The sequence below is a fragment of the Lytechinus variegatus genome, chromosome 9, assembly GCF_018143015.1.
Source record: "Lytechinus variegatus isolate NC3 chromosome 9, Lvar_3.0, whole genome shotgun sequence".
NCBI lineage: Eukaryota > Metazoa > Echinodermata > Echinoidea > Temnopleuroida > Toxopneustidae > Lytechinus > Lytechinus variegatus.
In genome coordinates, this window is record NC_054748.1 from 15,703,252 (window position 1) to 15,775,340 (window position 72,089).

Sequence of the window (72,089 nt, forward strand, 5' to 3'; positions counted from 1 at the left end):
GTGCTTCAAAAAGTGAAAAATTAAGTGAACGAAGGCATCATCCAGAATTTAATCCAAAACCAAGTAAACTCCCATGCATAAAAAAAAAACTTTTCAGTCACAAATGTCCCAAGTGTCTTTTTTTGTTCTTTCTTTGTGTTTTGTTTTCATAAATCTATATGAACAATGTTAAATACTACACACATCAAACTTCCTGATTTTTTTTTTAATAAGACCTTTCTAACATCGACCAATATCTTTGATGTGAAGCTTTCTCTATAATTAATCAAACAAGAAAGCAAGGCAATAAAACAAAATGACAAAAATTCTATTTCATGATTCCATTTATTTTGCACAAAAGGCCAAATACATTATTTACTATTTTTGTACAATATTTACAGCTGTACAATAGAATGGTAGAAAAAATAAATTTACATTATCATATAAATTAATAAATTAATGTACATCATATCAATCGGCTCTCTTTTTATATGTACTTGTTAAAGGATGGTGTGCTTAAACTGAAATTATATCAAAGTTTTTTGGAAGCACATATGATTGTTTTCTGATGTGATGAGCACTTTATAAAAACTGTTTAGTATTGGTATCATCAATACTGCATATAACAAGCAAAATGGGTTTTTTGTTTTTTCATATAAAGTAAATAAATCAGAAAAATATATTAGATATGAAAGACTTGAATGAATATTACCTTTTAAATAGCAAATATTTTTATTACAAAGTATATTTGAGCAAATGAATATAAGAACTTAGTCATTTCTCAGTCATTCTATAGGAATTAAAATGACCGAGAAGAATGACTTGCCACTCAATAAGTGGCATGAACCATGTTCCAGTTGAGCATCAAGTTGTGAAAAATTCATGAAAACTCCAAAGAATCCAAGAACATGCCAAAGAAAGGTTAAACGAGGTCAATAGACTTTTTTTTAAAGTGATAAACCAGGTACTTGCCATTTTTTCAATAGAAAATGATCTCCATTAGTATTTACTTTCTTTGGATGTAACTTTCCCTACGATATCATCCAAGTCAGGGAAATGCTTGACTTTACAACAATGGCTGAAATAAATAAGGTTTGAGGATGACACAATGATACAGATCACTTGGTAAAGCCATGGTGTACTTTCCTTCTGCAAGAAATTGATCCACACTGTCCTGCACCCAACCCAGGTGAGGTACATGGGTACCTGGCAGGAATTCATTCCTTGAAATGCTTGTGCGCTGTAAAAGGCTTGCCCGGCTAAAGCCAGGGTAATTCTCTCCTAGTCCCATTGGAAGGGCCTGGAGATTTTACATGTAGTGTGCTACATGTATGACCCTGGAAAGCGGGGTGCTGGGGTATTCTGGGGTGGAATTTTGGTTTGTATGCTCATTAGGCTTCGTTTACAAAATTATCTCAAAAATGAGATTCACATAATCGTTTTATTTAAGAGACGACGTTTGGAAAGAATCACCCCTATTTTCTACAAACCAGCACCCCCGAAATCGTTCCCACGCCCCTCGTTACATGAATGCGAGAACTGAAAACAAATATTATTATCATAACTTATTATTAGTTCTTCATGAAAGTCCTTGGTTTGAGAGGGGGCAGTATGGTACCCTGTCCGAGCTTCATATTGCTATTATTGAGATTCCCCTTCAACGCCCCCCTAATTGGTAACGAGGCAGAGAGGGGGTGCTGACGATCGACCCCGTGGTTCTGAGCGTTCGAGCGGAGGGCTGCCTGGGCAAAAAGCCCCTTGCGGTGGGAGCCTCTGACCTTCTGGGTGATAGCTCGGACCAGATCCCTGGCGTGCTTCAGGCTGTGAGCTGTAGGTGGAAGGGGGAGGTGGATAGAATTTGATATATAATGCCATTCGGGGGAAAGAATTCATGAAGCGGATCTCGGCAATTTCACCCTCAAAATGCTCAAGAGGCTTGGAAAAAATAAAAACAAGCCCCCATTCACTGCAATGTTAAAGCTTATCCAATGATTAATGGTACGTTCGTTTGCTTCATTACAAATTTTAAAGCAAAAAGTGCTATGATATACACATGTAAATACCTAATCCATTTTTTCTGTGAAATTGACAACAATGAACTCTTCAAATCGTCTCTCAAAACTCACATATTTCACCAGATCTATAGAGCCTGCGCCTATGGATGTTTTTAACAGAAATAGGGCACAATACAAACACGGTGGATCATCCTCATCATAAATACATGTATACTAAAACAGTTCATCTACACCACATTACATCTTGTGCATTACAATGTAGTTTGGATATATGTATATACCCACAAATAGAAATAAAGTCTCTGAAAACATGAAGAAAATTCTTACCTTTCAGCCGAGCCTTGACCTCGTCAGTAAAGAATCCACATTCTAACCACTCATCAAAGTCAATGATGCAGTCAAATGCTGTCAAACCTTGGATATTCTTATGCCTCACGTTGGCCCCTGTATATATGTAATGAAAAAATAAAATCAAACATCTTAGTCTCACATATAGTAACAAATTGTAAATGTAGAAGTAGATGTACAGTCACATAAAGAATGGGTAAATGATACTCTTTTTATCAATACTAATGTATTTCATTGTTCCTGTAATTATTCACTCCCTACATGAATATAAAGTGATAGTACTTTTCATTGAAAGTTGGACTGCAAACCAATTTGGACACTTAAAAGGAAACCAAAACCTAAGAAAAGTAGCAATCTTATTGGAAAGAGTAAAATAAGAGGAAGAATTCAAAACAAGTTTCATCAAAATCGGATATGAAATAAGCAAGTTATGGATGTTTACAAAGTCTCGTTTCACTTTCTATGGGGATCCTCAAATTGGCAAACGTACTTCAAAATAGCTGATTTTGTGGACAACTCTCAATTTGATTGGTACTCAAATTTTCAAATTGTCAAATTGTCTCCCTCTTTTTGAGATATTTCACATGATCTCATTCTGACATTGACATATGTGGTGTGAATTATATTTCCCATGACATATGTTGTATTCAGAAGGAGGCAAGATAATGCAATTTAAAAGATAATAACTTCCACAACTCGCTTATTCTATAACCGATTTTGATAAAAACAAGTTTTAGATTGCTCCTCTAATTTTTTTCTTTCCGATACTATAGATTCTCTCCTTGTATTTTGGTTTCCTTAAAAAACACGAAAATACATTACAGGAATCTTGCAATCAATGGCAAATTAAAGAGAAATTCCAGTAGTTGCAGTAAACACAGATTTCATGAGAAAGTCTGTAAAACAAGGCTTAATTGTCGGTATATCATCGAGGATCTAGATCTGGTACAGTTACATTAACTGAACTTTGTGAATCTTGAAATCTACGCTGAAAAATGTTCACACCGAAGATCCCCAACACAGATAAGCGCACGTGGGACAATGTATAATTATTGCTTAGAGCGTCGGGCCCGACGCTCTACCCGAATCCTGTGCTTATTTGCTGATTTCTCAGCAATTACACAATTTCTATCAGAACCCTTTGGCACATGCGTTTTATTTATAATACAAACAGACACTTTGGTGGTCATTTCATTGGATTCTATACGAACTCATTTTAATATCATTACCAAAACTGGCATTTACCATTAATTGCTTAATAGATTCTTTGTATTGTTATTTCTATGCATTGGTATTGATATCGTTACCAAAACTAGCAATTTACCTTTAACCTTATGGCTCCAAATCAGTCATAAGACTTTAAAATAATTGCAAATCATTCATTCTCTAATTCTTGCTTGCATTTGCTTTAAGATGTTGATATTATTTTACCTCCGTTCAATAAGACACTGGCAGCGAAGTAATTGTTGGACTGGGTAGCGAAAAAGAGAGGGGTGCAATTATCATCATTGACCGAGTCTAAGTCTGCACCGTACTCGATGAGAAGCTCCAATATATCAGTTGGTCCTGTCATCCCCGCAGCATAATGGACTGGTCTGATGGAGCAATGCACAAATGTAGAAAGGAGATGGACAGGAATGTTCCACTCTATGGTAGGGGGGTGTTTGTGAACAACTTGAAAGACTCAAGAAATATCTTGTAAATAATTGCTTACAATAATGTACATGAAAAGGCATTTATGCAAATCACACTGTAAAGCATTATCATGAATGAGAAAAAGATAAACACTGAATTAATTTAAATTATTTTCAATGAATATTTAGAAATTATATTTTAGATGGCACATTCAATTGTTTAATAACAAGCCTTCTGTGATATGACTTCTTGTCCTGGTCAGTATACATGTACTTAACTTTCATTGGCAACATATATGTATACAAGTATATATATATATATCTTCAAGTTTATATACACATAACATGATATGCATACATGTATTTCCCCAAGCATATATTATTGGGAAAGATAACTGCAATTTATCATGCATTTTACAACTAAAATTGTTATAAAAAAAGCAAACAGATTTGGTTGTTTTGCTATTCAATAAAGGTGGAGATTGGTGGCAACAGAGAAATGAAAGGAGCAGTCTTCATAAATTCATTCACACTTGGAAGTGGAACTACATGCAACGAATATTAACCAGTATTGTGATAGAATAGAGGGAAAAATATTGATGTTAACGGTGAAAAAAGAAAGACATTGTCATGCAATCTAGATAAGAAAATGAAAAGCACAGGATAGTGGGCATCCATGCAGAATTCTGTAGAAAAGAAAATATAAAGGTTAGCACAAAGTCAAGAGAGTAGCAAATTAACATGCATTGATATGTGCAGAGATGGTTCTATGTCATTTGCTCCTACTGAACATGCACTTAGAGGGTTCTACCTAACTTTTTAGAAGCACTTGCCTGGTCGGCAAGTGAATTTTTAAGTACTTGGGATATACTTGCCCAAAAATCTATTCCACTTGCCCGAAAAAAAATCCTTGAAAAAAGTTTTACCTCTTCAGAAGAAAGTTTGCGGTTTTATCAAAGCCATTGATCTTTTTCTCTCTTTTGACATGAACTAATCTACCATGTTATTGCATTTCTTTTTTCCAAAGTGATTTTATCTTGCCTGCCATGACCAAAATTAGGGTCAATATCATATCATTTCAACCCTAATTTTGGTCATTCTGTGAGAATTTTGCTTGCACAATTCGGGCAAGTAGTTTTGATCTTTACTTCAAAACACTTGCCCGACTCTACCTATTACTTGCCCCGGGCAATTGGGCAAGTGCTTATGTAGCACCCTGACTTATTAAGCCAAACATAAACGTGAGCTTTGAAACATGACCTTAAACTTATTCCTCCTCATATGATTCTGAACTATAAACACTAGATCACAAATCTAACCCTCACTTCATAATCTTCAGAAAAATAAGAGATTTTATTGAAAGAGAAAATATATTTTATACAGAGAGGGCTATGTTTAACAAAGAGGCGCAATTCATTTTTAAACTACAGAAACAAGATGAACATAAGTAAACAAAATGAGGTATAAGACTGAATTGTAATGCAAAAGATTGATTTATCAAGGTTCACAGGCCTAATTCATTCCCCATAGACTCATGTGTTAAATTGGCACTTTAAAAAATTCATAAAAAATAAGGATGAAATTTGGGGGTCGAATGTTTACTACCAGTGGATAGGATATATATCTGGCAATCCATATCTGACCAGAAAAGGGTCCCTCGACCGGCTCATTTTAAAAATAAATTGGCGTGTTTGAAGACACCTTCGGGAGGAGCAGATTCATCACCTCAAATAGCAAAATAGCCCTAATCCTTCCGCCAGTCAAAATATAGTCCAAAATTGGTGATATTTCTTCCCAATTTGGGAAAAGGAAGTTCAGTAATTACCAAAAATAGAATCAGTGTTAGATGGGCAATCATATGCATACACTTTGTCAATCAGCCACATCAAAATAAAAAAAATAGCAATGGGTTGGCTCGAATGAATATCTATGGCCTGCCACTAGTGATTAGGCCCGTGTAACCTCAAGAGCCTAAACATGCTTCCTCTGTCATACTGCACACTAGTGATGCGCACTGGATTGGCCCGAATCTGAGGAGAAACAGCAATGGAATGAAGGTCGTCTAAACGCTGATTCTGTGATATTGTGATTCATGTTTGCGATTTGAATCACGATTCAAATCATGATTCTCGCGTGAGGTCACATAAACACAGCCTATAATGGTTAAACAAGTATGTCATAATGAGCAAATCCCCCCCCCTCCAAACACATACATGGTCTAAATATACAGTAGTATTATCTTATTAGTCATTCATAAATCTTTAAAATAGGCCAAAATCATGCAAATAAAATATAGGAAGGAAAATATCAAACAAGGTGAAAAAAGAGTGAAAATTGTTCATGCACGTGCCTCAAAAACCTCTGATTCAGGAAACAAAGATGTAGGGTGAATGGAGGCACAGAGATACTAGATGATGAATTATCTTGAAATTTGGACTAACAGAAGATTAATATATTGATATGTGTTTCTTTTCATTTAACCATTTATATTTTTGTATCAAAAGATCTATAAAAATACTTCGTTCTTCTTCTTCTTCTGAATTTCAAGTAACTTCTTCTTTTAAATTTCTAGAACAAAAAGTGGATTGAACTTTAATTTGCAACTAAATGACAAAAATTCATGCATAAATCTTCAATATTGAATTTGGTTTTTTGTGTAGAACAACAAATAACCTCCGAATATGTTTTTAATGCAATACTTCTTTCATCTTTCTTCTTTACGTCTATGTCTCATATCCTTCTTCTTTTCTTGATTTCAATTGCTATCATTTCAAACAAAAACGCCATAGACTTTGAAAGAGTTTAATAGGGTATTAGTGATAATGTTCACAAAATGAATTCTTGATAATCATCATCTAGTATATTTTGATAAAAATATAGATAAAGAAAGGATAAGTGTGGCAGACCATCCTTACTCTTTACGCTTTGTGTGAAGCATCATTCCTGCTGCATAATGCAAAGGGCTACACAAAACACCAGAACAAATTTTAAAGAAAACAACCAAAAACAAAAACAAGCATTGCATAACGAAACAAAGTATAGAAATCATCAGAACAATTTAAACAATACAAAAATCACATTGAATATTCTTTTAGAAAAATGTAGTATAAAAGAGCCTGGCCCAATTACCAAACAAATAATTTGTTCACATAAAATAATAATAATAAAAATAATGATAGTAATAATAATGATAATAATAATAATAATCATCATCTTCATAATAAAAATTATACTAATAATCATAACAATAATAATAATATAAAAAAAAAAACGAGTGTGAAAGTCACATATTTGCTGATGTATAACAATCATGATTTGAATGCTGCACACACAATGATACATGTAGTTTACAAAAGCATAACCGAGAATTTAGACAAACCACATGACCTGAATTTTTTCAACAAAACATATCTCAACAACAAACTACAAGAAACTGATGTAAACTTGCTGAAATGATGGCAAAAGCTGCAATGTGCATACACCATGATATACTGTATAAATAATGCATTATTTAAAGACCATATAAAATACATGTATCAAAGCTAGGAATTAAGCTTCTACTACAATGTACATGGTGTACTTGCATATATACATGTAGTTTGCAACGCTAATATGACTTTCTTTGTCTTACTGATTTCTTTTCTTGACATGAAGGCCAACTTGGGAGTTGAAAAAGTTTGACAGAAAATTGGAACAATGGAACAATGGATGGAATTGATTTAAATCAAAGAAAAGAGCAACATGTATGCAAGTGATATTATTTAAGGGAAAGTTCACTTTAGCGATATGTTGGTTTTACTAAAAACAGACAAAAATATTTCACAAATTAATTACTTATTAATTATAATCCTATTCATCAACAGATTTTTTTTTATCAAGCTTTCGTAAATATATTTCTCTAATTTTTCTGCTTTTATTAAAACCAACTTACTGCCAGGGAGAACTTCCCCATTAAGATTGTTGCCTGATGAGGAATGGATAATAAAGCAATTTCATAAACCAAACTTGCCCAAACACACTCACATACCAACACCTACCACCGTAATACCGAGCAAAAATATGAAAATCTAATTTGTGGTCAAGTCTACCCCAGAAAAATGTTGATTTAAACAAATAGAGAAAAATCAAACTAGCAGAACGCTGAAAATTTAATCCACATCGGATAAAGAATAAGAAAATCATGGCGTTTTGAAGTTTACCATATTTTTCACAGAAAAGTAATATGCACACCTCAGTGACATGCAGACGAGTCAGTCGATGATGTCCATCACTCACTATTTCGTTTTTTATTGATTGAATTTTACAATATTTCGTTTCTACAGATTTGAAAATAAGGAACAACTTGACTGAATCATATAGTATTAATCCATGCTTATTCCACATGTTCAGGGAGGAATTAATCATTGTTTCACTTGGCAATGAGGGGAAAATCAGAATATTTCATATAATAAAATACAAAAGAAATAGTGAGTGGATGACACCATCAGTCTCCTCGTGTGCATACCAACCAGGATGTGCATATAACTGTTTTGTGAAATTAAGCGAAACTATAAACTGTCATAACATTCCTATTTTACATCCGGTTTTGATGAAATTTTCAGTGTTATGCATGTTGGATTTTTCTCTTTTCATTCAAATCAACTTTTTGTTGGGGTGGACTTGTCCTTTAGCCAAAATATATCATACTGTACATAAAAATAGGGCAATTGACCAATGTAAAAGGAAGTGCTGATTCATCCCAAACAAAGCCTGCAAATTTTTTACCAAATTCTTCCCCCGAGAGGCATTCATAACATCCTCAAACCTATATACACACAGTATAACAGAAATATCAGTCATTCTGATTCTATTACAATTCATGATCATTATCTAAAGTGATGGGTAATAAATGAGACTTACGTGTTGCCTCCGGCGTATCTTTGGTCTAGATCCGCTCCATGCTTGAAGAGAAACCGCATGATGTCCAGACGCTGCTTACTACATCAAACAAACAAAAACATCACATATTAGTGAAGAAAATAAGATTTATCTTTGTGCACACTGTCAAGTAATATATTTCAAAGCAGATCAAAAATACATGTACAGTACCTACACAAAGAAACAAGCAAATAGAACACATCAAGATGGTGAAGAAACGATAAGGTTTTCTTTTTGGAAATTGTCAAATGCCATATTCAAAGGAGATGAACGAATACATACAAATGATAAAGAAGAATTGAGCATTGAAAACTATCTCCTTTTAGAATTAGAATTGAAGGATTTTAAGGGAAATTCAGCTTGACAATAAATTTGTCATAATACAAGCAGAAGTTAGATTGGTGAAGGTTTGATGAAAATTCATCCAGAAATAAGAGATTAATGACATTTTTCACTTTTAATCTGTGATGTCATATGCAAACGGCTACCCAATCGTGTAAAAAAAAATTCCTTGCATTCCTTTCTTTCTTAACCCTTCGCATGCTGATGTTGCAATTTTGCAAATTCTTACAATCGAATTAAACAATCGTAATAATCATTTTTCTCCCCTACATTCAAATTAGATAATCAAATAAAAGGCACTAATTTTTGTATCAATGATGCAATACGGAAATCTTGAATAAAATAAAATCAACATGGAAACAATTGTCATCATTATCCCCCCAAAAAATTAATTCAGTGTGCAAAGAGTTAATGGAATAGAAGGAATACAAATATTTTGCACAGAGAATGGGATACGAGATGACATATCTGATGATCAACTCACTGGAAAAGTAAAATCACATTATTAATTGCATGAGAAAATAGCAGCCAGTATGGAGGAGCTGCTTAAAATTAAAAAATCACAACTTTGTTAATTTTTTTAAATTGATTTTCATCAAATGTTCACCAATTTTTAAAAAGTTTTTTATCAGGGTGTAACCTCACTCTTTTACGAATCAAGCGTGCTGGCAGGAGAATCCCTTTAATCAATCAAAGGGCACTAGCGCACTAAGCACCTGGTGCAAAATTGACTTTTGGTAAGGCATCAATCCTCATTATCAGGTCCATCGGAGAGGACCTTAAACCGTCAGTCCTCTGGTTGCTTGCTTACAAGCATTCACGCTTTTTTAGCAATCAGGCAAAAAATAACCACCATTTTCTGATTTTTTCCAATCCATTCAGTAATATCTCAGTCACCTTTCCCACACGGCGGCTGTACGGCAAGTCCCAAACAGCCGTTTTCATTTTTTTTTTATACCAGCTACTGTATTTACATACAGGTGATTGAATAATAACGAATAAAACAGAGGTTTTTGACTAGCCGTACAGCATTGGGGAACTGTGACTGAGGTATAGGCAACCAGTAAAGTAGTATGTCATACCTTTTAATCTGCTCTGTCAGTAACCTGTGGACAAGTATATCCTGCTCATGTTCTTTGAAGGTGAAACCTTGATCGATCAGCCACTCCCCGCACTCCAGGAAATCATTGGCCAGGGAGAGGTGAGGCAGAGACGGAGGCGACTTGGGGTCTTCCTTCTCCAGGCTCGCTCGTATGGCGCCCTCTTTGGTAGCGTCTAGGTCAAGGAGTACCTGTATGGCGTCCTTCCTCCCCTGCATGGCGCAGCAGTGGATGGCCATCAATTCCTTGTGATTGCGATGGACCAAGTTGATGTTCTCTGATAACTAAACACAAAGAATAAGAAATAAAATATAAATAACAATTATATATTGAATGGCCTCAAGGGGAACATGAAATATATTGCCCGCAACAGAATCATATTGGCCCGAGTCTTTAGGAGAGGGCAATATAATTCTTCTAAGGCCAGACTATATTTGATACACTATGACCACTATGAAGCATATCTCTGTCTACGCATCCTCAAATGCCTGAATATGAGACCAGGGAATATATTTTGTGTGGTCTTTCCATGCAAAGTCAATACGCACATAGAGCACAAGTAAAATACAAATAATATACCTATTTCTTCCCAATATTTAGAAAATGTAGGGCAATACAGTTTTGTAAATGACCAGCTCAGATGTCTGATACGGGTAATTATCAAAAATTACATTTAATAATCAATAGTTACGTTTCTTTACATTGTTATCATGACCCCGTTCATCGGATTCTGGCATGTCAGTATACACTGTAAGCACTTTCTCCACTCCCTGGGGAGCATTCCAACAAGAGTTCTAAGACTTGATTGCTAGGCACATTCCATAGGCTTTCGCATCCTACCGGATACACATTTAACACCTGGGTGATGAGTGGCTAATTGTGGATTGACGCTTTGCACAAGGCCTTGGAAGGATTTGAACACATTACCTTGTGATTGCAAGGCGAGAGTCAGAACCACTACACCACAATGCTTCCACATTATACACTGGACTTTTTTTATAGAATACACAAAGAAAAGTATACAATGATGCATGCAAATAAGTTCATTATACAATCTATCCTCACTGATAAAATATCCATGCAGCATAAAATGTATCAAATATTGAAGACCTTTCAACCAAACAAATTGCAAGAATCTTGAGTTATACCACATACGTTTATGCATGGGTTAAATTAAAAAGATTTAGATAAGGAAACCGTAGTACATGTAAAAGTGATTGTTAATCTTGTATCTAGATGAAGTATTTAGAGAGAAGGTGAGTTTCCACTGACCAGTTGTTGTATACAGTCCATCTGTGTTGGTTGTCCTCCTTCCCCATAGCACTTCACATGGAGGGGCGTGTTCCCTTCACCATCAATGGCGTTAAGCTTAGCACCATTTTCAAGCAGCAGCTTAAACAAGACAGAAATTGATATATATTCAGCATCATCAGCACAAAAAATAGGGAGGTATCAAGAGATAGATGGAGAAAAAAAGATGCCGATAAGGAGAAGGAAAGAGAATGAAGGGAAAAATAAGGAAAACAAGAGGAGGAGAAGAAAATGGAAAAGGAGGTGGATGAGGAGGATGAGGAGGAGTAGTAGGAGTAAGAGAAGGGGAGAAGAATCAAAATAATAAGAAGACGCAGAATAAGAAGAAGTAGAAGAAGACGGCGCACAAGACGACGAAGAAGAAAACGAAGAAGGAGGAGGTGGAGGAAGAAGAGGAGGAGGAGAAGCAGGAGAACGAGGAGAAGTAGTAGGAGAACTAGAAGTAGAAGGAGTAGGAGAAGGTGGAGGAGAAGAAGAAGAATCAAAATTATGATAAGAAGACAAAGAAGAAGAAAGATGAGAACGAGAAGGAGAAAAAGGAGAAGAAAAAGTATAAGAACAACAACAAGGAGAAAAAGAAAGAGAAGAGGAGCAAAAAAGAAGAGGAAGAAAAAAAAATCAGAAGAATCTGACGAAGATGGAGGACAGATGGAGGACATATTTTTTATATGCTTAACAACTGCAAGAATATTTATTAGGAGGCTGCACTCTACAAGCTCCGCTTTTTAGCAGCCTCCTCCATTTCCAACCTGATTTGTAATAATCTTGAATATAATTTTCTGTACAGGAATATTTGAAATATGTTTTGTTATTTATATATGTCAACATGTACAGAAGAAACTGTAATTGTTGAAAATGGAAATAAACAAATGAAATGAAATGAAAAAAGAAGGATAAAGAGTACCAGGAGAAGAAGAGAAAAGAAGAGATTAAAATGAAGAATAATCTCACCCTAATAGTTGGTTTATCCTTAGCTCTGTGTAGTGGTGTAGCACCTTTATAATCCCTTAGATTCACATCAACACGTTCTTTCAAGAGAACCTTGAGAACTGGAACGACACCAAAGTAGGCAGCTGTGTGGATTAGTGTGCTACCATTGATGCATCTACAAAAATAAATAAATAAAATTACAACAGCAATTATAATAAAGTATGATAATAGTAACAATAATAATGATAACAATAATATTAATGATATTAATATCAATAATAATAATAATGATAAAATCAATATTAACAATTACTTCTACTACTACTACTACTACTACTACTACTACCACTACTACTAAAACTACTACCACGGTTCGTGGTGAAATCGCAAGGTGCGATAGCGCACTGTATCTATTCCACGAACCATTCTCTCTGTCACGATGCCCACTGTAGCGTAAATAATTCACTTCAAGAAAATATAAAGATACGGGATGAAACCTGAACTTTTGAATGAAGACACCGGAAAAAGAATTTGCTTTCCTTGTAGTTGCACTTATTTCTGGTTAAAAAAAAAATTTCTTTAAATGTGTTTTCTGCCAAACTTACTTTCGCATTGAAGTGCGCAGAGAGGACGATTTGTGGTGTGTGCGACGATATTATACTTGCTCAATTTTTCGAAATATTTTGATTGAACTAAAATTTTGTTGGAGTGAATTTGACAATAGTTTTATAACACCTTAATAGCGTTATACCTGCTTCGTAGACTAGCAAACTTGCGTACTCCTGCGAAATGGTCCTCTACAAGTCGTCTCAAGAGGGCGATATCACCTCTCATCAATCGGGGAATACAGTTCTGAAGATGATCGTAATAACCTGAAATCACATCAGCAAAAATCAATAACTTGAGATGAAAACTCTAAAACCACAACAAAGATCAGGGGTCGTGTGTTTGAATCCTATCACAGCCAGGCAACGTTAGGCAAGGCATTAATCCACACTTTGCCACTCTCCACCCAGGTTTTGAATGGGTACGCACTCCCAGTAGGATGAAAAAAAAACTATTGTATTGCTTAGCAATTGATTTGGAAACTCTTCCTGCTTCCTTGGGATTGGAAGACATGCAAACATTGTGTAAGCAACCATTTAATGATTGGGGTAATGATACAATCATGTATATCTGTTCATAAGGTATACACAGGTGCCCATTCACCTTAACCCTAAAAAGATGGGGGGGCTGATTCAGCCCCCTCTCAACATTTTTCGCGATAAATCTGCCGCGCAAAATTTTTTGACCGCGTCGCTCGCTGAATTTTTACTTTCAAGTCTAGCGCAAACTTTTGAGACCAAAATTGTGAAATTACGCAACATTTCGTAAGTGCCTGTAGACCAAAAATCACTCAAAAACGTGAATTTGTGTACAAATCCAATGCAAATAGTGTTTTTAGCCAAAATTCATAAATGTATCATTATTTTTCCTTTTACAGCTTAAAATAAATTAATTTTATCTTTTTGATGGTCAAAATAAAGTCCCCAACAATTTCCATTGAAAAAACAATAAAAAACAAAAAGTTGAAATACAAAGAAATACATAAGAAATTTAGAAAACAATAGAATACATAAGAAAATAAATGTGATGTTGAAATTCTTTTATAATAAATTTAATCAGATGCCTATCTAGAGTGTGTGAAACAAAAATTAGCATTTCAAGGGCATTATTTTATTAATTAGAGCAAACTTATGATTTTACGCATAAATTAGCATAATTAATGAGACATGAGATTTTCTGCAGAATTTGATGTTATAGTTTTGTAGATAATGCCATGGGTAATGCGTGTGCCAATTTTCGTCGCGATCACACCATCGACGGCTGAGATCATAAGGGGGGGCTGAATCAGCCCCTCCCCAGTCTTCTTAGGCATCGAAATAGCCCAGTCTATTTACGGTTAAACATTGGTTGAGTGCGGCACAGTGTGGACAAATTTCTTGCTGAAGGAAATGAACAACACTCCACTTGTAAGGTGGCACGACATATGCTCCAGCGACATTTCCTCTGGTCTTGACATCTCTCAAGGCATAGGGTTAGAGTTAGGATTCAGAATAATGTAAAGATAAGGCTTAAAGGAGAATGAAACCATTGGAACAAGATAACTTGTGTGAAAACAGAAAAATCAAAGAAACAGATCGACAAAAGTCTGAGAAAAATCGGACAAATAATGAGAAAGTTGTGAGCATTTGAATATTGCGATCACTATTGCTATAGAGATAGCAAATTGGTAATGCGACAAAGATGTGTGATGTCACTTGTGAACAACTCTCCCCATTACTTTAGTATATATTTCACTTGAATTGCCTCTTTTATCATATCTATCCATAGATCATGTGTTCATTCTACATGAGGGCATGTAATACATAAATTTTAAGAATACATCATGGATAAAGAGTTTGTATCATCATAAGAAAAAGCAAAAAGAAACATTTTGAGGGTATTTTATAGTCCACCAAAGGGAAAGTTGTTCATCAGTGACATCACACATCCTTGTCGCATTGCCAATGGGAGGATATTCATAGCATTAGTGATTGCAATATTCAAATGCTCATAACTTTCTCATTATCTGTCCGATTTTTCTCAAACTTTCTTTATTCTTATTCTTTGATTTTTCTGTTTCTACACAAGCCTATTTGTTCCAAAGGTTTCATTCCTCTTTAAGGTTTATGTAGTTTTGGAGGTTAAGTTTTACATTATTCTTCAGGGCAGATTTTCTATCAGAGCAATTGTCGCCAGAGAAAATGTCATGGAAAAGTTTGAAAGGCACCAGCAAATTGTGACACTTCCACTTGATTCCAAAACTTATTTGCAAATCAGATTTATTTTATTGATAGAGGGCATGGTTTGAAATGATTTTTTTTTAAGGTATCTATCTCTCTTATGATCGAAAAAGGAAAGATCCTAAAAGAGTGAATATATCATCGGCATCTTACCTACTAACTCTGTTCTTTGTTCATCATTCTTAGAGATATCAAATGCTGTCTTTCCCAATTTGTTCTTCATCCATATATTAGCTCCCCACTCTAGCAAAAGCTGAAAGAAACAGGTGGAAAAACATGTCATGAGCAGAACTATAGAGGGCGTAAGAATGGAAAATTATTTCATATTCTATAATGAATTTTATTAAAGGCCCAATCGATTAAGTAAAAAAATAAAATAAAAAGGCGGTATGAAAATTATTTCATATTCTAAAGTCTTCTTTTATAAAAAGCACATTGGTAAAAAAAATAGTAAAAAGGAGGTATTTACTGAAAAATGGCATCTAGCAGTGCCCCCCCCCCAAAAAAAAAAAATTGTTTCCATGACCAAGAAAATAAAATAGAAAAGGAAAGAGAGAAGGGTGAAATATGATATCGTTTTCTAAATATGAAGTAAAAATCTACTACAAAATAAGAATTCTGTGTAAAAAAAGCCAAAATTTTGCTTGGTCGCTTTTCTCGCTCACAACTCACATCAATTTTACGCAATACGCCATTTGTAGCCCCTACAAAATTTTGGGCTCATCACGACACTGGGGGTGATGAACTGAAAATAACCATACCAGATGAATTAGGCAGACTTTCCACATTTGTATGGAAATACAGTCTTGAGAAAACAAACATACAATCCAATTCCAACACCTTGTCATGCTGCACTTGTAGCCTTTTTGCAAGTGAAATTTTACCCAAAATAGGAAAAATTTTATGTCGAAGAAAATATATTTTTTTTGCAAGAAGTTCAAATAATCATTAATTTGGGCTAAATCTTATTTTATATGCAAAATTTTCACTCACCTGAGCAGTATTACCATGGGCTCCCTAAAGTAAAAAGACAAAAAGAAAAAAAAAATATTATTGAAATATCAATTGGGTAACCAAGTGGACAATTGGTATGATACTATTGGCTTCAAACCCTGTAACAGTTGGATGCCCTTATCAAATAGGTAAATGTCCATGTGTATACATGTACTATACTTTCAAGCTGCAATTTTGTTGAAAATGACAATAAAATATCAACCTTTATGTGGGTTAGGATTTTCAAGTAGTTAGCATCGCACTAAATATCAAAGAAGCTGCATCTACATGTATTTCTGGAATCTGCTTTACTGGTGAAATAAAAAAGCTTGAATCAAAAAAGAAAATTCAAATGTCTTTCTAAGAAAACTGCCCAGAGTAATAGCACCCCTTATAGTGCATATAGTATCATGATACACCTAGTCAAAAAGTTTTTGATAAGCAGGCATTCATAGTGCCTGTTTAAAATTACAATAAAACAAATTTTGCAAAAATACTATAAATCATACATACACTAAAGTATTTATTAGCCTTTAAAAGACCATCACCTTTTTATGAAAGCCAGCCAACAAGATCCCCAAGCCCAATGACACTAAATATTTTCAAGGGCAGTTCCAGTTAGGCAACAACTTTTTTTCTGAATAAACGTGAGTAGAACTTACATATGAAGTCAACTGAGCCAACGAAATACCCCAGAAAATGCTTCTTTGCACCAACTTATACTTATTCACAAAAAAGAATGTTTTTAGTAACCTTGGTTTACAATTAGAAGCAAAAAATTTGAACAACAAAGCTCTTACAGGAAGACAATCAGAATTATTAACTTGCCGATTAAACACTTCTGCTGTTCTAATGCATATATTCACTTGAAAAGTTCGAACCTACAATGCTTCCTTTTCCCCTGTAATTTGCTCTGAAATGCCTTCAGCATCTCATAAAGATGGCAAGTGCAATATACAAATTCTATGTATAATCATCATAATTGTTACATAATTCAAATAAGAAATTTCTGTAATCTGTCAAAAAAGGAGAATTGTTTCTCTCCATTTTAACTAATGCAAAACCACCTAGGCTGACACTCCTATACGATTCAAGCTCTTATTATGTAAAGTAATGTTAGTAATCCCAAACAATGCTTGCAACCACCTAGAATTGAACAAAGAATTAAAAAAAAACATGTTTGAACACATACATGTAATGAAAGTTCCCGGAAAGTTCATTTTCCCCAAAGTAGAAAGACGTCCTACATATAATAATAATAATATAGGATATTTCTATTGCGCACATATCAACCTTGTTAGGTGCTCAAGGTGCTCCTATATTACCCGGCTAAGCTAGGCGTTCATAGCGCACACAGCTTCTTAAGCAATTGCTTCCTACCGGTACCCATTTACCTCACCTGGGTTGAGTGCAGCACATTTTGGATCAGTTTCTTGCTGAACGAAATTACGCCATGGCTGGGAATCGAACCCACGACCCTCTGTTTCAAAGTCCGAAGACTAATCCACTGGGCCACAACGCTCCACAGATCTTACATGTAAATGTATGACAATCCATGTTTCTTGAAACACACAAATCGGATAAGGGTGGTGTTTCAAATATATTTAAGTGTGACTTAGAATCACACTTAAATTCCCAGTTGTGTGTGGTATAGTACGCACGACCGCATTGATCAAAATCATGCTATTAGAGGATGCGCGCTTCTGCATATTAATCAATAAGATTGAGTTTTACACATCAAGCGCACATCGGCATTTAACCCTTTGAACCCTGAATTATTTGGGGCGGTCGTGACATACACCCTGAATTATTTGCACATAAATGACTTCTCGACCACATTCATACAATCCCCCATGATTCGAGACCCAACGGCACCTTCCCCCCGCTAGTACCCGGCCCGAGCCGGCTGAAGTTGTTTGGCTTCTCGTAGACCTAGTCTACAATCAGAAATATCAAATTTAGTGTCTGTTTTGGGCTCACTCTTTTCACCAAAGTGAGATATACCAATTGCTTCCCCATAGTAAGCACGTGACTCGCCACGTATTACCACACCTACGACACGAGCAATCACAAAAAAGTGGCATATTTTGGCCATTTTTTAAGCGAAATCCTTCCGAAATCATTGCCGACATTGACTGAAATTATCGACTAAATATTCCTACACGTACTAGAAAGATGACGTCATTTTGGAAGATCACCTGACATTTAGAATCCATGCTTTTGAAATCACATGGCTGTAGGCCGGTATTCCGGCCTATCGGGTATTTGCGTGTTTTCTGGCAGGCCGGTATTCCTGCCTATCGGGTTCAAAGGGTTAAGCAAGATGTAAGTCACGCTTAACTTTGTGAAACACCACCAGCAAACATTAGAAAGCAAGTTTTAGCTGGGTTATTTCACTACTCTTCCTTTGATTCCATTAGAAGCACCGTACCGTCATATCACCTACATGTAGATCTTACCTTTCTGCCTCTACGTCGAGATTGTCGCTATTATAATAGGCATCAAAAATCAATCTGTATTAATGGGTTTTATTTCAATTTTTAAATCTTTTCTGTCACTTTTCATTCATCAAGGTTTCAAACATGCATTCTACATGCACTACTTGGATTGATATTTAGGGAAACTTTGCAAATAAAGTGAGGCTGTTGGTGAATACAATTGGTTGCCTGGATTTAATAGCTGAAAACATCCATTCCAGAGACTGAATTGCACGTCTAGTTACAATGGCCCTTATTCTGAAGTCAGGTTTGATTTTAAACTCTGATTTTAAGTTGTGGTTTAACTATGGAAAGCCAGTTAATACATAGATCTATAACAGTAGAGGTTCAATGTATCAGCTCATTTGACTCCCAAAACATTATTAACTGCCTGGGAAGGACAAGTATGACAGTTGTCTTCACCATTAGTAGAATTAGTAAAGAGCACGGTAAACATGAGAAGCAATCACTGTAAACAAAACTTTGAAACGTTTGGCTTCCCATAATTTTAGCACAGAGTTAGACCATGGTCTAAGTTCAACCCGACTTCAGAATAAGAGCCAATATGTACAAGTACACATGTAGGAGAAAATCAAACAGGTATATGTGTGTTCAAACAGTACAGATAAACACAGATTATTGCCGTTTCTAATGAGGTAGTGTTTGTCTATTACATATACAAGTAATAACCACCTGTCCATAAAGACACATTCATTTGTTTCCCTTGAAAATGGGATAATTATATTCAATTTAATTCCCAACATTTAAGCATCAATACATTTCTAAAAGTTATAATACAACCGAGGTAATAACTCAGTAAGCAAAACTTGTAATGACTGTACTGTGATATATACATGTAACAACAATAAATACATAATACTTAAAAAAAATGACTGGGAAAGAAAAAAAAAGAATCATACAAAGTACAATCCCTAACAAAGGAAAAAAAACCTGTCGAAGAAGTCCACCTGATCATGAACCGTTTCCCCCAATAAGTGATCTTTACAAACAGATTTCACTGTAAAATATGATTTATTTCGAAACTATGGAGATATAACAAGTGGAATGCCTCTGGCCGTCTCACCTGCATCACGCAGTTCAACATAGCAGCAGTGCTGACTTTGAAAACTACTATAAGTCGCACAAGATGTTCAGTGATACTTGGTTACTCTTATTTCCACGTTTTATGAACTAGACCAATACACTTACAGAGATAGGATGGTAATTCAACAAATACCCCCAATGTGGCCAAAGTTCATTGACCTTTGACCTAGGTCATGTGACCTGAAACTTGCACAGGATATTCAGTGATACTTGATTACTCTTATGTCCAAGTTTCAAAAGTCAGATCAATAAACTTGCAAAGTTATGATGGTAATTCAACAGATACCCCATTATGGCCAAAGTTCATTGACCTTTGACCTTGGTCATGTGACCTAAAATGCACACAGGATGTTCAGTGATACTTGATTACTCTTATGTCCAAGTTTTATGAACTAGACCAACATACTTTCAAAGTTATGATGGTAATTCAACAAATACCCCCAATTCGGCCAAAGTTCATTGACCCTAAATGACCTTTGACCTTGATCATGTGACCTGAAACTTGCACAGGATGTTCAGTGATACTTGATTACTATTATGTCCAAGTTTCATGAATCAGATCCAAAAACTTTTAAAGTTTTGATTGTAATTCAACAGATACACCCAAATCGGCCAAAGTTCATTGACCCTAAATGACCTTTGACCTTGGTCATGTGACGTGAAACTCATGAAGGATGTTTGGTGATACTTGATCAAGCTTATGTCCAAGTTTAAAGAACTAGGTCCATATATTTTCTAAGTTATGATGACATTTCAAAACCTTAACCTCAGGTTAAGATTTCAATGTTGATTCCTCCAACATGGTCTAAGTTCATTGACCCTAAATGACCTTTGACCTTGGTCATGTGACATGAAACTTTAATAGGATGTTCAGTAATACTTGATTAACCTTATGGCCAAGTTTCATGAACTAGGTCCATATACTTTCTAAGTTATGATGTCATTTCAAAAACTTAACCTCAGGTTAAGATTTGATGTTGACGCCGCCGCCGCCGTCGGAAAAGCGGCGCCTATAGTCTCACTCTGCTTCGCAGGTGAGACAAAAATTATCATGAACGGTTTTCCCCAATAAGTGAGCTTTACAAAAAGATTTCATTGTAAAATATGATTTATCTGGAAACTATGGAGATATAAGAATGAGTGTATTGGAAATAACAGATCAGTGTAAAATGGTGAGTCCTATTATGTTATTATTACACTTTGAACAGGGATGACAGCTTCTTGTTGGCATGGGTTAACCTGTCAACTACTGACTACTGTAAATCCCATAGGCTTTGTAAAGGAATCACCCGGTTACAGCAGACAATGGGTTAGTATCTCAAAACATACTAACCTTGCCTTCTTGTGCAAAAGAGGTTTTCCCGGCACCATCGCTTATCCGAAACATCTAGAAAGATTAAATGTAAAAATTTTAAAAATAATGAAAACTAAATAATTTTACAATGCATTCAGAGATGTTGTACACATACAAATCTAGATCACAGCATCGACATAATGCATGCAACTTTATTAAATCAAAGTCCAAATTGGCTTCAAGTTGCAGAAAATGATGGTTTGATTATGAATTAGAATTTAATTTGCTTTTATAACTTCTGAAGGTTTCCATGGCGAAGAAGAATAGTGTAGTAGGTTTCACGGTACACCATGTATCTTTCTTGCGCAAATGTTGGTCCTGAAAAGGACCAGCCAATCTCTAGAGACAATATGTTGGTCCTTTTCAGGACCAACATTTGCCCAAGAAAGATACATGGTGTACCGTGAAACCTACTACACTATTAATTTGCTTTTATTCCTCTATGTACATGGAGGCTTGAAAAAGACTGGAATTTTAATTTTACTGTTCATACCACTATTCAGATATTTGCTTCTTATGATTTTATAGGTTGAATATTCATATCAAATGTTACCATTTCAATGAAAATCATGGATCATGTAATGTACGCTAAGTTTTGGTGATACCTGACTGATGCCTTTGTGTAATCCCTCCACTGCACCGAAGAACGGGGAAGCGCCGCTGACATTCTTAGCATCGAGTTTAGCTCCATTCTCAAGCAGAAACAATGCAATATCCTAGAAAAAGAAGAAATACAAATGATTGTACAATCATTCAATTATTGTATAGGCCTATGTACCTCCAAGACATGCCAAGTCCCACTTAACCCTTATCAAACTTTAGGGGGGGGGTCAATTTGACCCCCCCTCGACAAATTTGCTGCTACGCTGCCGCGCAAATTTCAAACAAAGTTCATTAAAAAACAATAAAAAAACAAAGATTTGAAAAATCAAAGAAATACATATTCTAAATTAAAAAAAACAATCCGGCTGTACGCGCGTGCAAATTTTCGTGGAGATCGGGCAATCAGCGGCCGAGACTGGGGGGGGGGGGGTGGGGCATTGGGGTGCGCGTAAGATGTGTCCATAAGATTGAAATAAGAGAGTCTTGACTACTAGACCTTCATAGAAGAATAGATTTAACCCTATCTAGGCCGGGGGAGGGCCTCGGAGGCCCCCCCCTCAACGATTTGCGAGATATTTTTGCCGTGCGAAATTTTTTGACCGTGCCACTCGCTGACTTTTTACTTTTAAGTCTTGCGCAACTTTTGAGACCACTTTTGCGTCACCCGGGTATGTGGTTCCGAAATTACGCAACATTGTGTAAGTGCATGTCAGACCGAAAATGGCTCAAAAACATGATTTCGTGTACAAAGTCAATGCAAATTGTGTTTTCAACCATAATTCATAAATGTATGATTATTTTTAGTTTTGCTAGTCTAAATGTATTCATTTTATGCTTTTTATGATCACAGAAGAGTCCCCAACAAATTTCATTGAAAAAACAATGAAAAACAAAAGGTCAAAAAAACAAGGAAATACATAAGAAATTGAAAAAAACAATATAATACATAAGAAAATGATTTGATATCACAATTTTTTTCATGTACACTTGCTAAGGACACCACAAAGAGTTTCTATACCAAAAATTAGTACATTTGGAGCTTTGTTTAGGGAGTTAGAGGAAAAAGTATGATTTCGCATACTAATTACGAATAAATTAGCATAATCACTTAATAGCGATTCGCATGAAATAAATTACTATACAATCTTGTAGATTATGTCCCAGGCAACCCGCGTGCCAATTTTCGGCGCGATCGCGCGGTCGACGGCCAAGATCTTAGGGGGGGGGGCCTGGGAGGCCCCCCCCCAGCCATAGGAACTCCCAAAATACCCCGGCCTAGATAGGGTTAAGGAAATATAATTTCAATAACTTACATAATGACCATTCCTTGCAGCCATGTGGAGGCCCATATTGCCGGTCTTTTTCTCGCGCGCGTTGATGAAACTCGGTCGCTTCTCTTGAAAGAAGACGATGAGTTTGTAGACAGTATCGTACTCTCCTACTTTACATGCTTTGAAGAAGAGATTCTCCCATTGCGTGTAGTTCCCAGGAAACACTTGGTACAGAAATCTTAATCAAATAGAAGACAAGAATGATATGTTATATCATTGGTAGATAAAGGGAGCGGGGGCACAGCCAGCCCATGCCCCCTATTTTAGAAGCAAAATGAAAATTTGAAAGTGAAGACTTTTTTTTTTGCTTGTCAAATTTTTTCTGGTATAAATATCCGTCACATTTGGTTAAAACCTTTTCTTTAAAAAAAAAATTGGGGCTTGTCAATTTTTTCCCTCCAAATTTTTTTTTTGCTTGTAAAATTTTTGGGTATGAAATATCCTTTTTTGGTTTAAAAACCAATTTTTTTTTGGCTTGTCAAATTTTTTCTCAAAAAAATGTGCCCCTTTTGGAAAATCTTGGATTTGCCCGTGTTATATGGTTTATATAGCCTCGAATACAGACCATCTCCTTTTCTCTTCTATGCAACTTAATATTCTATTATTGCATATAACATGATAGGAGAAATGTCCCTATTTTATTTCTCCCTTTCTTTTTCCTATGCCCTTCCCTATACAAAGCCTATATGAATTACAGAATTTAATAGTTAAAGAGTTAACTTACATACTCCCTGCCTTGAGTAGTTTATTCTTTGAAGGACTCTCAACATAGATCTAGAAAAATAAACAAAACAGCGGCTGTTGATTAATGACATCTACAAAGGTACTGTCACATCATTTGCAGTAACCCTTACGGGTAAGTTGTGGAAAATCACTCGCAACTTAACCGCCACAATGTTCTGAGCATGTTAAAAACTTTCTGCAGGCAAATCAGACTCATTTATAGAATGAACTATATTTGACTGCAATAAACAAAGACATTTGTAGATATATCATTCATTTACATATACATGTCCTTGTACTAGAACACAAAGTTGATTTTCTAATTAGTGACTGTTATAATTAAACGACTATGAAATTTTACTCCAGCAGAAAGTTACTCAACCTTGTCTGTACATGAATCTACAGGTCCTTAAAGAAGATTCATCTACCACTAATCGCTGTTGAATTCCCTATGAAAACCCAATCCTAGTATAGCTCAAAATTTACAGAAAATGTGCTTCAAGGAGTATAATTTATAAAACATACATTGCATGATTACATGTATCTGGGGGGTGTTTCACAAAGATTAAAGTCGCACTTAAATGCCGAGTTGCGTATGGTATGAAAGGCTTGACCGCATTGGTCAGATCGTGCCATGAGGACGCGCACTACTGCGTACCTATCAATAAGATCGCGCGTTGCATATCATGTACGCGTCGGCATTTAAGTGCGACTTAAGTCATACTTAAATCTTTGTGAAACACCCCCCTGGTTTGTATTTAATCTGTATACTAGCAGATGGTTTAATTACCATTTGGTTCAACCAAATGAATGAATGAATGAATGAATAAATTTATTATCCAATGCAATGATAATACCAATTTTACAAGTTTACAGACAATAATTTATGAATACATAGAAAAGCAAGGATAATAGGAACCAGAAAATAGCATGAATGCTAGTCAAGTCTGGCCCCTTCTAGTCTAGATAGATTCAACCATTAGTCTAATATCCTATTCGTCCAATTTCCAAATCTCTAACAATAACTTTCAATTATCTTTTTGAAATTTGTCATCTAAAATTTTGTGTTTGCCTCTAATCATGAAGACATGGGAATAGACAAACCGGATATTAGAGAAAGCGGGTATAGTCTATTTTAAAGTTAGCCAAAACGGATAATTAGGTTAGTGGCAATTCGATCAGGGCGTTGTTTTACAAAGAATTAAATTCAACTTGAAGTGACTCTTAAATTCCCATTTGTGAGCGGTATAAAATATATATTAAGTACATAACTGCACTGGTAAAGATTAGGCATGATTTTTAGTCAGACTTTTAAAACTCTCTTTGAAACACATCCTCATGGTACAGGATTAGAACGTGAAGGACAAGGCTGAAAGGAAAGTAGACCAACTGATTATCTTACCTCATATTGGGGGTAATTGGAAGGAACCAGGTCAAAGGGCTCGTAAAGGGAGACTCCTAAAATCTTGCGAATATTGACTGATTGTAAGAACAAAATGAAGACAAAATGGGTCAGAAAATTTATCGCTCAAAATGCTAAAAAGCACCTTAATACAGCTGTGCTAAGGTTTGGATAATACATGTACAATGCAAAGGTTAAAAACATCTGCATTCAGCGATATATATAAATGTTTGAAATTATTATCATTCTTATGACAAATTATGATATAAATGTATAATAAGAGGAACAATTTTTAAAAATGGCTCATTAAAATCGGTTATGAAATAAGCAAGTTATGGAAGTTTGAAAACTCTTGTTGTATTTTGTATGGGGATCCTCAAGTGTACAAAACAAATAGAGAGTTGTCCACAAAATCAGCCATTTTGAAGCATGTTTGCCAATTTGAGGATCCCCATAGAAAGAACAATAAGACTTTTTAAACTTCCATAAATTGCTGATTTCATAACTGATTTTGATAAAACCTTTTTTTTTAAATTATTCCTCTCATCTAACTCTTTCCAATAAGATTGCTTCTCTTCTTGGGTTTTGGCTTCCTTTAAGAAAAAGCTGAATAAAATCTTACTTCTACTTGGCCCCTTGCCATGGGTAAAGTCATCTATGAAGTCGCCGGTCTCAGCGTCCTTGAGAACGATCCTACGGTCAGTGGTGACTGTCTCTCTGGCCTTGCAGAGGTAGAAGCCTGACCCTTGAGTGAGGGTCAGATTGATGGCCAGAGAGATGCAGAGGTCATTCATACTGACCGCTCTCGGGACGGTCATTTGATCAAATCGGTCCGTCATCTTCTTGGAGATAGCTTCCCGAGTCTGCAAAAGATAATTTTTTTTTTATTCATTGATGTTATTTTTTCACACATATCTATGAAACGTTCAGCAATATTCTTTTCTGCTTTCATTAAAACCAAATTACTATCAAAGTGGACTTTCCCTTTAGTATCATTGACAGTTATCCTCGAGATTCGGTGGAGCTTGCTTTACTTCTGTACCCCCCCCTCAAAAAAAAAAAAGGATTCAAGATTCAAGAATAATTGTTTGGTATGAAAGCAAGCATTCAAAGGAATTAAGTTTCAAATTGCTATCAAGCACCCACAGAGATAACAAAAAATACAGCAGCAATAAAAATCTATACATAATCAATAAATATTAGTAACAACTTTCTGGAATAACGTAATACTCTTTAAATTCATAATTCCAATTTATGAGCATGATGAATAGATGTGTGCATGCCCCCCCCCCCTCTCAATCAAGCATGTGGTATACAATCACGGATAGAATCATTGTAAGAAAATGTACTTTTACAAAGAAATGAAAAAAAACTAATGAGATAGGTGAACACGATAAGGTGAAAGGTAATTGGATAAAATAATGAGGTGCAGAAGAAAAGGAAAGAAATAACTGAAATACTGTCGTAAATAAATGATTACGTAATCTTACCTCTGTTTGAATAGTCTCTATGTGTTTCCACCATTGCCTGCATGCTCCAACATCAAACTTACTCTCTATTAACACTCTCTCTGTTCATTGAAAAAAAATAGAGTTAATAGTATCCAAGTAATTATGGAAATACAAGCATCATTTCAAAGCAGCTGAACTTTGCTATTTCTTGACTATTTCCTGTGATTGAGGTATCAAACTAAAAAGCAGATAAAGAACTTTTTAAACATGTGAGTCTTTTTGAAACTCAGAAACTGGCCGCCACGTGACATTTTAGTTCCCTTTCTTCAAATTGTTTTTACTCCATCATACGAGAATATGGAATCTCACAGGTTATACCAGATGAAAGAGAAGATTCTACGCTTTACAACGATAGGTAATTTGTCTATTCTTTTTGCGATTATGATAAATCATTGATAATTTTCGGTTCCATTTTTTTAGGACGCACTGTTTATCACAAGATTCAAATGCATCGTGAACACAGAGTCATGTATCACATGATTTAAATGTGTCATGAACCTAGAATCATGTGACACATCACATGACTAAAAATTTTGTGCCCCCAATCCCCACCTTGGTTGCAATCTTCTAGAGTTTCCTTCAGCATCTTGCGTTTCTTGATCAGCTCAACGTCTTCAAGAACCTCTGGAAGATTGTCAAGATCGTGTTGTGCTGCCCTCGTTTGATGCTCCAACTCAATCTATCAAAAGAAATTAAACAACAATAATAATTATGTGACTCATAAAGCGCCAAATCCACTCTGTAGAGTGCTCAAGGCGCATAAAGAGATAAATTAAAAAAGTTTTTAGAAGATTTTTCAAAGTCTCGACAGAGGTACATTTTTTTCATGTTTTCAGGAAGGCTATTCCAGTAAGTGGGGCATGCAAAAGCAAACATGATCCCCCAAGTTTTTAAACTTTTGAAACAATACAAATTATCCATTAAGTGATCACTACCCCCCAACCCCCCCCCCCCCATCAAAATCAACATAAATTTCTGTGCAATATCACATAAGACATCCACTTTAACATGTTTTTTTTTCATATCATCCACATCGTAAAAGTTTTAAGAGACAAATATGAACTGGAAGAGTGACCGATGCATTTTGAGGAATTGACCAAAACTCGGGAGAGGCTTTGATATGGGAGTGTGGTCTTACCAGTCTGTTAATGACGGCTTTGGCCTGTCTAATCTTGAATCCACACATGAAGTAAACACACATAGCACAGCACACAGCCATGGGATCAGCCTGCAAAAGAGATCGAGAAAAAAAGACACATAATGACCTGAATTAGACCCATATGAATTTACAATGCTGGTGACGGTGGGGTAGTGACGATGAGGATGGTTGCTACGATGTTTTTGTGGATGCTGATGATGAACAGGATGATGATGTTGTTGTTGATGATGCTGATGATGTTGTTGATGATGATGATATGGTGTTATTGATGATGCTGATGATGAACAAGATGATGATGATGAAAATGATGATGTTGTTGATGATGCTGATGATGAACAGGATGATGATGATGAAAATAATGATGGTATGAAACAGCCATGATCATGACCATGATGACAATGATAAAGGTGAGGAGAAATTTGCTACTGTGTGTTAACAATGACTTGACCCTCCACATATTTGTGTGCTTATAAAAGGCAAAACACAGTAGTTGCAGCAAACAATTATTTCATGAGAAAGTCTTTTAAATGAAGCTTAATTGTCAAAATATTATCACATATCTAGATCTAGCACATTAATGTAAACTTGTCTCTGCAAAATCATGAAATCCTAGCTCAAAACCGATAATTCTGATGATCACTAACACTAAAAAGCATATGTGGGACAGTGTATTGCTTCAAAAACTACCCGACATTTGATTGAATTCTGTGCTTATTTTGCTCATTTCTCTGTCTTTCTCAGCAACTACGCATTTCTTCCAGAGCTATTTGGCACATATTATTTTATTTATACAAGCACTTTGATGGTAATTTCATTGGATTCTGTTCGAACTCATTTTGAGATTGTTACCACAACTGGTATTTATTTTTAATAAATGTGGGTGCGTCGTGGTCTAGTGGTTCTGACTCTCGCCTTTGAAACAGAGGGTCGTGTGTTCGAATCGTAGCCATGGCGTGTTTTCCTTCAGCAAGAAATTCATCCACACTGTGCTGCACTCGACCCAGGTGAGGTGAATGGGTACCCGGCAGGAGTAATTCCTTGCATGCACTGAGCGCCGGTGATGGTAGCTCGAGCTAAAGCCGGGGTAATAATAGCAGCGCTTTGTATCCTCTGGCAAAAAGCGCTTTATAAATCCAGCTATTATTATTATTAATAGAACGTTACGATGTCATCGACTTCCATCACCTATAAAGGCACTGCATTTTTCAGTAGGAATCCCCCACAGCTTCCCACAGTGGCTTTTCCATATTCCCCATCATCACTATCTTACCTCTAAAAGATCTGAGGAATCTATCGGGGTATTAATGCGTATCATCTTCTCAAAGGTCTTGAGGGCAAGGTTGATACTCCAGCGATCGTTGAGAAGAACCTCGGTGGTGAACGTACCAGGGATGAAGGAGTTGACCAACTCACACAGGACTCGACTATCGACTAGATCATCCAGGCCCTCCACGTTCAGCTTTCGGCCCTCTCTCGTACTCTGTAAGAGGTGAAAAGAATTTATTTGATAATAATGACATATAGCATTTATGAGGCACCAATTACCTATTTGCCTATTCAATGGCGCACTGTATGTTACAGCTGCTAAAGCTGCTTGGTGCATTCAAGGAATTAATCCTCTCGGGTGCCCATTCACCTCACCTGGGTTGAGTGCTGCACAATGTTGATAAATTCATTGCTGAAGGAATACACATGGCTCAGACTTTCAAACTCACGTCCCTCAGAGATGCAATCCTTAGACCACAACGCCCCCAATAATAACAATATACTCAGCTATCAACCAGATTAGTGTAGGTTTCACGTTACACCATGTATCTTTCTTGGACAAGTGTTGGTCCTAAAGAACCACCCAAACTTGATGCTTTGACAGGTGTCTTCATTGTCTTCAGGAGAATGAGCAAAATTTGTAAAACTTTATATACTCTGTTAAGGTGCCATTTACACTTTACCTTATAGGGTACATATCTCTGATTGGCTGGAGAAGTCACTAGCAGATTATCCAGGCCCTCTACATTTAATTTTCAACCCTCTCTCGTACTATTAGGTTAAAAGAATAAAAACAATAACAGAAAAACCTTGTCTTTAACCAGCAGTTGTCACATGGTTCAGGATCAACCTTCCTCTCTAGATCTCTTTATCCTGCATTCTATTCAACTTCTTTATCTTTGATCCCCTTCCTTATCTTTCTCTTTAGATGATGTTATTCACTCATGTTTTGCACATTTTAGTCTGCAAAATGCTCAAGTACTGCAATTATTTGACTTTAATATAGAAGGTTGGCTTAGGCACCTTGTCCAAAGTCAGAGTCATGGATTTCCTGCAAAAATCCCGCAAGAAGCTTTTCATTAAGCCAGCAGCTACTGAGGGGCATATATGACAATACATTTTCTATGATCTTGAAAGTGTACTGCATCATTGTGCAAAAACTCCCGAAGTATGAGCTTACATTCAGCATGGTAGTAACCATCTCCAGGATACACTCCTCGGGGTCGGGCCGGTGATGGGATTTCTTCTTGAACTTCTTGCAGAAATCCTCTCCGGGGAATCGGATGTGTTTCGGCTCGGGCGGGGGCGGGCTCTCCGGTTCCTGTTCAACCAGGGGAAGTGAATGTTTGTGAAATTGTGTACCATGAGAATGAACCCAATGATGTATGAGGGGCAATTTGAAATGTGCTGTATGACTTTAACCCAATGACCAATATTCTGAACTGTGGTCTAAACTGTGGTTTGATCATGCTGTGGTTTAAATAGCCCAATGGTACAGGTATGAGAGGCTATATGAAATGTGCTGTATGACTTTAACCCAATGACCCATATTCTGAACTGTGGTCTAAACTGTGGGCTATATGAAATGTGCTGTATGACTTAAACCCAAATGACCCATATTCTGAACTGTGGTCTAAACTGTGGTTTGATCATGCTGTGGTTTAAATAGCCCAATGATGTACATGTATGAGAGGCTATATGAAATGTGCTGTATGACTTTAACCCAATGACCAATATTCTGAACTGTGGTCTAAACTGTGGTTTAAATAGCTCAATGATGTAAGATAGGCAATATGAAATGTACTGTATGACTTTAACCCAATGACCAATAATCTGAACTGTGGTCTAAACTGTGGTTTAAATAACTCAATGATGTAAGATAGGCAATATGAAATGTACTGTATGACTTTAACCCAATGACCAATATTCTGAACTGTGGTCTAAACTGTGGTTTAAATAACTCAATGATGTAAGATAGGCAATATGAAATGTACTGTATGACTTTAACCCAATGACCAATAATCTGAACTGTGGTCTAAACTGTGGTTTAAATAGCTCAATGATGTAAGATAGGCAATATGAAATGTACTGTATGACTTTAACCCAATGACCAATATTCTGAACTGTGGTCTAAACTGTGGTTTAAATAACTCAATGATGTAAGATAGGCAATATGAAATGTACTGTATGACTTTAACCCAATGACCAATAATCTGAACTGTGGTCTAAACTGTGGTTTAAATAGCTCAATGATGTAAGATAGGCAATATGAAATGTACTGTATGACTTTAACCCAATGACCAATAATCTGAACTGTGGTCTAAACTGTGGTTTAAATAGCTCAATGATGTAAGATAGGCAATATGAAATGTACTGTATGACTTTAACCCAATGACCAATATTCTGAACTGTGGTCTAAACTGTGGTTTAAATAACTCAATGATGTAAGATAGGCAATATGAAATGTACTGTATGACTTTAACCCAATGACCAATAATCTGAACTGTGGTCTAAACTGTGGTTTAAATAACTCAATGATGTAAGATAGGCAATATGAAATGTACTGTATGACTTTAACCCAATGACCAATAATCTGAACTGTGGTCTAAACTGTGGTTTAAATAGCTCAATGATGTAAGATAGGCAATATGAAATGTACTGTATGACTTTAACCCAATGACCAATATTCTGAACTGTGGTCTAAACTGTGGTTTAAATAACTCAATGATGTAAGATAGGCAATATGAAATGTACTGTATGACTTTAACCCAATGACCAATAATCTGAACTGTGGTCTAAACTGTGGTTTAAATAACTCAATGATGTAAGATAGGCAATATGAAATGTACTGTATGACTTTAACCCAATGACCAATATTCTGAACTGTGGTCTAAACTGTGGTTTAAATAACTCAATGATGTAAGATAGGCAATATGAAATGTACTGTATGACTTTAACCCAATGACCAATAATCTGAACTGTGGTCTAAACTGTGGTTTAAATAACTCAATGATGTAAGATAGGCAATATGAAATGTACTGTATGACTTTAACCCAATGACCAATAATCTGAACTGTGGTCTAAACTGTGGTTTAAATAACTCAATGATGTAAGATAGGCAATATGAAATGTACTGTATGACTTTAACCCAATGACCAATATTCTGAACTGTGGTCTAAACTGTGGTTTAAATAGCTCAATGATGTAAGATAGGCAATATGAAATGTACTGTATGACTTTAACCCAATGACCAATATTCTGAACTGTGGTCTAAACTGTGTTTTAAATAGCTCAATGATGTAAGATAGGCAATATGAAATGTACTGTATGACTTTAACCCAATGACCAATATTCTGAACTGTGGTCTAAACTGTGGTTTAAATAGCTCAATGATGTAAGATAGGCAATATGAAATGTACTGTATGACTTTAACCCAATGACCAATATTCTGAACTGTGGTCTAAACTGTGTTTTAAATAGCTCAATGATGTAAGATAGGCAATATGAAATGTACTGTATGACTTTAACCCAATGACCTATATTCTGAACTGTGGTCTAAACTGTGGTTTAAATAGCTCAATGATGTATGAGAGGCAATATGAAATGTGCTGTATGACTTTAACCCAATGACCCATTTTCTGCACTGTGGTCTAAACTGTGGTTTGATCATGCTGTGGTTTAAATAGCCCAATGATGTACATGTATGAGAGGCTATATGAAATGTGCTGTATGAATTTAACCCAAATGACCAATATTCTGAACTGTGGTCTAAACTGTGGTTTAAATAGCTCAATGACGTAAGAGAGGCAATATGAAATGTGCTGTATGACTTAAACTCAATGACCCCTCTTCTGAACTGTGGTCAAAAATTGTGGTTTGATGAACACTACATGTATGGTCAACAGGTAATGGTTTTACTATGGATAGCCAGTTGTGTCACAAATCTCTAACAGTATACGGTTGTGCTTAAAATTAGTGAACCAAACTAAGAAATGCACTTCTTTATGCTGAGTGTTGAATGTAGACACCAACGCTACACTGTTCGGTGAGGCAGGTGAACCAAGAGAAACAAATTTTATCGAATGTAGTATTTCATCACTTGACTTCACAATTAAAGGAGAATGAAACCATTGGAACAAGATAGCTTGTGTGAAAACAGAAAAATCAAAGAAACAGATCAACAAAAGTTTGAGAAAAATCGGACAAATAATGAGAAAGTTATGAGCATTTGAATATTGTGATCACTAATGCTATGGAGATAGCAAATTGGCAATGCGACAAAGATGTGTGATGTCACTTGTGAACAACTCACCCCATTACTTTACTATATATTTCACTTGAATTGCCTCTTTTATCACATCTATCCATAAATCATGTGTTTTTTTCTACATGAGGGCATGTAATACATATTTTTTAAGAATACATCATGGATATAGAGTTTGTATCATCATAAGAAAAAGCAAAAAGAGATATTTTGAGGGTATTTTATAGTCCACCAAGGGGAAAGTTGTTCATCAGTGACATCACACATCCTTGTTGCATTGCCAACGGGAGGATCTCCAAAGCATTAGTGATTGCAATATTAAAATGCTCATAACTTTCTCATTATTTGCCCGATTTTTCTCAAACTTTCTTTATTCTTATTCTTTGAGTTTTCTGTTTCTACACAAGCCTATTTGTTCCAAAGGTTTCATTCCCCTTGAAATACCTGAAACATGGCAGAATTTGATCACTTTACATACAAATATGTTCATTTTTTGGTGGGTTCACTTACTTTAAAGCACCACTGCATGTTCAATTTACCATCTCAATTCTCAATCATTAATACAGTACAAGGAATTGTCTTCAAATAATACATGTGTATAAACCAAAGTAGTTTCATATAACATTTAAAGCATGGGGAAAGAGCATACATGTAGTAAACATATGAAGCAATACACGATGCAAACAAAATTTATACATTTTCCGCTTTCCATTATCCCCCCCCCATAAAAAAAGGATGAATTAGCCCATGGCCAATTAAAGTTAAAATGGATTTCAGAATATTGGGCAAATGAATAATGAAAGGCGTTTTACAGCTGTAACCAATACACCAAATGAATGAAAAAGAGACAGACAGGCAGCTTTGTATTTGTGATGTAACTTCCATGATATAGAATCTTCAAACTTATACCATGAATAGCATTCTCTTTGCAAACTTTCTTTGTGCATAAAACAAGACAAAAGGAGATAATAATGATAATTCAGTTTATAGATATCTGGGTCCCGCCTGACAAAGAGCTACGACTGATCCAATCAACCACAACTATGGAAAACCAGCAACGTCAACATCTAAAATACATGTTTCTTCAAAATATTAATTAGGTATGATTTGTATATTTGAATATACAATGTGCTTCTCTGTGATTTTCAAAAGACATTGTGCGAATTTCCTAAAGAAACCATTACGACGTTGATGGATTTCCATATACTTGAGATTGATTGGATCAATCGAAACTCTTTGTAAGACGGGGCCCAGGTGCAAAAATGAAAGCAACGGCAAGCAGGTGCAACTTACCCCCTGTGATCTGAGCGATCCTGCAGAGTTTGGGGTGTAGGGAGGAGGGGGAGGGGTAGGCAGGGGCGGGGTGGAGGGTGCAGGCGAGGAGGCGAGGGATTCGGGAGGGGTTTCAAACGGGTTCTGTTCACGTCAATCGGCAAAAGATGGTGACGGAGATCGAGTCGTGCGTGAAGGGAACACAGCAAGCAAAATAAAAAGCAAGTTTAATCATGGATTATTACAGACATGACTGACAATTTGTACAAGCAAAAGCAAGTTTAAAAATGAGTTATTAAAGACGTAACTGATAACTAATACATACAGGCACGGTGTGCAAGTGTGCATGGCTGCAGACACTTATAAGGAAAAAAATGTATTGGGGTCGCATTCTACAAAGAAATTACATTAAAACAATTCATCATTACAAAAATTGAAATAAAAGTACATTTTGGACAGCATGGATGCAAACATACATAGGGGAGACCGGGGTTAGTTGGAACATGGGGTAAAGTTGAAACATTGTAATTTTCTTTAACGTCTTTGAATAAATTTCTGCAATATTGCCCTCAATTTATTGTCATTATCAACAGCCATCCACCATATTACAGACAACACATATGTGCAACAACCCTGGTGGAAGTTAGAAACAATTTTTTTTTTTTACCTTCCGAGTAATTTTTTCTTGTTCAGAAATGTTTGATTATTTCAGAGAAGTTTATAGATCAAGTTGGCCAATTTGGGGGTATAATAGACACTTGTACCAAGCTACAAACTGAGGTTATTAATATGCCATGATGATGTCCCTTTTTGCGCTGTAAGCTTATAAACATCAAATGGGCCTCTCGGGTTAGTTGGAACAAAATTGATGGGGCTAGTTGGAACATGTTTTAACTTACCCCAAACATAATTATGAATAAAAACATTGGATATGAGAAAAAAATATAAAGTATTTCACACTCTTCTGAACATGTATTGTATACCATGCTTGTTTTGTTTATCAGTTGGGTCTGAGTGTGCATTTAAGGCCTATTGTAGGCACCTAAATCAATATTAACCCTAATATCAAAATGGGGGGGGGGTCAGTTTGAGCCCCCCTCGAGAAATTTCGTCACTACGCCGTTGCACGAATTTTCTTTACTACACTGCTCGCTGGCTTTTCATTTGAGACCAAATATTCGATGCCTGTGTGCAGGGTTTCAAAATTACGCAACAAATTGTACGTGCATGTTCCTACCCAAAATTGTTCAAAAACGAGATTCCATGTACAAGGTCAACGGAAATTGTGTTTTTCAACCAAAAGTCATAAATGTATGATTATTTTTTTACTTTTGCTAGTTCAAATAGAATAATTTTATACTATTTATGATCGCAAAAGACTCCCGACAAAGTCCATCGGAAAAAACAAAGGTTCGAAAAAACCAAAATACAAATATAAAAAATACATAAGAAATTATATTTTTTTGCATTTTTTGGATGATATTTGTTCTAAATGTGAAAATTGATACTCTCTCCAAAAATTAGCATTCTACTAGCTTAATAAATAGAGTTAAAGGCAAATACATATAAAACAAAAACAAATTTAGGGAAAATTTTATATGGTTATTTGCATAATTCATGATGAAAAAATATAAAGAATTAATTATTGTCTTATAAATTTGATGCAGAAGTACCGGTACATGAAACTGCTGATAGTACACTTAATTGCATGTAAACTCAAACGCACCCAAATATGCGGAATTCTACTACACAGTCTAATTGCGTGAGTGGCTGTATAATAGAAAACATAAAGTTCAACGAATCGACACTTTAATATTTTGAACTTGAATAAGATAAAGCAAATATGCTAAAACCATGTAAAATTACAGTTTTAAGTAGTTTAAGTATAATTCTTAATTGACCACGCAGTGTTCCAACTTACCCCATGCTATGTTCCAACTTACCCCGATATGGGGGTAAGTTGGAACGTTTGCGATGGTGTTGTTCAAGGTGGATTTTGTCAGTAACCATAATAGAGTTAAAAATTTTATGGGGTACATTTAAAGCACTTAGATATATGCTTCAAGCTGATATATTGTTTCTCAAACTTAATATTAAATCTATTTGGATTTACAGCCATTTTTGTCAAAAATGTTCCAACTAACCCCGGTCTCCCCTACTCCTTTTCTTTGTAAAGAAAAAAAAAATATGTGGAAATGTTTAAGCATACAAATATTTTTTTATTTACAAATAGCAATGCAGGGTTTTAAAGAACAGTTTAAAACACATTACAAAAGCACATTCAAATTATAGTCAAAGTGCAAAGCACACACAAGCAAAGGCGATTTCACAATCTGCTATTTAAAATAATGTTTCTTTCAAATTGTAATCTGATGACTTGGGCTTTAAAATAATGATTTTTTTTTGGTTGAATACCAATTAATATATAAAGTAATAAGTTCTCTGAAAGAGAGAGGTTTGCCATCGATCTCTAGTTGACACTGGTCAATTAAGATCACTGTGACATGTAAATTTTGTTCAAAACAAAGACAAAAAACTGATCAGAATTGTACCTTCATATTTGAAATCCATTGCAAACTTTCATTTTTTTCTCAGAGCTCACAAGAAGATTAACTGCTACTGGCTACAGTTTGCTCTAACCATGGTAATTGCAATTACTATCAATGTTAGAATCACTACATACATGTATGGCCTTAGACACTTGAAAAGAAAAAAAAAGATAATTGAAATCCTCTTTCAAAGTTTGATTTCAAACTCTCACCGGACTGTCTGGAAGGGAGTCTGCGATCAAGGAAGCGCCACCAAAACCAGATAGGAAAGATTTTTGGTACGAGACCTTCTTTTTCTTCTTCTTCTCAGGCGGAGGTTTTGGCGTCCACTGTATCAAATTGAATCAAGAACGATATCACTTAAATTAAACAAAATACATGCAAGTCTAAAGATAAATGAAAAAATGATAACATTTATTGAATCAAGGATAAAGTGACATATTGCATTTAAAATAGTTGCGGGGCATCACAGTTCTTTATTTTCTATGCAATCCGCTGATCCTGCTCCGGCCATGAACCAGGGCATGAGTGTGCATTGATGAAAAATCTAATCGGACTAGATCCTTAGGACACTAATGCTGCAGTTTAGATTTTCAGATTTTCAAATATTCCAATATAAACAGTTCCCCACGATATCAAAGTTCCAACCTTAACTTTATACTAAAATCTAACAATGGAAAGATGTTTTGGGTGGAGAATTATTAAACTTTCTTGCGTGAATTTATCAAGCTCCTGAAGTTACAATAGTGTCCCATTAGTTCACCCTCCCCCTATGTAAATGGTGCAAAGATACAACTCATGTAGAGAGCCAACTTGGGCCAAAGTTTCAACTGCCAATATGACAGGGTCCTGTAGGAACACCGAATTCGTTTACAACTCCACCCGCCAACCCGAGATGACGCAGTATCTTTAATAGTGTCAACTCAGAGCGAAGTAATTTCTAATATGCAGATCTGCCAACCTCTGGGAATGAAAACACTTGTATTCTGTAATAGAAAAAGTGTATTTTCCCCAAAAAGTGTATTTCATAATAAAATGCGTGGTGCACTCGCTCACCGCGGCGCTCAAGCTGCATGCAAGCTAAAATGCACACTGCTCTTGCAGATGAAAAAAACAAAACATTTAAACATGTGTATATCTCATCCTGGTTTTAACAAAATGATTGATAAAAAAACTCAAGTTACCTGAAATTATATGATGAAATACTCATATTTGTGTAAGTTTTATGAAATAGAGACATATCGAGATGATTTTTTTCAACAAATTACGATTTTGTAAAAAAACAAATTCAACTTTTTTTTACAAAAACGTATATTGTAAAGAAAAAACGTACTGCCGTATTTTGGTTGCAAAAAGATACTACTGTAAATACGCCAAAACGTACTGGTTGGCAGGTCTGAATATGGCGGTCTCTATAGGATCCTTACCTCAAACGGTACCTCACACAGAATCCTATCATCGTTGGTAGTGAGGTACTCCAACCTGTCCCAAGTAAACCAGATATCATGGCTCACAAGTCTCCACAGAAGATCAAACACCTGATGCAGAGGAAGAGAGAGAGAGGAAGTGTGGGAGAAGGGAAGAAATATGGAAAGAAAATAAGAGAGAGAGCGAGAGAGAATGAGAGAGGTGAGAGAAAGATAGAAACAAAAGCGAGAGAGAAAGCAAGAGACCGGGAGAGAAAGATAGAAATTGAGAAAGGGAAAAAGTGAGAGAGGAAGAGAGTATAGAAAGAAAGCAAGAGAGAAAGTGAGAGAGAGGGAGAGAAAGATAGAGAGAAACCAAGCAATCAAGAAAGAGAAATTATGAAAACAATGCCATTAGAAACTGCAAGGTGATTTTAAGTCTGGTGCTTGTGCTGTTCTTGGTGTCGTAAGGTGAGCACAATTCAGATAGCCCTCCATACAGTGTACATTGTAAGTTCATAAAAAATGTTAAAAATCTCCTTATTGATACTAGATCAACACAAAGTAAAACCTGTCCCAAATCCAGTCTTATTTCTACTTTTCTGCTGTGCTAATGTAAAGAACTTGAAAACACCTGGATCAAGCTAGGTAGATTCCATTTAATTTCAAGGGTGGCATTACTGGTGCACAATAATTGGCCCCTCTATTAATCCAACTGGATCCACACCTGTAATGTGTACACATCCAACTCTTGCCACTGGTGGTGCATCACTTCAAAATTGCTGCTTGAATCACTGCTTCACAATGAACAAACATGGGTATGGTGCCTAACCCTGTGTATACCCGGTGTTCAAAGATGTTGCGTGGAATATTGCATGAAAAAGAATTTCAACTGATTGTGAAAAGAGAAAGTATTGAGAGTCAGTAGAACAAAAAATCTAATGTCACATCCAAACATCTTCTCTTAAATTTTCTTTAAAAAAATACAAAGCATACACTGTAGGTGTAAAATAATTTACAGGAACTCTGGGGTTGATATCAATGAATCTAACAATTTGAAGTGAACTTGTCAGCTTTTCATGATACATGGTCCTTACAAATTAAACGCAACCAGGGGTCCGTTGCAGAAAGAGTTGCGTTTAATCGCAAGCCAAAAAATCAATCGCAAGTCCCAAATGCGCTCTGTTGATTGGTTGAAAATCAAGTTGCCCATGATTTTTAGAGCTGCCATTGATGGCAACTCTTTCTGCAACGGACCCCTGAACATTAATAGTACATTAATGACAAAGACAGCACAATTTACCAAAGACTTGATTATCAACTGTGACATATCTAAAAAACGTACTGTAAATTAACACAATGAGAACAAAAATGATCTTATTCTGTCGTCTGTCAGACTCCCTGATAGAACCCTTGATGTTGCATAGAGATGGATGCACTAATGACTTAAAAGAAAGAAGCAATTGCAGCATAAACCAAGGAAAAGAAAGACCTAGGCCTGGTTTCTTTCCGTTAGGAAATAAAATCCCTGAAGGTGAAGAGAATGAACCATGGACCTGCTTGGAATGAATGCAAGGAAAGAAAAAGCCTGTCTAAACCTTTGGTATTTCAGGGATATTGAATTATTATTACAGGGCTCGAATTAATCCAAGGCCATCCAAGGCCATGGCCTTAGATGCCCTCAGAAATGGCCTTGATGCCCTTTCAAATATTTGTAGACTTAAAGCCAAAATAACTGCCCTTTTTTGCTGTGGCCTTGGTGCCCTGCGGTAATCCAGTGCATGTGCCCAATTGAAAAGTGCATTTATTATTGATGCCCTTTTTTTGGTGGCCTTGGATGTCCCATAAAGTGAAAACTGTCTGCCCTTTCCCTTAAGTGCCCTTTTAAAAAATGGCCTTGCCCCTTTAAATTCTTAATTCGAGCCCTGTTATTATAACACAATTTACAAAAATACTGTGACTATTATATTCAATTCTGTCTTTTTTTCTTTTTCTCATCAGATTAAGATGATACTTGACTATAAAATGCTACATTGTATTCGTTTAATAAAGTTTAGAGAGGCTTTTTAAAAAGAAAAGAAAGGGGGAATATAAGATAACTGATCTTACTCCGGCTGCTTCATCATCATCAATATTATCATCACCTTCAGGCTGCAGAACACAAAACAGTCAATTCACATGAACATGCACATTTATACCGGTTTAATTTCAATGATTTCTTGCCCCAGTCCCCTCCCCCGCTCGTTTTACTGTTGTTTATCACCTCAAGCGGAAAAGTAAACTTCTCATTGTCACAATACATGTACATGATAGCACTGGAGAAAAACAAATAAAAAAACACCTTACATACATTAACAGCTAGACGTTGACAGACACAACATTTAAGTTGTTGCTGAAGTGTACAAGTATCGAGGGGGTGGACGCTTAGTGCCCCCCCCCCCCACAAAAAAAAATATAGAGGTAGGGTTGAAGCTTGCTAGAATTTGGAGGGAGATAAAATTATGCCTGTGATGATTGTCTAATAACCGTTTTTTCCATTTTTGTTTTTTCTTAAAAAATACTGACAACTACTTTGAGGTTATTTCTTATCAACATGAACATCTGAATAACTTTTTTATTGTTCCCCTCCCCCTACCACCCAATTAAAGAAATCCAGTTTAAAAGGCAACTTGTTAAAGAAAACTTTTGCAGGAATATCCTGTACATGCAGGGCAAAAAGAATGAGTGCAATACATAATGCAAATTCAAAAACCTAAAAAATTGCAAGATAGCAACCTCAGAAATTATTATTTTTAAACTTAAACTTACATGTTCAGCATGCCTCATAGCAAAGAGTCTGAAGTCTACGAAGATATCACCTGGGATAACTTCACTGTAGGGTAGAGACATAAAAAAAAACAGAGTGCACGCTCAAATCATAGTGTTATTTACATAAAATAACACTAGAACGGCCACATTGTTTTGACTTACTTGAAGAATCAAGTACAAGTCTCAAATGCCTGTCTCCGATTGGATGAAAATGGAGTTGTGTTTGATTTTCAAAGTTGCATTCAATTACAACTGTTTCAGGAAGGGGCCCATAATTGCAAGTTCTGTTACAGTGGTTAATATTCTTAATCATAAAACAGAAGAGAAAATAACAGAATAAATTTGGTGGTTTTAAAAACATTTCATCGAATTTAACAGAAGAGGAAATAACAGAATAAATTTGGTGGTTTTAAAAACATTTCATCGAATTTAACAGAAAAGGAAATAACAGGATAATTTGGGTGATGTTACATACAGTACATTGAGTCAACAGCAAAATAAATCACATGGTTTATTGTAATGGTATGGTATGCAGTGAAACCTAGCACCATCTAAAAAGGACCTGAATTATTCCATACCCTGCGGCTTGCCGCCAATCTCTGAAGAACCAGAGGAAGGAAATCCACAAGTACAAATATTATTATTATTTATTCGGCAAATAATATTCAAAAATACATTTCAGTGTAAACAATACAAAATAAGAAATACCAACCAATGGAACGCCAGGGACAGAAAAGTTAACTTAACTACTGTGGCATAAATCCTCCTGTCCCAATTCCAGTGGTTGATTAATAACTTAACAATAATAAAATACTCTTAATTGTAAAGGGGTGCGGCATGCGATTAATGAAATATATAAATAAATTTAGTTACTTCTAACTGAAAATGAGTGGAAATGACGGGAAAGGGGAATTAAGCTGAATGAAGGTGACCAAGAGAAAGGAAAGGAGAGAGTGGGCGAGAGAGAGGGGGGGGGGGGATAAGGAAAAGAAAAGGTGAAACAGGCAAAGGAATTGTGAATGTACCCAAAATGGTACAATAATACCTAAAATAAGACTAACTTCTAAGGAATCAAACACTAAACAATTTCTATGGGATTGAACACTTAACAACTTGCTTAAATCGGGGGCTGGCAATTTTCATTCCAGGCAATGCCTCTGCAGGACAAACCACAGCACAAGGGCTATTTCATCCAAATATTAATTTTTTTTGTGCTCTTTTCTTGGCTTACATACTTTTCTTTGAGTTCTTTGACGATCCATTCCATTCTTGTAGCTTTCTGTTGATGTGTGAGACCATCAAAGCTCTGAAGTTTCTTGTTATCAATTCCAGTCATACCTGTAGTTAAAAAAAACAGAAGCACACACCATAAATCATGTATAATATACACCATTACACTACTGGTACACATTACATTGTGTTTGTTCGTTGTAAGTTATTTCCACAGCGAAATGATCTCCTCAGTATACTCTCAGTGTGTCTGCCACAAGGTCGATAAGCTGCTACAAGTATGGTAGTGGATCGTATTTACCAAACACTTTTCATGAATTCAATCATATCAGACACATTTTCTCATACATTTCACCAAACTTTCACCATAAATATACACAAATACCTACAAAATATAAATATATTAAAAATTTTACCGAAATCATTTTTCTTTTTCTACAATATCAGCTTCCAATCGTACCCCCTTTCGCAAGTGAAATATTTTGGTCACTTGAAAAAGGTATTGTATTACTGAACGCGTGTTTTCTATGGGAAAAGTTCAGAAAACAACAAAATTACTGATGAGCTATTTTGACCATATTTTGTTATTTTTAGAATATCAAGAATTTGAAAATGTGTTTTGACCTTTTTTCATCATCTTTCTATTCAACTTTCAAGTTCTCTTTGGAAGGATGTTGTAAAATTTTGAGGGTATGAAATCATTTTCTGATGCCTACGATGCGCATGTTTGGTAATACAAGGCTGGTCGGTAATACAATCACTCACTATACTATGTACTACAACAACATGCTAGTACAGGTACATATTATATTGGCCTATTTTATAAAAATAATAATAATAATATGAACATTTGTAATGCGCCGGTATCCATCATAAAAAGATGCTCATGGCGCAATAAAGAAAAGAAAAAAAGAAAAGGAAAAAGAAAAAAGAAAGGAAGGAAGAAAGAAAAACCTACTAAAAAGAGGGTAGAAAAACAATTACCTAAAAGCTTGCGTGAATAACCAGGTTTTAAGAGAGCTTTTGAAAGTGGTGAGACAAGAAATATTGCGGATTTCTATTGGAAGTTTATTCCATAGTTTATTCCATAGGAAAGGCCCAGCATGTTGAAAAAAGAAGTGACATAACAGTTTTTAATGTGTTTAAATGTTTCAAATTGAAAAATTTATTAAGGCCAAGTTTCAACGGGAAACACAGTATTATCCTGGGTTGATGAGATTATGGCTCAATAACCATCATGCTATTCTAAGGACTGAGCCATTGGTAGATGTCAATCCAAAATTACATGCCTACAAAGTTCTACATGTAACTCGTCTACCCCCTACACACTCTCAGTGAGTCAGTCCATACATGTATAGATCTCTCTCTCTTCCAAATCAGACTCGTTTCGTGCCTTTATATTCAGTTCACAATACACTTTTCATTCATGATTCCGAACATGAATATTAAACTGAAGTCCTCTTTCATTATGATTTACGCTTTCCAAAAAGAACAGAAGGCTCAATATCATTTAAAAGTTAAAGGACAAGTCCACCCCAACAAAAACTTGATTTAAATAAAAAGAGAAAAATTCAACAAGCATTTAACACTGAAAATTTCATCAAAATCGGATGTAAAATAAGAAAGTTATGGCATTTTAAAGTTCCGCTTCATTTCACAAAACAGTTATATGCACATCTCGGTCGGTATGCAAATGAGGAACTGATGACATCACTCACTCACTATTATCTCTTTTGTATTTTATTATAATTTATTTTCTCGTCATTGTTATGTGAAATGAAGTTTCATTCCTCCCTGAACACGTGGATTTCTATTATTTTAACATTTTGTGCTTCAGGCATGGAGGTCCTAATCGTCAAATTCGTAAAAATTGAAATATTGAATAATTCAAACAATAAAAAACAAAAGAAATAGTGACTGAGTGACATCATCGACTCTCTCATTTGGATGGAACTGGCTCGTTTATATACAGCAGAGGCGCTGGTCAGAAAATTGGGATCGTCCCAGTTTACAGGGACTGTCTCAGTTTATAAGGATTTCTTCACACAAGAAATCTAGGAAAGTTCATTCACCTGTCAAGTGCCGACACCAATCAAGTGTGCTAGTCAATGTAAACATATCAGGTTTCATACATGTAACAAGATTATTGGAAGACCGTAAGTCATGAAAAAATAGACGGTGAACTGGGGGGAATTGAGGTCAATGAATCTATTTTTAGCTCAATTTCCGTAATTGCTGTCTTTGTTCCGTAGGGGGAAGTGGAAAAAAACGTCCCCATAAACAAGGACAGTCTCAATTTATCAAGACATGATTTGTCTTGGTTTATGACTTTATGAGGATATCCTTGTTTTCTGGGACAATCCCAATTTTTGGACCAGCGCCTCTACTGATATAGGCCCTAACTAAATAAGCGAAACTTTGATATCATAACTTTATTATTTTACCTCCGATTTTGATGAAATTTTTCAGCATTGTGCTTGTCTGATTTTTCTATATTGATTCAAATCAACATTTTTCTGAGGTGGACTTGACCTTTAAAAACATGTGTTTTAATTTGCTAACTGTGAAAGGGGTAGAATGCCAGTAAACCCCACCCATGGGTTCATATCGTCTCGCGAGCGAAGGATTATCAGTCATACGCACGCGACACACCACTACACTTCGAAAATACAGTGGGCTTTTGCCCACATAAAATATTATGTATAAATAGGAGTGGGCTATAAATGGGTGATTTTTGGTTTTACTGTGGGAACAGTTTTTTTGTGTCCCTTTTACCTTATCTCAACATGAAATGACAATATTTTTGTCTCGGGTCCGAGAAAAAAGTGTGCCGGGCCAAAATCCAAAATGGCCGCCAAAACCCCCCAAAATCACAGTTTTGGCCACAACTTCTTTATTTGGTGGTCTTTTTCTGTGGTTTTGGTGTCTATTCATATGTTTTAGGGGGCAGGCAATTTGTTTTTCCTATAATTAGCACTTTTAAACCATTATTTGTAGAGTTAAAAGGTAATTATACCTAAATTTTCCAATTTTTATAGCCTTTTTTCAGCCAAATGTATGTTTTATCGTCCCGGAGTTCTTGGATATTAGATGGTACGAGGTCAACAATAGCAAGCAGCTTTATAGAGCTATATTGCATTTTACTCCTCTACTATGGGTTTTACGGATATTTGTGAAATATATCTTTTTAAATAAAAATGTTAATTTTCCATAGGGGCAATACAGTATACAATGTACTGTTACTGTACACACTTCACTGCATATTTCCATGCATTGACCATCATGACATATGACAAGGCCTGTATATAAACTATAGTGTCATAGAAATAAGCTCTTAAGGTTTAAAATTAGATTGTGAATTGTGAATTTGATTGCTTGTCAGCTGATGTACATGATGAAACCAGCAACGTAAATTGCACATAAAATATCACATATCATATACGTACATCACATATCTACATGTAGCTATATCTTCTTCATTTGGAGGCTTTTTTTACCTGGTTGTGGTGTCTATGCTGGCCTATGTTTATGGGGTCAGGTAACTATATAATCATGGTAACGTTGATCAACAGCCAATCAGAACCAAGGATTCCATGTAAGTTACCATTAAGTTAACATAATGGTAAATTTTTATGCAACGGGGCCCAGAATATCTACAGTTTAAATGCCATGATGTGGGGTTAATTAGCTTTCTCCGCCCCCTGAATTAGTATATTTGACAAAACATGTCCTCAGTTTCTGAGACAAAACATATCTTCAATTTCTGAGGCGTCTAATTCTAAACCTAAGAGCTCATTTCTACATGTATAACACTATAGTTTATACATGCCTTGTCATGGTGGCCAATGCATTTATGCAGTGCAGTATGTACAGGACATTGTATACTGTATAGCCCCTATGGATAATTAACATTTTTTTTAAATTTAAGATATATTTCACAAATATCCGTAAAACCCATAGTAGAGGAATAAAAGCGATATAGCTCTATGAAGCTGCTTGCTATTGTTGACCTCATACCATATAATATCCAAGAACCCCAGGACGATAAAATCTACTTTTTGGCTGAAAAAAGGCTATAAAAATTGAAAAATTTAGGTATAATTACCTTTTAACTCTACAAATAATGGTTTAAAAGTACTAATTATAGGAAAAACAAATTGCCTGCCCCCAAATACATATGAATAGACACCAAAACCAAAGAAAAAGACCACCAAATAAAGAAGTTGTGGCCAAAACTGTGATTTTGGGTGGTTTTGGCGGCCATTTTGGATTTTGGCCCGGCACACTTTTTTCTCGGACCCAAGACAAAAAATATTGTCATTTCATGTTGAGATACATTACAAGGAATAAAAAAAAACTGTTCCCATATTGAAATTACAAAAAAAGTATTTTTGACCCATGTATAGCCCACTCCTAGTATAAATAAATATTCCACATCCTGCTATGACACTTACCGAATCATTTAGATCCTTCCGTGACTTCTCCTTGAAGTTTCTTTCTAAAAATATGTATATTTTCTTGATCTTTAGTGAAGATTTTACGGAGATAGAAATCAGTCAGCGTTGATATCAATTTTCTCCTGAAGAGGGCGCGCGATTTATATTCATATCAAAGACACGACAAGGGAAAGAATAGGCACCTACACTATTTTACACGCATATCGACGCAAGGCATTACGCAAAGTCCGTGAAGTGTCCAATCTTTTCATTGTATAGACTTTGGTATACCGTATACGTATTATTGACGTTCGTCAAAGCTTGTACTGCTGGTTTCTTTCCAGGCACGTATATTATTTTCATTTTTTTTATCAGTCATCTTTTTAAATTAATGCAAATGAGTGTTATCATCACCAATAATAATCATTAATTATGTTTTTTTAAGGCATTTCATTAATTGGTGCCCATAATTAGTAAATTAATCATGAGGATTGCGCATTCAAAGAATTTAGATACAGTTATAAAATTACCGAGGAGCTGAATCAAGGTTGTGAAATTATTAGCGCCACCAACGGGCTTCCTTGTATTTCCGTGGAAGAGACAAGCGAAGTCACTTTCGAGGCCGAGGTAAGCAAAATGTGCTTTTTTTATCGGATTATTATTTTATTATTATTTTTATATTCAACAAACTCTTGCTACTTACCGGCAAGAGCCCCGGTGCGTAGCGAGAAGGAGCTTCGGCAAATATTACTTCAGCAATGAAGCGATGTTTGCCGACTACTTCGAAATCCAGGGTCAAACACGGTCTATTGTACGAGGTTAGTACATACTAACCTCGTACAATGTGTGAATGAGTAAACCCTTACAACTGTTACCGGTAGCCGGTAGGCATGGTAGGCCTAGCCTAGGTACTTCTTCTTCTTCTTCTTCTTGTTCTTCCTCCGCTTTTATCGGAGATCAGCATCAAAATGCAGTATGTCGTAATCCATCCATCCAGTACATTGCATTTGAAGATTAAATTACATAATCAATTCATTGAGGACAGGAAAGAGATACGTTTCATATGAATTTTATATAGAAATAGTAGAGTATCTGTTACAAGCTGACAGCAAACTGAAGAAGGAAGATTAAGAGAGCTTGGTAAGAGGACCACTCTACTATAATGGTTGTTCTTGAAGGGGTCATATAGACATACTATTTCATCGTGCATATGCCTTCTTTTCAGTTTTGCATGAAGGTCTGCCCTGTGAGATAAGAAATAGGTACAGGATCCAACAAAATGATCTGCATCTTCCTCTTCCTTGTTACAAAGCTGGCACGTGGCTGTATTTGACTTTTTAATAGTTAGAAGTCTTGCCTGAACAGGGTATGTTTGGCACAGCAGTTGGGATCTGATCATTACAGCTTGGCGCAAGAAGTTAGAACTGCTATTACGTGGATATAGATGATTTGGAGGGGGGATACTGATGCTCCTCCAGAAAGAGAGTGTGGATTTTAACTGAACTGCCTCTGATGTTTTGCAGACTGTAAATTGTTAATTGTACTGTTAATTTAGAGTTAGTCATTGGCTATTTAGGCCCTATGCTAACTATAACTCACTTTGTAAAAGCATCTTCATATTTGTTCCGCCTAACAGATCCATGAGGACGTTTTTCAGCAGCATGTCATACTTATTGAGCCTGAGATTAACCCAGGCTGTGAAACCGTTCATTCGCGTTCGGAGCGACATGTTGGCAATGCTCCACCGGACGACTCCTCAACGGTCCCGGCGCGAGCGGGGGAGAAAGTTTAGCCGCTACTGTACTCAGTCAAAAGTCTCTCGTATCCGCAAACGGCCGAGCATTTATGATCCGATTCTTTCGAACAAACACCGCAGTACATGGTCGGACATTATTTCAGATAAATCCATTGATTCAACAGTTATCATTCGAAATTCTGCACCTCAACATAAGAGTAAAACGGTCTTTGGTTAGTAGTAAGTGTCGAAAGCAGACACATGCAAATCGTATATCAATTTGATGCCATGGAAAATGTCAACAAATTGAACTGGGCATGCGCAATTAGGATTGAGAGGCCGAGCTGGGGGTGGGGCATGGACAGGTGTATGGTGTACTGTACATTCAAAGTATGAATAAAAATGCAAATTTTAGGGCCTAGACTTTGCCAGATAATTGATATATTGCCCATATACTGTCTTCGGCTTTTTATAGTTTATTTTCATCATGACATCACATTTCTTTCTGAAATTCCTTTTTTTTTCTCTCGCTCGCTATGACTTTTCCGAATCGTATATGAAAAAATGGGATCGACAAACAAAATAGGGGCCGAAAACGGTTTTGAAAGTGGGGGGGGGGGGGGGGGGGGCTGACCATGCAAATTCACAATCAGATGGTCATTTTACGTTTTTGCAAATGCAGTTTGGAAGACCCCCCCCCGGATCCGCGGCCCCTGTATTATTTTGTTGTTGTTATAGCTCCTTGTATAGTATGTTGTGCTTATGTTGTATTTTTATTTTTTCTTCTGTTTCTATGTTTTTAATGATGATCCTTCAATTTGTAAGGATTCTATATCAATAAACTTTTGAATTGAATTATATGGTAGGTTTTATGGATAATCAACATTACAATGCAAGCAATAATCTGCGACTATTTCCACGCACGCATGCCCTTCACGTTCTTATCAAATTTTACTAAAGCATTTGTTCGTAATAATCGTTCTTTAGATCTCGACATTATGATTAGGCCTAGCTATACTAATTATTTACTGACATTATGTCTTCTTTTTTTAGTTCCTGTTATCGTATTGTTTATCATATTGTTCATGTGTTTTTGTCAGTATTTTGATAAAATTGCCCCCTCCCCCCCAAAAAAAGAAAAATCCTGCAAAATATTGCAATATTGTTATACCGATGTTTTATTACTTCTCTATAAATAACATAAATAAATGACGTCGTCTCCTTTGGTGCACACACTGTAAAAACTGTGGTGTTATAACAGACATCAGTTGGTGTTGATAGAGCACCACACCCTGAGGTGTTAAAATTAAGAGATTGAACATAACACCAAAGAGCGTAAACTTTATGTTACAACCAAAGGTGTTGTAATAATACCAACACTGTCAATTTAACATCGGTGTAAAATAACTGGTGTGGTCCTGTAAATACACTGCGGTTAACACTGCAGTTTTTGCTGTGCAGTAAAAATCATTCGATGATTTAAACAACGACTTTAGGCTACTGTTTAAACGTCTAAAAATTGTAATAAAAAACACGAGTTTATGCTTTGATCTTTAAAAGTCAAGTCCACCCCAGGAAAATGCGGACTTGAATAAATAGAGAAAAATCAAACTAGCATGCAGAGTGCTGAACATTTCATCGACATCGGATGTCAAATAATGTTATTACATTTTAAAGTTTCGCTTATTTTTCACCGTAACAGTGATATGCACAACGAGGTGAGTCAGTCGATGATGTTCATCACTCAATATTTCTTTTGTTTTTTATTGTTTGAATTACACAATATTTTTTTTATAGATTTGACAATATGGACCAACTTGACTGAACTATGTTCGGGGAGGAATTAATCATTGTATCACTTGACTATGAGGAGAACTGAATTTCATATAATAAGATACAAAATAAATAGTGAGCGGATGACGTCATAGTCTCCTCATTTGAATACCAGCCAGGATGTGCATACAACTGTGAAATTAAGCGAAAGTTTAAAATGTCATAACTTTAGTCTTATTTTACATCCGATTTTGATGAAATTTTCAGCGTTGGAATCTTTTTTTTCTTTTTGTTGGAATCTTGTTGGAATCTTTTTTTTCTTTTTATTCAAATCAACTTTTTGTTGGGGTGGACTTGTCCTTCAATTCTCAATATATTTTAAGCATAGTTGTTAAAGCAGTTAAACAACTACTGCTGGGTTCATATATTAAACAGTGTTGGATAAAATTATTCTAAACATTATTTTCACTCTGTAAAAAGGAAAAATTTGTGTTATATGTGATATCAATCAAAGCAATCGACTATTTTTTTTTTGTTTTGACAGTTGAACTATATAGGCCTATGACTAATAAGATGAGTTATGAGAATATAATTCGAACTGATAGTGGCTGATCCATGCCTATATAGGGGCACATCCGACCAGTCAACCCCCCCCCCCTCCTCCTCCCTTGAGAGGCACCATCAATATTTTGAATGGGAATATGTAAACAAAAGGATCTCGATTTGGCTTGTCAAATCTTTCCTGGAGAAAAAAATTCCCCCCTAGCCTTGTAAAATTCTGGTTCCACCCCTAATATGAATTAACATTCGGAAGAGCACAAATAGACACGGAGTCGTATGCCCCCTACTTAATTGAGCAATATTTGATATGTTACAGTACTGAATGCGACAACTCACTTCCCGAGGAATGAAAAAAAGTCCAAGGCTGCATTTTATTGAGTAAGTGCATTGATTATTTTCAAGTTAGTAGCTTCCGAATATAGTCCAACTTCCGGTAATGATGGAAGGGCGAAAAAAATGTTCTTATATATGATTCGAATCAATTGTGGTTTTAATTTGTGTGGCAACAATCGAGAACATTTCAAGTAAGGGTATTTTTGTTTACTTTCTACAAACATGACAAAGTTTGTTTAGTTATATTCATTCTATCTACCTTGTATGTGCAGTTTTGTGTTCTTTGTTGTTGTTGATCCTTTTATGTCCGTTCTTGTATTTTTCTTTAGCTTTGTCTTATTCCTTCTTGTCTTGTTGGTAAATTGCCAACTCGTCCACTGACCACATGGTCTACCTTCATTTAGTCTAATGCCATTCCGTCCATCAACATTTACGTCTAACAACCATTTGTTCCAATAACCATTTGGTCCAATTAGCACCACGTCTAATCACCATTTCGTCTATTACCATTTCCTCTAATAACCAGTTGGTCTAATATCCATTTTTCATTCGTTTTGCACAATAAATACTTTAGTTTAATTATACCAAAAGGTATATGGACTAAATGGCTATTAGACCAAGTGGTAATTAGACGGAATGGCATTATATTAAATGAACTTAGACCATGTGATGAGTAGACGAACCGGCGATAGACCAAATGGTAGTAGACGAGTTGGCAATTGGACGAATGGGCACGAATTGGACGTAAACCTGCTTGTTCTTAATCATATGTTGCTCATGCCTTCATCTTGTGACGTTTTATTATTCCATGTTCTTGTAACGTTTTGTTTCGCGTGTCCCTTAAATTCTTGTCATATCTTGTTATTATCCAGCCTGCCTTGTTTGTGAATTGTCTTTTAATTGGGAAAATATGGAGAATATTGTAAAAGGCTGACCAATATATCTTAAAGACTTTTATAATTATTTTTGCATTTAAACGAAGATATGATGAAAGAATTTTTTTTAAATTTTTACTATGCATTAATATGTATCAAAGTTTACTGAAGGGAACCCTCATTAATGAGCTTTGCTTACATTTTTATTTCATTATTCTGTATCATAGTTCGCTTTATGCCATGCAATAATGTTTAAAATTAGAAATGAAATAAATTTGTTATTATTCAACAATCGAAGGACGTTTAATAGGCGTGCTATTCGCTATGTTTGCAGGAAATCGATATCTATTTCTTAGATAGAAATCTCGAGTCGTGTTTTTTATCATTTGTGTACACTCCAGGCATGCATTTAAAAAATGTCAAAGCATTTTTTTATCATTACATAGCAACGAACTTTAAATTGCCAGTCCTTCCTCTTACTTCTCTTTTTTTATATTTGGCTAGAATGAATGCTAAACATATCAAATGCAACTTAATAATTCAACACTCGGTAAAAAACGAGTTCAGGGAATAGTTGTAAGCTAACGTCAAGATCAATAATTATTTCGAAACTATTCAAAAGAAGTATTTTTGTAATATAACCTTTATTTTCAAGGTTTTGTATTTGTGTTATTCTGCAGAATCGTTAATTCACAAATGTATTGATTTTTTTTCCACAAAAGCAGTATAAGGGAGAAAAAAGAACTAGCAAAACGTGTTCAGATAAAGTTCTTTAAATGCGATCAGCAGAGAAAAAGAACGTTGAAAATTTAATAAAAGTTATAGTGTATAGGTTTTTTTCACGGAAAGCATATATATGATACAGAAATTGAGTCAATATTCAATTTTCATACTTTTCACCATAGAAAGATTTTATTTCTTTGCCATCAGTATTGATTTTTGAAGTTTGAGCATCCGTGCCATTGAAACATACCCTATTTTTTTAATGCTTCAAAAATATATTTTCCTCTCTTTTTTTGCTGATAACACAGAAATTATATTTTTACCAGTCTCTCATATTCTTTCTAATCAATATTATGGCGGGAATATCGACCTTTCTGTCGGGCAAGGACTAAACTTTTGAATATGCTACGCGCGTCTTAATTCAATTTCTTGGTATTTTTGTTATCATCATATAAAACGCTGTTGAATGATGATACCCAGTTCCCTTCCAGAGAAAGAAGTTGTTTTTTCAGTTTCACTCATTCTGTGATAAGTTAAGCAGTAAGTTTTCTTTTGCTTCCCAGTCAGGGGCGGATTTCAAAAAGAGAGGGGAACATTTTTCCGATTAAAATATGACAAGCAAAAAAAAATAAAGATAAAAGGTCCTCGCTTTCAAAGGAGAAAAGGCGCACTTCGGTAAAAATGACATATTTACATTATCCGTGGAGTGTTGTAGCTCGGTGGATTAGTCTTCAGACTTTGAAACAGAGGGTCGTGGGGTCGAATCCCAGCCATGGCGTAATTTCCTTCGGCAAGAAATTTATCCACATTGTGCCCACCTCGACCCAGGTGAGGTGAATGGGTACCCGGTAGGATTTATTCCTTGAACGCTTTAAGCGCCTATTAATATGGCGGCTCAGCTACAGCCGGGGTAATGATACCAAGTATCATAGCGCAGTTGAGTACATGCATATAAAAACTGCGCTATATAAATGGACATATTATTATTATAAATTTTGATTATGGCTCTCAAAGGGTGTGGGCCACGATCCCGATATACCCCTTGGATCCGCCAGTGCTGCACTCGACCCAGGTGAGGTAAATGGGTACCGGTAGGAAGTAATTCCGTAAGAAGCTGTGTGCGCTATGAACGCCTAGCTTAGCCGGGTAATATAGGAGCGCCTTGAGCACCTAACAAGGTGGAAATGTGCGCAATATAAATATCCTATATTATTATTATTATTATTATTCTAGTTAACATAGTTAAAGTTCTTTAGTGCTTACAGTCTTCATTCAGTTCTGGTTAATCTAATGTTCATTCATTTTTAAAGTTTTAATATATACTCAAATGAGAGAAAAAAGTATGTGTTATAGTACAAGCGATCTAACTTTTCTTTTGTATCAAATTTTAAATCAAAGGGGTACTCCGGGCTGAAAATAATTACATCTGAATAAAAAGAGTAAAATTCATCAAGCAAAATGTTGAAAATTTCATTAAAATCGGATAACAAATGACGAAGTTATTGACCTTTAAATTTTAGCATTATTTTGTGAAAACAGTTAATATGTGCGTACCTTGATAAATATTCACGATGGGCTGATGATGTCATGTCCCCATTTTCTTCTTTCTTATTTCATTACACGAAATCATAATCATAATATCATGATATCCCTTGTAGCAAAGTAATTTTTTAACAAGTGCCCCCAATAGTTACCAAGAATGCGTATAGCATTTTCATTAATTTGAATGCAAGAAAAAAAGAGCACTGTCAATTAGATACCTTGCTCACGAATAAACGAGCATTGTCGATTAAATGTCTTATGCCAGGCTGACACTTGCACGACTTACGATTTTGTCGTGGCAAGTCGTACCATTTTGGGGCACGAACTGTGAGGCTCCCGCACTGTTTACGACTTGTTCACGCACAGTTCACGACAAGTTCACGACGAGTTCACGAATAGTTCACGAATGCATGCCCATCAGTGTCCACATTGACACGAACTGGAACGACGAGTTCACGCAGTTTGCGCATAGTTTACGCACTTCCCGCATTGGCACGGCGAGTTTGTGCAATCCGAATGGTGTCGTGCTGAACTATTCGTGAACTCGACCTGTTCGTGAACTATTCGTGTTAGTCGTGGCATGGCGCGCACTGCCACGCACTGGCACGCATCCTCCCACATCGTCCCGAGTTCACGAACAGTTTGCGCATAGTTCACGACCCGGTCGATAAATTTTGTCGTGACCAAAATTTTGAACATTTCAAAATTCTCGTCCCGACATGGCACGCAGTCACGGCGTGTTTACGCACACTTCACGCCAGTTCACGACTAGTTTGCGCATTGGCACGACTTGAGTCGTGCCAATGCGTGACACAAAATCGTGCAAGTGTCAGGCTGGCTTTACTCACATAGGTGCCGCGGCTGGGGATCGAACCCCAGACTTTCCATGTATAGTCAGGCGCCTTAGACCACTCGGCCACGGCACTTGCAGTTGCAGCAGCGTATATTTTAGGCATCAAATCAGTCATCACTACATTAAAAAATCTTAATGGAAAAAAATTGAGTAAATACAATTTCAAATATTCATGAGGACATGCAAAGAACTGTTTTAACACACATATGGAAATTAATTACATAACTTTGTATTTCTTTGTCCGATTTCGGTTAAATATTTGATTTTACTTTTATCTGATTTTACTTTGTCTTTTCAAATCACATTATTTTCAGCTTGGAATCGGAGTATACCTTCAAGCTTTCTTGATTTAAAAGATTTGGTCACAGGTGTCCGTATTACATGCACATTTCTTTCTGTTTCTGCTTAAACCACCTTTAAAAAAAATCAGAATAAAATCTTTGCTAAAAGTTTTCTGACAAACATTTAAGTAAAAAAAAATCCTCCAAGTGCATTTACATGGACCCCCCATCAACCTTGAGAGAAAAATACAGAAAAACCGAAATTTCTTAAAGGGGAAGTTCACCCTGAAGAAAACTTTCTTGTAAAAATAGCAGAAAAAATAGTAAAAAATATTGGTGAAGGTTTGAGGAAAATCCGTTAAAGAGTAAGAAAGTTATTAGAGTTCAAAGTTTTGGATTTGTGACGTCATAAACGAGCAGCTGTCCCATGTGTTATGTAATATAAAATGCATAAATTTCAAATTCTGTATGGTTCCTGATGACTAAATTTTGTTTTCTATTCATGATCGGGTGTGAAACGATTTGTCTATTGATATACAAAAGTTACAGTGAAAACCATTTACAATTTTCTGAGAAAATGACATTTCATTGATTTTTTACCATTCGCTATGTAGGAATGCTGCTCGCATATGACGTCACAAATCAAATAATTGAAATTCTAATAACTTTTTGATTATTTGATGAATTTTTCCCAAACCTTCGGCAATATTTTTCATTAATTTTTCTGCTATTTTTACAATAAACTTTTTGTCAGGGTGAACTTCCCCTTTAAAAAGTGAGAATAAAGAATCGATAAGCGATCACCCGTTTATTTAAAGTAAAAACGTGAATAAGTATGCACTGTTTGAGGTAGGTTGCTTTCTCGAGGAATCGTCTTGATTGACTTAGTTCAGACGGAGGGATATTAAAATAAGCATCACCGGAGGGTGACATCAAATAACTCCTGTAGAGAATGGATAATCCTTTCATAGTGTTTATGGATTACAGCCTGTCTCTTCACCTTGCTCACGGTGAGTTGGTTCTGCGTGTGTGGGTAGGGGAGGGTGCACATGCGCGCGCGTGTATTGTGCGTGGGTGAGGTTCATGCGTAAGACGGATTTTCAAAAGAAGGATATTACAAAAAAAGTTAAGTTAAACTGTTCGTAAGTTTCGAATGACTTTGTAGCAGCAATCCTTTCTGTTCTAAATGATTTACTTCATTCATATCATGATGGGCAGCATATTAATTAGAATATTTTGTTCCAGTCGTGCATAAAGTGATGCGTAATGAACTGTGCGAACAGTTTATAAAACCCCATCTTGGAACCACCACTGTATATAAGATGATGTTGGAGGTGCAGATGGCTTGGAGAACTGCTTTCCACATTCAATAGCGCAACAGTCCTTGTGGTGTAGCCTGTATCTCATTGCGTTTTAACAATTTTGAAGTTTATATATCGATATAAAGCTAAGCCTACGCAGGTAAGTTGACATTTTACTCTAATTACGATAAATATCTGAAATACGATGTTTTAAGCGTTAATAACATTTTAAACTTGTATAATCGATGCTAGGTTTTGGTATTAATTCTACTGAACACTCTTTAGTTTTTATCTCCATTCAAACGGACAGTGGTGATATATTTTTAAATTGGTATCTTGACAATAATTCAAATTTTTATTGATCTTATTTGATTCTTGTTTTATTTTTACTTTACAAACTATGCATACAAAATTGAATTCCATGAACATTGCAAATTATTTAGTGATTATCTAATATTCTTGCGGGATTATTGCTGAAAGATGAATTATATTTTGTTTGACTAATGATGGGGCGCAATTGTCACTGCAATACCAATTAAGTAAAACAACTTTAAAAAAATATAGTCAGCAAGGTACAACTGATCGGACTAGTGGTATCTTGTGTTAAAGGAAGAAATGACTACGTAGTTCCAAAACAATTCGCACAGTATATGACTTGACGATTGACTTACGAAGAGCCGTATGGCATATTTCTCATTTCATTTTTGGCTGAGTATGGCATATTTCTCATTTCATTTCTGGCTGAGTAATGAGTAATAAATAATATAGTCATAGAGTGGCGGACTCTTTTTTATTTATTTATTTCATTATTTTTTTGTATACCTTACACAATCGTCACATTTTGGCATTACTTTGTTATAATCAATTTCTTACCTGTCCTCTCCTCATTAAGACCGATTTTTTTTCTGGATCCTGCAGACTTAACAAGCCTTGCTTTTTTATGCAGGTTCCCTCATATTTCACTCCTTTAAATTGTCTTTAATTCAAAATCGCTATTTTCTTTAATTTGAATTAATTGTTATGCCTTGTCTGACTTGTATTCTCATAAGTTCTCTGATATAGTTTTCATAATTTTGTTTGTACTTGTGAAATATGTAAAATAAAGTCAAATCAAATCAAATCTATCATTTAATTTATTGTTTCTGCAACTTTTTCAAATACAGAACAGCAAAGAAAATACATAGTACATAACAAAACATTTAACAATAAAACATGTGAACATGAATGTATTTTCAATAAAAAAAAAATCAGAAGGTTGTAGGGGTCACCATTACAAATTATATATATTTGATAATTTATTTTAATGTGAGATTAAAAGTGCAGATGCAGAATGGGGGGGGGGGGGCTGAGAAAGGAACGAGCGCTTGGTCTTACAATATATTCGGGTTTTGATGCGTGTTTCGTTCTGTTTCGAAAAGTATATACGTTGTAGCCGACAAAGACAGAGAAAACATGTAGGTCTTTCCATGAAATTCGGACACAAATTGTGACATTTCAGCATAACTGGAGCGTTGTGGCCCAGTGGATTAGTCTTCGGACTTTGAAACAGAGGGTCGCGGGTTCGAATCCCAGCCATGGCGTAATTTCCTTCAGCAAGTAACTGATCCACAATGTACTGCACGCAACCCAAGTGAGGTAAATGGGTACCGGTAGGAAGTAATTCCTTAAAAAGCTGCGTGCGCTATGAACGCCTAGCTTAGCCGGGTAATATAGGAGCGCCTTGAGCACCTAACAAGGTGGATATGTGCGCAATATAAATACCCTATATTATATTATTATAACTCAATATACTTATTGTTTGTAGGCTTTACATTATTTGTATTGAGAGTTTAAGACCATACATTTTACTCGAACTTTTTGGCCATTTAGCTTAACTTTTCATTAAGTTATTTAGCAAAACAGTGTATAACGCTGGACACCATGTCCGTGTAGCATAGGGATATTTACATTTGTTCCTAAAAGTCAAATAGTTGCAGTTAAACTGACCAAAACCTGAAACAATATGTACATTTACTTGTTAAGTCAGGTAGCTAAATACCTCAGATATAGTTTAAAAATGTTAAAGTATTCACAGTGTCTATATGTAGCATAGGGAAATGTATCATTTGGTGGACACTGAATAGCATATAGTGACAAGTTTTAAATTTTACTTTGCAAATTGCACTATATGCAAATGAAATCTGAGGTATATAGCTACCCGACTTAACAAGTAAATGTGTATCATCATATCAAGCTAACCTAATTTCCATAATTTGACTTTAAGGACCAAATGTAAAGAATCAAATGCGACAAGGACGCTGTGTGCCTTTAACAGCATCCTTTCATGACTTGCTCAGTATCTTCATAAAAATGGATCTAAATAGCCCAGAATTTTTAGTAAAACATTTGCCTTTAAGTTGCTGTAGATACAATTTATCAGTTCGAACAAACACGTTTCGATGTGGTTAACATTTCAAGTATTTTATACCACTAATCATTTTGGGGTTATGTAATGCTTTACAAAAGTATGCTTTAAAAGTTTATATTTTATTCCTCTCAACGGCTCTCCATATTAATTCTAGCTAGAGTATTCATATAATTCATGGTTAACCTATCAGCGGCTATCAGAAGTATGATAATGATTCTTTTGGTTACCCGATAGATCTTTTCTTTTTAGAGGGGGGGGGGGGGGAGATTGCAATGACTGTAATGTCATGGGTCCAGCTGAATTGCTTGACCAGGGAAAGGTATATGTTTCAAACCAAAATGTGTAAAGGCAGTGATATGAATATGAATGTACGGCGCCTTAAATAAAAATGTCCATTTAATTCTTTTAAACTCAATTGATTCATAATATTTTTCAAAAACCATTCAAACCTGGCTGAAATGGGCATCCGAAGGGAAGAAAAATCCCCTTCCCCTGCACTCTATCAAAACCAGGCGTTCCCGGCGGTCGCTTGTAAGGTGGGTTGTGCACCTTTAATACTGATACAACAATTAGTATATTCCTACAGCAGATCCTTCAAAATGCTGTGTTCAGGCAAACCGTCGTGTGAGCACAACATTCTGATTCCACTCTTGTAAGGCGTAAGCCTACAATTTTCATTGCACGTTGAAGATTCCCCTTCATTAATGAAGGTGACATGAATATATGGTACAAGCCGTGGTTGCACATCGTTTTTTTTCTGCTTGATCTAACAGTTAGTGCCGACATGGAAACCTTCAACGCTTCATTCTGGACGACTGACTCGACGGAGGTCACTGATGTATTTTACGAAACAGACGCAACCCCCAAAGAAGCCAACAGACCTGTTTTCAGCGTCACCTTCTTAATCCTCGTGTTGCTGGCTGCATCAACCGTCCTGACCAATTCCTTGATACTGGCTGCATTTTATGTCGAAAGGAAACTGCGGACGTACACCAACTACTTTATCCTGAACATGACCATTGCGGACTTCGCCGTCGGATTCCTCTGCATGCCTATCCGGTCAATGATTCACCTTTTTGACGGATGGCCCTTCGGCAAGGTGGCGAGTATTTTCTTCATGGGGTTCCAGAATTCTATTCTGGGTGTGTCCGTTTGTGGCGTTGTGACGATCTGCATAGACAGGTACATTGCGACCTTCTATCCCATTCAGCACTACCAGAAGAAGAGTATCCGCAAGGCTACAGCAGTGAATGTCTTTACCTGGGTGTCATCCTTTGGCCTCTGGATGATGATGTCCACGGCGTGGGACTTTATCCAACCAAACAACCTTGTAACATCCTCCGGTTTCTCCAGACCCAACTATTCCCTCACATACACGTCTAGCTTGTTCATGTTTGCCCTCCGATTCGGCTTGCCATTCGTCATCATGACTGGCTTGTACATAAGAATATACTTCCGGGTCAAGAACATAGGCAGTAAGCATCTCATGAAATTTATGAAAAAGAGAAAGACCAATGAAAAGGAGAGTTCGGTTACTGGTTCCGTATGTACGGACGAACAATCGAGCACTGCAACTGAAGTCAGTTTAGAAGAAGGGTTGACAGCTATTGATCAGATATTTGCACTACCAGGCATGTCCAACAACGTCGAGAAGTCCGAATCATCCAGAGGCATAATCGACAACGACAAAGGAACTGAAGATGCCAAACCTAGAAATGTCCTACCGGCAGTTGTGCCACGTGTTGGCAAAAGGTTGGCGGCATCGAAGAACCAAATTTTAAACAAACCACAACGAGAATCAAGAGCCGAGGGACAGAAAGCGATGCGGACCCTGACATTCATTGTCTTTGTCTTTATCGTGACCTGGTTACCAACCGCCGTGACCGTCACCATGTACGCCTTCTTCCCAGAATTCTACCACTACATCAAGAATAAAGTCAGGCTGTCAGAGATCACACGCTGGGTTGCTTTCAGTAACAGCCTCGTCAACCCAATGGCGTACGCCATGGCCCAGCCCTTGTTTCGACACACCATCGTCAAGATCATCCGTCGTCAAAAGATTTGACCGGTGTAACCTCTTCTTTAACATGATTGTAGCCGAAGGGTGTACCTAATCGAGAGACTAGGGAGATTTCGCTCTGTGACGTAGGTAGGATTCAAGAAAAGAGTAAGTAAAGATACCCGACAAATAAAAGCAGCTGGGAGGTCTTTATCGAAAGTTGGTGAACCAGAGTAGCAGTTTCAGAGCTGACGAAAAATTGCAATTATCAGGGATCGCAGAACGGTTTTGAAAGTGGGAGGGGGGTTGTGGCTGACCGTGCAAAAAATCACATTCCGATGGTCATTTAAACGTTTTTGTACACGGTTTTGGCCATTTCCGCGGCCCTTTAATATGTCGTTTGTCTACATTCAATTAATGAATTGCTGTTTGATTCACCAATATTCGACAAAGGCTTCTTTGTTTTTTGTCATGAAAGGCTTTTTACAATATATATTTTTATCTTCTTGAATCTCTCATACGTCGCTGTGTGAAAAAGCCATAATAGCTTAACATTAATCCACGTAGTCTCCAGCCACTCCACAGTTGTATCATAGGCCCCGTCTTACAAACAGTTACGATTAATCCGATCAACCTCAAGTATATGGAAATCCATCTATATCATTTTTTTTCTTTAGGAAATTTGCAAAATGTCCTTTGAAAACTTAGAGAAGCATATACTGAATTGACAAGAAAACAGTGAATGTACGAAGATACATCATGCATATCTAGAAAATATTTTGAACAAAAATGTATTTTAGACGTAGACATAGACATAGATTCGGTTAGTTGGATCAATCGCAACTCTTTGTAAGACGGGGCCCGGGATTTATTGAAGAGCATGCTAATTACGTAACAGGTCGTAAAGATGTTCTTAAAGGTCAAGTCCACTTCAGAAAAATGTTGATTTGAATCAAAAGAGAAAAATCAGACATACACAATGCTGAAGATCTCATCAAAATCGGATGTAAAATAAAAAAGTTATGACATTTCAAAGTTTTGCTTATTTTTAACAAAATAGTTATATGAACGAGCCAGTTACATCCAAATGAGAGAGTCGATGATGTCACTCACTCACTATTTCTTTTTTTTATTGTTTGAATTATACAATTTTTCATTTTTTACGAATTTGATGATTAGGACCTCCTTGCCTGAAGCACAAAATGTTAAAATAATGGAATTCCACGTGTTCAGGGAGGAATGAACCTTCATTTCACATGACAATGACAACTTCATCATGTTCATCGACTCTCTCATTTTGGATATAACTGGCTTGTTCATATAACCGTTCTATGAAATGAAGCGAAAATTCAAAATGTCATAACTTTCTTATTTTACATCCGATTTTGATGAAATTTTCAGTGTTATGCTTGTTGAATTTTTCTCTTTTTATTTAAATCAAGTTTTTGTTGGGGTGGACTTGTCCTTTAAAGATAGACACGGCTTCGTCTCACCATGGACCTCTTACGATTTTGTGATAGGTCCATGGTCTCACAAACATTGATCCTATTAATAATGTTATAATCCTATCTATAATGTTTAATTTATTATTTTCCCCATTGACCAATTTCAACTAAAGAGCAAGTTTATTCATAATTTATACACTAAATTTAATCCGGCCTATTTCAGCCTCAACATCATGTCATTTGATCACTCTTATATGGTTTTATCAATTCTTATTGTCCTATATCCCATTATTTATGGTAGATGCAGTATTATTTGCAATTTTAAATTTACGATTGCTTTAATGTTTGATGCTTATCATTCTAATGCTTGTAGATACATAATGATATGATTGGGGAAGTATTGTGGGGGTTGACTTGAGGTGACAAAGTCACATGAATGACCATTGCATTTTGCCGATTCTAAATATCTTCATCTTATTTTTATTTTCACCATTACTGTTATGACCTGGATGGGGTTGGGAGGTTTGGGGAGGAAGACCTGTGGGTTATGGCTATTAAGTTAGCCTTTTCCATACCCAGGCAGCCTCTCCAACTCTCATCCAGGTCCTATTTTCTCTATCATGTACAAGTTTGATTGATCTTGTCTTTGATCTGTTTGTATTCTTTGTCTTTTGAATGCCAAATAAAATAGTAATAATAATAAAAATTAATCGCAACTATGGAAAGACAACAACGCAAACATCTATAATTTATTACTTCAAAACATTTCTAAATATTACTCTCTTGACACAATTTTTGTGGTTGTTACTACAGGGACGTTAAAAACGATTCCGATATGCTACATTTCTATTTATAAAACGGGTTCAAGGATGTAGCCAATGGTGAGTGCGTATTCAAGTCACGTGTTCATGCTTTAATTATGCGCAACCTTCCAGTCGTGCATTTTTCGTGCAGCACTGTGCATTTTTTGTGCAGCACTATGCAATTTTTGTGCAGCATTAGTTCCAATAGCACGTAAAAACTGATACGCGTTCAGTAAAAGAGGCTGGCTAGGATTTTGATGCGCTTACTTAGGCGCGCATAGTAGATACGCCTGTGATGTCATAATAGTCTTGTGATCTCTTCGTCTGTGCGATCGTACACAAGTTGGAGGGATTTGAACAAGATTTCCATGAAAAATTCTTTTTGCCGACCCGTTTTATAAAACAATTAATGCACATTTTAAGATTCGTGATGTTAGTGACGATGCGAGCAACTCTCGGGCATTCACAATATTATGCAAAAGTACTCGGCGCAAGCGCCTCTTGCTTTCGCATAATTGTAAATACCCTCGAGTGTGCTGCATCGTCATAACACACTCATAAATGTGCATTAATTGTATAATATGAATTTGAGAAAATTAACCACAACTATTGATTGGTAAGAAGATTTTTCGTTTACCGCTTTCATTAGAGAATTCAAGATTGAATTATGTGCTCTGTAAATAATTTTTGACAATATTGTAAATAGTACGCTCATTTGTTTTGTGTAAATGTTTTATATTCACTATTCACATTCATGTAAAAATTCATAATTTTTTGCATTATCAAGATTGGACGAATTAGTATCATCAGTGTGATCATCATATACAACATATATATTGATCACTAGTTTCCAGATTATAGCACACACATAATGCTATCAAATTACTTAATTTTAAAAATATTAGTGGCTCAATATAATACGCACATTATATATATTCTTAAAGGCATAGTTCACAATTCCCATTTTGGTAAATATGTGTGATATTTAATTGCACAATTTTTATTCATTCAAATATTTAAGACGATTAATTGATGTATTTTAGTGTTTGTATGAATGGCAATATGGTAAATTTAAGATTATATTAAACACGGAAGCTTGCATTCGTAAAAAAAAAAATGCTCATACCATTTTTTGCTGATTATATATCATGATTATATTGTATACATCATTCATTATTCTGTATATTGCAAGCAATGTAAATATTTTTGACAATATATTGTGAACGCAGAAAAAAAATCGATTAAAAAAAAAATCTGACTGTATAGCGGAGGCCACTGCATGCCGACGAATGATAAAAGCTAAATTTCGTGGCCAAGTAACCAAGATAAAATGAATTTTTACGATGCGATAATTTTCAAACGAAATGGGACGTCAAATGAGAAATTATGAAATTTGAAAGTTAGGTTAAATCTTCTCAAATCAGTAATTAGCACAAGACAGATCGTATGCAAATGAAGAAAACCAATGACGACACGTACCATTCTTTTTTTTTTTTTTATTTTATTAGCTAAAATATAAAATTCTCCCATTCTGATATCTGGGACCTGATCTTCAAACATGATCTGAAATCCTTTAATTCTAATACGCTGGTAATTAATTTGTCATAGGCAATGGGGTTTTGGTAGTTTGACAAGTCTTAATGACACGGTATCATGAAATGATGTAAAGCACATCATAGTTTAATCGTACTTGTATATACTTACATACCTTAACAGTTATATTCACCATAAAATGCAATTTGGAATAGTGAGAAATGTTGAGACGATATAACGATGCAATTTTGAGTAAACTTCCGGTTCTTCTTAACGGTCGTTTCAATTCCGAGCTACGTTTGGAAAAAAAAAGATAACTAAAAATCAGACGTCAGTTGGAGTTAGCAAATAACAATTTGGACGTCTGATATGGCTTATGTCGAAAGGGTGGGTGCTGTCGCGTTAGGGTGCGTCAACGCGAACGCGAAGACTCGTCCAAAGCCCCCCCCCCCCCCGGTTTGGCCGAAAGGGTGCGTTGGGAGCGCCACGTCGCGTCGCGTTCACTGGAACGCGCCCTTTCGTCCAAAGCCCTCCGGTTTGGACGAAAGGGTGTGTTTAATAATAATGAATAAATAAATACAAATATTTATAAGAAAGCTGAATATAAGGTATTTTGTCAAACATTGCCAATTTGCACGTAAAATAGTGGATTTCAATCATTTAAAGCATTGACAATTTGAGGAAAAGAAAGAAAAGTTCAACTAAGAATAATAACGATAATAATAATAATAATAATGATAATAACAATAATAATGATAATAAAATCAGATACCCACCCTTGCAATAAGCCACTTGGCGCCAATTTTTCACTCCAAATTCATTTCCATAAATTCACTCTTTGGGGTGAAAACTATTATTATTATCATTATTATAAGTATTATTATTATTATTATTATTTTTATTATTATAAGTATTCTTCTTATTATTATTATACAAACAACACGCACATATTATTATTATTATTATTATACACACAACACACACACATACACAACAGATACATCTCACAACATATACTGAGGCAGGGTCTCAAGTGTAAAATATAGTAAGGTAGGGTCTGAAGAGTTAAACGTTGTGAATGCTGACCCGACATCAATTTTGGCCTTGCCCTTCCAGGACACATCTGCCGTAAGTTTTATAATTTGGGGGACACCAAATATCTCCAGGTATACGAATGTTTTCCTTTGTAATAAATACACACCTGCAAAGTATAAAATTGAAGGTAAGTTACTTTTTTTATTTTAAAGAACCTTGAAATCAGTCATAATTTTTACATGTATCAATATTACACCATAAAACGTTTCCACCGAAAAATCCTCATGCAGCATGCCGTCTTTGTTTTTACCTTAAAAAGAATGTTTGTGCCATATGATGATTTATGTTCCTATGCAAATTTCACATGTCACTTGTCTTTTTTGTTTGTTCAGCTTTCTTATAAATATTTTTATTTATTTATTCATTATTGTTAAACACACCCTTTCGTCCAAACCGGGGGGGGGGGGGCTTTGGACGAAAGGGCGAGTTCCAGTGAACGCGACGCGACGTGGCGCTCCCAACGCACCCTTTCGGCCAAACCGGGGGGGGGGGGGGCTTTGGACGAATCTTCGCGTTCGCGTTGACGCACCCTAACGCGACAGCACCCACCCTTTCGAAATAAGCCGTCTGATATTGATTTTTTTTTCATGGGAAGCTTTTGAATGGTGAAAATCTGGGCTATTTCAAAATATTCAGAACAATATACCGTATGATACATTTTGTCTTTTAACTGTAATCTGGACTTTTCTCTCCTGATGATAGGTTTTTATTCTCTCATTACGGATTTTTCGCTCAGCAACGAATGGAGGATTCAAGACCATCACATCAACCTTATTCCTTTTTTTCTCTCTCTCATTCTAATGTTCCCTTTTATACCTGTACCTACGAATCTTTGATCAATCCTTTGAGGGATCCACGCTCAACAAGCCCTGCTTTTTAGTGGATCCTTCCATTTACTCAACTTTATTTTATTGAAAAAAAGAGTTATAAAGGTAGCCTTGCAAATTTTTTTTTCGAGAATACATTTCGTTCCATTTCCATTGTATATATTGTTATTGGGTGATATGGTTATCACGTTATTAGTGTTTACCATAACCATTTATTTACTTTTTTTGTATAGTCATATTGCTTGCAATGTATGTTTATTTGTATTGATTTGTATGGATATCATTTTATAGCTGTGTAATTATTTCCTCTGTTGTATCATTGGGTTGAGAAATGAAATAGGCTTGAACTTAACAGATGCTCCTCATGACAAGAAACAGCAAAGCAGTCTTCGTCGAAAATTGTTAAATCAAACCATTAGTTTAACGCTTGAGGAAAGTGCTCTTAATTAATTCTCGACAAAGACCTTTTCGTTGTTCTTTGTCATGATGGGCACTTAACAATGCATTTACCCATTTTATGAATTATCCGTACATCGCTGAACGAAAAATTCCTAATATTTTTGGGGGTGTTTCACAAAGATTTAAGTATGACTTAAGTCGCACTTAAATGCCGACGCGTACAAGATATGCAACGCGCGATCTTATTGATAGATACGCAGTAGTGCGCGTCCTCATGACAGGATCTGACCAATGCGGTCAAGCCTTTCATACCGTACGCAACCCGGTATTTAAGTGCGACTCTAAGTCATACTTAAATCTTTGTGAAACACCCCCCAGGTCCTACCCCACTAGTAATTGAATTCCAAAGACTGCAGGTGGGTGTTTCATAAAACTGTTCGTAAGATACGAATGACTTTACGCACGACTGGTGATCCTTTCTTATGCTACATGTACATGTATGTGTTATCCCTATGTAATTGCGTTATAACCTAAGAACATGTTCCAGTCATGCGTAAAGTCGTTCGTAACTTAACGAACAGCTTTATGAAACACCCACCTGGTATGATACTTGACTTGATCACTGCAATTCAAACATGCATATCTTTCATCTTATTAACTCCATTATTTAAATCAAATGCTCGCAATGATATGAAACATCATCAGCGACCAGTTGCAAACAGAGTTGTAATCAAATGTAACTATAAAAACCAAATGCAAATTGATTCCCAACCAACCATATGCGTATATTTTGGCCTATATTTGATTGCTTGAAATGTATTTAAATGCAACTCTTTCTCCTACATGCCCCAGATGCTGTTTGTTTACAGCCCTGTAAATAAAGAGTTTGCGCAGCCACTACGGAGACGCTTTCTGGAACGTAGAAAATCTATTGACAAAAACCCTTCCATCAAAAAGCATTCTTGGTCGAAAGTCGGGGTATTAACACAGTACTGTCGTCTGTGACTCTATACAAATGACATTGACATATTTACATTTTTCTCGGCAGCTCCGAATCTTACCGACGATCAGGGGAGTGTTTCATCAACATTTTCATCCGACAAGTTGTCAGATCTGACATCTTTCTCTGATGTTGATTGGCTGAGAGGTACTGTTACTATGGTAACTGTCGGATAAAACGTCCGACAAGTCCTTTCATGAAACGCTCCCCAGCTGTCACAATTCATTAATTTTCGACATACAGTAGCCCTCTTAGCTTTTCATTGTGATTTGACTTGCATTTTCAATACATTTGCTGTGTGCTATAATGTTGACCACGAAAGTCATTAAATTGATGTCATTAAAATGCACTTGTGAAGTTGTGACAAATTACGTGAAGTTTTGTTTTCTTTTTGTTGAATTCACTGTATAGTCGCCATCAGTACTTTTGAAATACAAACATTGATTTAGCGTCACACATCACGAGTTGAGTTGGGGATATACATGTCAGTTGAATCCATTCACGTGGCTTAGTAACCGAGTCCAAGCCTTCGGTGACGACCTCAACTGCATGGCCAGTATACTTTCTAATCTTCACATGCCCGTTCTTTGTCTTGATCGCCACGTATATGCTGTCCCGCGAATCGACTGTGATGAACTGTCTGGCGTCCTTTACCCCGGGCATCCTACTGACGATGTCCCCGCCAGGATCAAGGACACTGACTGCGTCTTCGTTTCCTCTCAACGAGTTGGTGACAGCTATGTTGCCTGTCCGCATCAAGGCGATGCTCCATGGATCCACGGCCGTTTTAATGGTCCTGGTTCGTGCCCCACTAACAGGGTCCACCACCTCGATTTCTTTAAATCCACGTAGTCCGATGTATATGTTATCCTGTGGGTCGATGCTCAGCGATCGGTGAGTACCAGAAATCCGCAGTGCGTACAAGGGCCTGGCCACCGACTGCCTTCCGCGGTATTTGCATGTATATATCTTGACCGACTTCACATCGTCGTTGCAGATCACCAAGGTCCCATCGCTCAACCGCGTGAGGCTTCTGATTTTCAGGTGGTCTAGAATCCTTTCCCGCTTTTCAGTGTCGATGTTGATGATATCGATGCCGCCGGATCTGTATCCAACAGCCACGCAGTTCCCGGGTAACGCCAAACATGCTTTGAACCACTCTGCTTTATCGGTTGGAAGATCAATTGTTTTTACCAAGTGCCATTCAGCGATGCCACCATCGGTACTGTCGGTCAAATTGATATCTTTAAATTCCTCGAGAACATCCTCTGTGAAAAGAGTAAAAATGAGATCAAGTCAAGTCCACCGGCACCCAAGAAAAATGTTTATTTAATCAATAGAGAAATATCCGACAAGTATATAACGCTGAAAATGTACAAATGAAAATCGGATATGAAATAAGAAAATTATGACATGTTAAAGTTTTACTAGTTATATGAACCAGTCAGTTACATGCAAATAAGACAGTCGATAATGACCCTCATTATTTTTTATAGCTATCTTGTGCATTAACAGATTCAAATATAATTTGACAGTTAAATCCAGAAATGCATTTATCGGAAAAAAAAAATAAAAAGTTAGTTTGTATTCTATGCTTGGGTGGATGTGGTATCTTTTTTTAACCGGGTGTCTATATGGTGGTTGGCCTACGTCAACATCTACTTTTGATGAATCTCGACCCAATCGAGATATCGGATACAGAATAGAAGTGAGTTTGACTTGGAGTCACTAGCGCATCCAGCATCAACTATTGCAAAGCAATGTATGGGCCCATGCACAAGCATAATAGAGTCACTATCGTCCCCAGACAATTGGGCCCATGAAATGCTTTTAAGGATCTCATGCTGGATACGCGCCTGCTAGGAGTAATCTGGGGCCCGTCTCATAAAGAACTTGCAACTGTTGTAACTTTGCCATTTGCCATTATGGCAACTACCATGGTAACCTTGATTCTGATTGGCTGCTGATCCCTGTTACCATGGTAGTTGCCATTATGACAAAGTTACAACAGCTGCAAGTCCTGTATGAAACGGGCCCCAGATGTACATTATGTTAGAGGTACATGGCGTTTTGACAGATATAGTTACAATCTAACGCATCTCTAAAAAATCAAACACACTTGGTTTTCAACCGATTAAATAGCATTTGCTTCTTTAAAAAAAAAAAAATCTGTATGTTTCGTTCTAATGAAATGCTACCTGCATTTGGGCAGCTGGGCCAGGTTTTCTACAAACCTTTGTTAAGCAGGGACGACTGCATAGTCTTGGGGGACGCCATCATATCCATTCGCCTTGGATAAAATGGAATATCCCTTTTAATTGTAATCCTATCAAGGAAAGAGAGAGCACATGCTGATTGAGGTCCTCATACCTTGTATATAAACTTCCTGGGACAGATCAACGCGTTGTACGTGTTTGAAAGCGTCTGCTAGTCGTTTTCTGATTGCGGCAGGTTTCCCGCTCTGATTCTTTCGCCAACGTATCAGCATCGTTGTCAGTGCGCCCTCAATGTTGTTCGGATTGTCATGTTTAAAGTGGCTGAGTTTGGAGTCTTGGAAACCTAGTCTCAGTCCCAGCTTATAATAATCCTCAGGGTACAGCTTAGACGCTAGTTCCACCAACTCAAGGTCCCTGAGATCATCGTCATTTGGGTCTTGAGAGCTTATGAAATAAAATGAACAAATATTGAAAATCATTTGTTAAAGTACTATATATCGTTGACACGAGTTCATTTTTAAGGCTGCCATTCTCTACAGAAGCAAGACTGGTCTCAAACACTTGAGCCCTAAAGACCTGGGGTATCATTCCAGCAAATATTGGAAACCATTGTGACTGGAATAAGTGAATCATTTTAAATATAATGTTCGTATATAGGCCTATTCTATTGGATTGATACCCAATACTGGGAAATGGTCCATATTGGCCGGGATTTTTTTTTCAATATGTAAATTATTATGATGAGTACTTGAATTATTGCATTTAATGTTGGCATTTTACTCCTGAAATATTAAAGACTGACATCACTGACTTAAAATACTTATGAATCGTCCGACCTGTGGAATACGTATAATAATATTGAAAATCATTGTAAGAATAATCTAATTACTTCATATGTAATGTTGGGAATCTATTAGAATGACTACAAATACTTCCGTATCATACACATTGGAGGTGTTTTCCACAAAGATTGACAACTATTGTGATTAACTTTTAGTATAATCAAATTTTATCGTTGCCATTCTATGCTAAAGCAAGACTGAGCTCGAACACCTACAAATCGTCCACAATGATGTTGGGTACATTTTAACGAATATTG

General features: G+C 36.1%; 3 protein-coding genes across 4 annotated transcripts in view; 1 reads left to right on the plus strand and 2 right to left on the minus strand.

Annotated features, from left to right (window-relative positions):
- Positions 1 to 305: 305 nt before the first annotated feature.
- Positions 306 to 49,337, minus strand: LOC121421175. 2 transcript variants are annotated; one of them, XM_041615834.1, is made up of 28 exons: positions 48,889 to 49,337; positions 42,859 to 42,961; positions 41,624 to 41,687; positions 38,837 to 38,947; positions 37,622 to 37,738; positions 34,882 to 35,004; positions 30,505 to 30,645; positions 29,329 to 29,538; positions 28,038 to 28,127; positions 27,452 to 27,578; positions 26,879 to 26,958; positions 26,011 to 26,251; positions 25,389 to 25,465; positions 23,988 to 24,037; positions 23,246 to 23,441; positions 21,935 to 22,045; positions 21,309 to 21,362; positions 16,395 to 16,418; positions 15,555 to 15,654; positions 13,328 to 13,448; positions 12,598 to 12,751; positions 11,608 to 11,727; positions 10,318 to 10,619; positions 8,876 to 8,953; positions 6,892 to 6,939; positions 3,774 to 3,937; positions 2,322 to 2,438; positions 306 to 1,807 (listed from the first exon to the last, which is right to left on the minus strand). In XM_041615834.1, exons 1-28 carry the CDS (start codon positions 49,016 to 49,018, stop codon positions 1,551 to 1,553), a joined length of 3,510 nt encoding a protein of 1,169 aa, XP_041471768.1. In that variant the 5' UTR covers positions 49,019 to 49,337; the 3' UTR covers positions 306 to 1,550. The 2 variants fall into 2 exon arrangements, with proteins under 2 accessions (XP_041471768.1, XP_041471769.1); XM_041615835.1 differs by lacking the exon at positions 6,892 to 6,939 and having other exon boundaries at positions 48,889 to 49,336.
- An 11,120-nt stretch (positions 49,338 to 60,457) lies between these two features.
- LOC121421835 (tyramine receptor Ser-2-like) lies at positions 60,458 to 61,738 on the plus strand. Its single transcript, XM_041616637.1, has one exon. The coding sequence runs from the start codon at positions 60,458 to 60,460 to the stop codon at positions 61,736 to 61,738; it is 1,281 nt and encodes a 426-aa protein (XP_041472571.1).
- Positions 61,739 to 68,913: 7,175 nt separating this feature from the next.
- LOC121421414 overlaps positions 68,914 to 72,089 on the minus strand; it is a 6,778-nt gene continuing 3,602 nt past the window's right edge. Inside the window, exons 3-4 of the mRNA XM_041616111.1 lie at positions 71,145 to 71,434; positions 68,914 to 70,042 (exon numbers count right to left, since the gene is read on the minus strand). Of these exons, the coding sequence (XP_041472045.1) occupies positions 69,192 to 70,042; positions 71,145 to 71,434 (1,141 nt within the window). The 3' untranslated portion in view covers positions 68,914 to 69,191. The remainder of the gene's footprint in view (positions 70,043 to 71,144; positions 71,435 to 72,089) is intronic.

Excerpts from the sequence above, each read along its gene's own strand:
- LOC121421175 (XM_041615834.1), bottom strand. The coding sequence starts at position 49,018 with ATGTCGCTCCGAACGCGAATGAACGGTTTCACAGCCTGGGTTAATCTC. Across the intron at positions 42,962-48,888 it reads TATGAAGATGCTTTTACAAA|GTATGACTGGAATTGATAAC; the intron begins GTGAGTTATAGT and ends TTTTAACTACAG. Across the intron at positions 15,655-16,394 it reads CCCATGGTAATACTGCTCAG|CTTTTGCTAGAGTGGGGAGC; the intron begins GTGAGTGAAAAT and ends TGTTTCTTTCAG.
- LOC121421835 (XM_041616637.1), top strand. The coding sequence starts at position 60,458 with ATGGAAACCTTCAACGCTTCATTCTGGACGACTGACTCGACGGAGGTC.